Source organism: Ursus maritimus, unplaced genomic scaffold (assembly GCF_017311325.1).
Source record: "Ursus maritimus isolate PB19 unplaced genomic scaffold, ASM1731132v1 scaffold_33, whole genome shotgun sequence".
In the NCBI taxonomy this organism is placed as follows: domain Eukaryota; kingdom Metazoa; phylum Chordata; class Mammalia; order Carnivora; family Ursidae; genus Ursus; species Ursus maritimus.
Window position 1 is genome coordinate 13379572 of NW_024425897.1, and position 69982 is coordinate 13449553.

The 69982-nt window shown below is 53.3% G+C and overlaps 1 protein-coding gene and 1 long non-coding RNA gene across 10 annotated transcripts; one reads left to right on the forward strand and one right to left on the reverse strand.

The window, feature by feature from the left end:
* Positions 1 to 3866: 3866 nt before the first annotated feature.
* CMKLR1 (chemerin chemokine-like receptor 1) lies at positions 3867 to 56235 on the forward strand. Of its 9 annotated transcripts, XM_040619828.1 has the most exons (8): positions 3867 to 4153; positions 4423 to 4477; positions 14658 to 14833; positions 45923 to 46138; positions 46497 to 46572; positions 47095 to 49773; positions 50452 to 50755; positions 54704 to 56235. In XM_040619828.1, exon 6 carries the CDS (start codon positions 47098 to 47100, stop codon positions 48190 to 48192), a length of 1095 nt encoding a protein of 364 aa, XP_040475762.1. In that variant the 5' UTR covers positions 3867 to 4153; positions 4423 to 4477; positions 14658 to 14833; positions 45923 to 46138; positions 46497 to 46572; positions 47095 to 47097; the 3' UTR covers positions 48193 to 49773; positions 50452 to 50755; positions 54704 to 56235. The 9 variants fall into 9 exon arrangements, with proteins under 9 accessions (XP_040475762.1, XP_008705866.2, XP_040475761.1 ...); XM_008707644.2 differs by having other exon boundaries at positions 50452 to 56235; XM_040619827.1 differs by having other exon boundaries at positions 14698 to 14833; positions 50452 to 56235.
* Positions 18898 to 25402, reverse strand: LOC121099979. The gene is made up of 2 exons (XR_005831704.1): positions 25278 to 25402; positions 18898 to 23876 (listed from the first exon to the last, which is right to left on the reverse strand). It is a non-coding gene; the product is annotated as an uncharacterized LOC121099979 (long non-coding RNA).
* Positions 56236 to 69982: the final 13747 nt, after the last annotated feature.

Genomic DNA, 69982 nt, shown 5'->3' on the forward strand with positions numbered 1-69982 from the left:
AGCAGAGTTGGCCCCGGGCTCCCCAGCCTCCCAGGCCAATGGGATGGACTTTTGTTGGTGGACAGAGTGGGATGAGAGAGGCAAGCCTCTTCCTTTAGGTCCATAGTAGGCATTGCTCATGGATCACTGTGCTCTTTCCAGCCCAACCTGGATGTGGCCTCAGATTTCCTTTAACACAGAGCTCCAGGGTTCCAGAGCCAACCAACTAGATTTGGGTATAAGAGAAAGCTTGATCCGCCATTTTGGAACTACACAGAATTCCCAAGGGAATAAACAGAGGCTTCTTTGCCACCACTTCTCTCTCAGGTCCTAGTACCCCAATGTTAGACCTCGGGTTTTAGAGTCCTATTTGAAAACAACAACAAACAACTCAACAACTCCCCCACCCCACCCACAACCCTTTTTATTCCAAGGAAGAAAAACCACACTTCTCAGCCATGTTCAGAATGGCGACCAAAGACCTGTGGCTTTTGATTGGCCGAGGCAGCTGGACTCTTGCTGTTCCTCACTGGGGGCGCAGGTGGGGCTGTGTGCTCTGACCTCTACCTTGGGCATCCAGGGGCCCCGCTGGCCTAGAGCCCAGAGTCCTCACTCTGTCTGATCTCCCGGTCGATAAAACCCAAACCTCATTACAGATTTGGGTTGGCTTTGGAGGCGGTGGGGGGCTCCCAGAGACCTGCATTACTGGCATCCAACATCCAGTGAAGGTGGAAGAGGAAATTTCCATAAATCCATCCAGATGCTGGATTTACCCTGCTAGGCTCCCCTTCCAGGATATCCTGAGTGTGCAAGATCTTCCTCGGAGGTTACCTCTCTGTCTCCTCTCCCTCCTGCTACCCCTCCTCCTTTTTTTCCCCTCCCCCTCCATCTCTTACTCCTCCCCGTGTCTCCTCCCCATCTCCTCTCTCTCCTTCACTACCTCCTCTCCTCCTTCCCCCCCTCCCTTCTCCCTCCTTTCCTCCCCCTCCTCCTGCATGCCTCCCTCTTCTCTTTCCCCTCCCCACTCCAGTCCCCCTCAGTCCCCAGGAGATAAGGAAACTGGCTCAGAGAGGTGAGATGACTTGCCTCAGTCACACAGCTCACAGTAGTGGAAACAGGGATTTGGCCAAATCTCTGTCTGATGTCAGAGCCCCTAGCTCTGGACTGACGAGGTAACTTGTTCCAGGATCCAGGACTTATTCCTAATGGAAACGTCTGTATCAGTGATTTTCAAACTTGAATGAGCATCAGAATCCCCTGGCGACTTTTGAACACACAGCTCACTGGGCACCCCTGCAGAGGTTCTGGTTCCCAAGGTCTGCGGATCGACCTGGCTGGAGAGCTTGAATTTCTAACAAGCTCCCCAGCAAGGCGGCAGGGGCTGGTCCAGAAGCCGCGCGTGGAGAATCACTGGTCTCTATTAACGCCAGACCTTTAGGTGGCCATGTACATGGTGAACGGGGCCTCCATCGTATTGTGGAAGTAGCCTCACCTTTGGACCAGGATGCTCTGGGGCTGCTGCCCTGCTGCAAATGGTGACCTGGGATGTCCCTGCCTCCTCTGGGTCTGATGTTCCCATTTGTACATTAAGGGTGTGGATGAGATGCTCTTGGTCCCCTGGGCAAGCCTGGCAGAGCGGGGAGGAGAGGGGTTTAGTGTCAGGCTGGGTCTGACTTCTGACTCTAGGGAGCTGTGTGACCTTGGACAGTGACTTAACCTCTCTGTGCTTCCAGTTAGTATTTAGGAAATGAAACAGATGATAGTTTCTAAGTGTCAGTCTCACTGAACTAACAGTTGAGGATGGTGGGGAGAGGAAGGAGAGGTTCTAAGGCTGGTCAGATGGTGAAGGACATGTTCCCACACCTGCCCAAGCCCTTAGGTCTAAAGAAGAGCAAGTGACCCTCCCTTCCATCCTCTCTCCATTTTCCCTTCTCCTTTCTACCCCACCCTTCTCTCTCTTTCTCTCTTTCCTTCCTAGCCCTTCTCTCCCCCTCCCTCCCTCTCTCCCCTCTCTCTCTCTCTCACCTTCTTCCTTCCCCTCCCTCCTCCCCTTCTCTTTTCCTTTCTACACAAGTTAGTTTTGGCAGCCTCAGCTTTGGAATGAGCCAGACCTGGGTTCAGTCGGGCCTCTGTCGGCCCCATCTGGGTGCCCTTGGCCAAAGAACTAAGGACCTCTTCATGCGGCCCCAGCATCCTCATCTGTAGAACAGGTGAACGACACCTCATCCGTGTGACATGGTGGGAGGGTCACATGACTCATTCCATGGGAAGCCCCTGGCGCGGGCCGTGCACACAGTGGGCACTCCTGTTAGTTCTTTAGTCTGGAGGCCAAGGGCCGGGCTCTGGAGCCAGGCAGTCTGGGTGGAATCCCAGCTCTCCCACCAATGGGCTGTGTGGCCCATGGCAAGTGACTTAACCTTTCTGGGTCCCAATTTCCTCATTGGTACGATGAGGGCAGAAATGGTACTGGCTTTGCAGGGTCGCTCTGAGAATGAAGGAGCAAGTGGCCGGCCAGCACCCTGTCTGGGTGTCTGCTGTCGTGTTTATTCTGCTGATGATGCAATGGTGTGGACAGCGAGCCAGGCACCGTGCTTCGCGCCGGGGCCAGAGCAGGAGACAGAATACAGTTCCTTCCCCAGCTGAGTTTCCAGCATAAGAGAGAGAGAGACTCTTAACAGGAAGGGACGCCCCTGCCGCTGGGATAGAAGGGGAACCCCGGGGGCTGAAAGCAGAACCCCCAGCGGCAAGGGAAGGCTTCTGGGGAGGTGGTCCTTAAGCCGAGACTTGAAAAGGGAGTAGGCGGCTCTCCGAAGAAGTAAATATGTGTTCAAAGGAATTTTGTATAAGAAAATAATTGGACAAGCTTGAAATGGGGTGTTTATTATAGTCAAAAAGTTGAAAAGAACCTAACCAGTCACCCAGAAAGTGTCGATTCAATAAGCCAGTGCTTGCTGCCTATGTAAGTAATAAACTGTATCCATTAGAAAAAAAAAAAAGTTAAATAAATAAATAAATAAGCCAGCGCATCGATTCAATGAAAGAATGAGCAGCTGTTAAAACAGGGTAAGGTGTGTGTACACACGCGCGCACACACACACACACACACACCTATCACTGAATGAAAAAGCAGGTTACGGTGTGGGACGTGGAGTATGACTGAGCCATTTTCCATTTAGCTATAGAATATATATATGTGTGTGTATGCTCATACCAAACCGTTAATGATATTTCTGGGGAGCAGGGTTTGGGATGAAAGCAGGATTTATATTTAAACAACACAGGGCCTGAATGTAGTTAAAGGTTTTGATGTATTTTGTCAGATAGCTCTCCAGAAATGGTCTATCAATGTATATTCCAATTATACAGAAGATTTTGGCTTCCCGGTGACATTTACTAAAACCAAACATTATGAAAACATTTTAATCTTTGTTCATTTGATACTAAAAAAAAATCTCATTGCTGTTTTAATTTGCCAAAAAAAATAATAAGATAAAATAAGGAAAAGGGACCCAACTAGGGAGCCAGGAAGGGCATCCCGGTGGAGAGAGGTGGCCTAGGCTGGTGGGATAGCCGCAGCTCCCGAGGCGCTTACAGGGAGCGGCAGCCCTTCCCACAGCTGCCTGGGGCTCACATGTGCTCCTGGTTTGCCCTCAGATGGTGGGCACAGCTCCCAGCTGGGCTCTGGCCGCCAGAGGGGCGGGTCATCCCTGGAGAGCCTTGCCACACCAGCCACTAGGCACCACCCAGAAGCCCGGTTCGGGCTGGGGGAGGCCCCCACTCCACGCAGCTGGCCGCCCCCGCCCTCGGCCAGCCCAGTTTCCTGCCCCTCCCTCCCTCTCTCTCTCAGGCTCTCTCCTCCTTCCAGCTGTTTCTCTGGCAGAGTTCTGTCCCATTCAGGATAGCAGCCCCAGTAAGCGAGGAGCTCAGGACAGCACGAGGTCTCCTGGAGAGCCTCCTGAGGGCTGAGGCTGTTCTGGGGGGGGGGGGCTGCAGTCTGGGGGGTTCCAGGGCATCTTGAATGAATGCACGGACTGCCTTCTGGGCACATAGCCACAGCCAGAGCACGGTGTGACCGAGAGAAAGGAGCTGGGCCACACGGGTCCCCTGCACGGCCTCCAGTGGCCTGAAGTCCAGAGCAACCTTTGGGAAGACCTAGGCGGAGACCAGCCACAAGGTATCACGCTTGGCTTTGACATTGTCTGGAGGGGCCAGGAAAGGGGGATACTCGTAGAGAGAGGAAGCCTGTGGTTCTGCTTAACATAATGTCGGTCGAAATGAAAACATGATTTTTTAGATTTCCGAAGTAATGCATGCTAATTATAAAAAACAGCAGGGTCGCCCTGTTTTTAAAAGCAGCGAGGTCCGTGTTTTCCTTCATGACTCCACCAACGCTCACAGCTACAACGCAGGTGCTTTCCTCTCACAGGTGTCCTCATTTTACAGGTGAGTGAACCAGGGCTCGGAGAGGGGAAGGCAGTGGCTCAGAGCTGCAGAGACGGTAAGCCCCGGGGCGGGGGGCGGTCGGGGTCAGGGAGGGGAGGTTGAGATGGGAACAAAGCCGGTGTCAGCACAGCCCACCGCCCTGGCCCCCGGGCTGTGTCTCCGTACAGAGACTCAGGAGGAGGTCCTCACCCAGAGGTGGCTTTTCAGGGGGCTCTCCGTCACTCCCACATTGGCTCGCCCACTAAGTTATCTCTGATGTTTCTTGAGAGCCTACTAGATGGAGCAGACACGTCTAAGTATGTAGGTTCGGACTCAGCACACGTTTCCAACATGTTGTTTGACAACCTCCCTTGTCTATGAACTCCCATCTGTATTCCTCCAGGATACATTTTAACGGCTGCATGGAAAGGCTGTCTTGGGATTTATGTAACCGTTCCTCATTGTGGTTGCTTCCTTCTTATTGTTTCTTTTTTCCACGATTACAAACGGTGCTGTGATGACAGCTCTTGTACAATATTATTGCATGTCGGGCCTACGGATACTTTTCCAAAGGCCAAATCCCAGAGTCAAAGGTGTGCCTGTTCTTAAGGTTTGTGAGGCTTCTGGCCACTTCCCTCTACATTTCTTTATTAATGCTGATCATCCCTTGCAAGCTTGTTCTTCACTTTTCTCTTACGATTCTACTGTTTAAGTCCGCTCCCACTTTTTTCTGTCTGCATGTTTATTTTTTGTTGATTTATAAGAGTTCTTTGTATATGAAGCATGGGAACCCTTTGGCAGTGCTAGCTGTTGAACATACCCCGTGCTCCCTTCTGCTTCTGGCTAGCCCCTGGGCACTGTGCTACCATTTAAACGAGTGCGCTGTAAAGGCTAGCCTTGAGCAAAGTTATAAACAACACATCATAATCCAGTAACTTCTGCTTGATATAAGTCTGATCACTCAGACCAGCCCGTGATTCAGATAGGCCTGCGAGGAGGTGGCCAAGTTTTGGGTCTGTCTCCTTCTTTCCAGTAAGAGGCCTGATCCCCAGCCTCCTTTTTGGCAGCCCCTACCTACTTCCTTTCAAAGAGCGATCTTACCTGTGGTTCTTGCTGTCTCTCTTCCATTCTCCAACCTCCAGTGGTGGGAGGAGGGCTGCTTGGCATTTTCTCTAGAAAGAAGGCTTAACTTAGACCAGGGATGCTCAGGGTGTTGGGTGTCAGGCACTGAGAAGCCCATGGGAAGAGTCCTCTCTTGGTACCCAGGGACCTTCTCTGGACTCTGCCACAACTTTAGGGAATAGGTAAACTTGACTTTGGGCAAGTCACTCCCCTGTCTGGCTTGACCCCTTCTGAGAGGTCCCTCTCTCCATGCTCAATCCCATCTGTCTCTCCTGCTGGCCTGGGGGCTCCTTGAGGCCAGACTTGGGGTACTTACTCTTCTCTCTGTATCTTCAGTGGGTGCTCGGTAAATGTTCATTGAACAAATAAAGTAAGCAGGCCTCAGTTTTGCCATCTGTAAAATGGGATGGGTGAGTCAGACAGAGTCTCATCCCTTAGATGTTTCCTTAGTTAACTCCTCGCAGTTTGCAAACCACTTTACTGCCATGATTTTCTTGAATCCTCACCATGGCTGCGTGATAAAGATATTATTAAGATGCCCATTTTACAGATGAGGAAACTGAGGCCGGGGAGGGATTCTGATGTTAGACCTCTACAAGAGGCACTAGAACATCATGGCTGCAGAGTGAGTTCGTTTGGGTAAGTTCAAAGCCAGCCTGCCCCCTGCCGGCTGAAGGACGTGGGACAAAGTATCTGTATGCTCCAGTTTCCGCATCTGTAAAATGGGCATATCATAAAGACTAAATGAGATCACACAGTGGAACACTTAGCAGAGGGCTTGTCTCGTCGTAAGGAGCTCTAGAAACATTAGCTATGATTCTATGATCATTTCTATCTATTTGGGTCAGAGATAGATCATTTCTATCCCGTCTATACCTTCGACTCCCATCTGAGCCAAATAGAAATTATTATTGATTTCTTTACCAGTGGATTATTAACACTCAGGTTCCCATCAGGGTACAAAACAAAAACAAAAACCTCAAAGCCTATTTCACTCGCTTTGAGCTACACTGCACGAGCGTGGTTATTACTGCCAGTGATTACTGCCAGTTTCAAGGCTACAAAGTAGACTCAGGGCTTCTCGAAGTGTGATTGTGGGAATGCTGGCATCGGAATGATCATGAATGATATATTTCTATTGTGGAATCAGAATCAGACTCTCCGAGGGCGAGGCGTGGGAGTCTGCGTGGGGCCCAGCTGCCCAGAGGAGTCTGATGCACCCCAAAACTTGAGGGCCGCTGGGCTAGGGGATGTGAACATCTTTTCTGTTTGCCTTTTGTCCAGGTTTCTGGGTTGTTTACTGCACACTGAGGTTGATTTTTCTCCTTCCTAAGCAAATATCTGTGTACTTCTGTGAGCCTGCTTGTCCTGTGTCAGCAGTCGAGGCCAGGAGGCTGGTGCAGAAGTGAAACTTTGTCTTGTAGCACCACAGACAGTCAGAGCATGTTAGCCGTCACCCAGTGTGTGGGCTTTGGAATTATTTTAAGAAACAGAACTCTTTCCTCCAATGCTAATACGGGAGGACAGCAATTGGAAAACAGATACAAGGTATGCTTTCTGGTTGAAACTGAGGCGGAGGACTCCAGGCTGCCCTTCACGGAACCTCACTCTTAGAGCTCCGCGGGGCAGGTGGAAAATGGCAAATCTCCTCCAGACTGATAAGGGACCAAAATTCTAGAGCTTTGTGGAATTTGCTGCGTGAGCTTAGGCAAGGTGTGGCCTTGCCTCCGTGGCCATATGGTCTCATTTGTGAGCAAGGAGGTTGAAGGTTGTATTAGGATAGTAGCAGCAGTATCAAATAGCCCCAAACATGTATAACAGCTGAAACAAAACAGACATTTAGGAGAAGGCAGGTGTTTCCGCATGGGGGGAGGTCCTCTTCCATGTGTGTCCCTACTGTCCCCTTGGACATCATCCCTGATGAAAGAAAGTGTGGAGGTGTGGCACATTTGTTTCTTCACCACCTTCTGCCACATGGGAGAACTAGTCACATGACCAGTTTAGGCGCAAAGGAGGCTGGGAAATGGAGTTCTTGGCAGGGTGGCTCTTTCCCAGTGTCCGCTATATGCTGTGGAAGGACAGAATGGATTCTTGTGGACATCTCGTTGTCTCTGCCACAAATATGGTATCCTTTTGGGTCTCTCCCATTCTCCTGATTTTAAGTCTAAATTTTCATGAACATGGTGTTAACAAGTTGATGTTGGATCCACAAGTACGCTCCGATCCTCAAGAGAATCGCCATCAGATATACTGAGTAAATGCCCATGCTCCAGACCCGTCAACGTGGGTTTCCCTGGAACTTAGGCAACTGCTAGTCTCCTTCCCTCCTGGAACAAGCATAACAATTTTATTGAGCATAGCACCCTTTCTGAGCTCAGGCTTTCATATCCAGTATCGCCCTACAGCCGTACCTGGAAAGGCTCTGTGATTGTCATCCCCATTTCATAGATGAAGAGAATGAGGATCAGAGATGTAAAGGGACTTGCCCAGCATCACATACCTCATAAGCAAAAGAGCTGGGGTTTGAACTCAGAAAATCCTAGTCCTGTCCTAGGGTGGCATGGCACGTTGGATGTGCGTGTGTGAGCCCATCCGTGTGCATGTGTGTGCGTGCGTGTGTGTGCATGTGTGTGGTTAGGGTAGGGGGTTTCCTTGGGCTGTATTCCCCCAGGGCCGGGCGTGAGGAAGTGCAAGTACAGGGATCATTGTCCATATCCCTAGCATGGGCCGTGCTTGCTGGTCAAAAGGCAGCTGGGTGGTTGTCCTGGCCTGGGGGAGTTCAGTGTATCTAACCAGCAAAAGGGAAAGGGGTGTAGGACCTGGGCTCCTGGTTCTCAGTCCAGAACTCCTCCATGTTCCCCTGGCTGAGGCAGAGGCCCTGGGCCAAGGTCTGGGATGCAGGGAAGGCGCCCTCTGGGTTGGCAGTCACTTTGTGCCGCCTGTGGACATCAGGACAGACAGGCTGGTCTCAGGCAAAATGAGGAAACCCGTGAATTTACTTCTCTTTTGGAACTTCTGTTGACACAACAGCATCGAGAAAGTAGAATTTCTTGCCCTGCTGGGTGGAACGGAGAGGTGGTAATTTTACCTGGTGCTGTCCAAGAAGGAAAGAACATGTGGTCCCAGACTTCACAGCCACTCGCTCTAGCGTTTAGAGCCCATCTCTGCCCCCTAACGTCCCGTCCCCTCAGTGTCTTCCTCTGTAAGGTGGGTGTTCTCTTAACGCCTCCTTCACGGCATCATCAGGGGACGGCGTGAGTTAATAGACATGAAGCACAGCATAGCACATGGTCAGCTCAATGAAGACATTTCTATTTATATTCTTAGGAAAGCAGGCATGGACATTTGCCTTTGCATGTCTGGGTCCCCATGGGAGTCTGGCACCTCATGATCTTGGGTCCCCAGGCGGGAAAAGGTCATTTTGGCGCGTCTCCAGGCTTCATGCTTCGCCCTGTGGAGAAGTCCCGGGATGGAGGGGTGGGGGAGGCTCAGGCCTTGTTCCAGCCCCTGTGGCCACTCTGCAAGCTTGGAAGTACCAGCAGCTGACTCAGCAGGGGGGTCAGCAGCGACGCAGGCAGCATGTCGGAATCGGTTCTGCTTTCTTGAAATTCATGACTCCGATCCTCTGATCCCAGCCCTGAGGACGGCTCTTATGCAAGGAGATGGTTGGGTAGGGTGATTGGGGCAGGAGACCACGGCTAGCATGTTCACGTTTTCCTTCTGGGAGCCAGGGCCGGAAGACAAGAGAGCTGGGTTTGGCGCCAGCCACCTGGGTGAGCTCAGGTCAGCCCATACCTCTGGAGCCTCACTTGCTTCCTGTCTCAGCATTGCGGGGAGCACGTCTTTGCGGCACTCAGGAAATGATCAGGGGCGGCGATGAAGGGCAGGGGGACCTTCAACACTCACCCATCCCTTGTTACCTGGATTTGTTTAAACGGTGGTCAGAATCTGCAAGTTCTTAAGTATGAGAGGAAGAGCCCAGAGAGCCAGTATAGGAGTTTGCCGTTGCTGCTGGAACAATGACCACATGCTTAGGGGCTTAAAGCCACGCACGCCCTTCTGGAGGTCTGAAGTCCCAGACAGGTTGCACTGGGCTAGAAGCAAGGTGTTGACAGGACCGGACTCCTTTCAGAGGCTCCAGGGGAGACCCCACCCCCTCACCTTTTCCGGCTTCGAGAGGCTGTTGGCACAGCTGGACCCACAGTCCCTCTCCATATCCAAGGCCAGCAGCAGTGGGTGGAGTCCTTCTCACATGGGATTGCTCTGACTTTCCTGGCCCCCTCTTTCATTGACAAGGACCCATGTGAGGACACTGGGCCCACCCTGGATAATCTGGGATAATCTCCTGCATCTCAAGACCCTTGACTCACTCCCAGCTCCAAAGTCCCTTTTGCCATGTCAGGTAACATGGTCTCAGGTTTTGGGGTTAGGACGTGGGCATCTTCGGCGGAGGGAGGCATTATTCTGCCCACCACAGTGGGGGACATCTCAGAACACTGATCTGTGTCTATTTCCTGAATCTGGAAATTGAAAGCTCAGATGGCCACTGTTGTAGTTACAGCAGCTGGCTCAGCAGGACGAACAGATGTGGGTGTGAACCGCCAGTGAGGCTTCACTGGGGTGGATGTGTGATCACCAAGCCTGCCGGAGGCCCTAGGCTTTGGCGTCATTCGGACTGGATTCAAATTCCTGCTGCGCTACCTGCAAACCCGGTGGCTCTGAGCAAGTGAGTCTTCTCATCTGTGAACTGGGACGGCAGTCTGCCTTTGATAAGGGTGGTGGTTGGGAAGAAATGAAGGTGCCCATGTTAAGTGTAGAGCATGGTGTCTAGAAGCCGGTAAAGGACTGAACATGCATTAGTGATCCTCCTGGCGGTTGGGCCTCTGTGTCAGGCCCTGGTGATTTCTGTTTCTGCCCTATGCTGGGGAGAAGTGCTAGCCTGGCTCATGGGCTGTGGGTACCCTCAGAGAAAGGGGGTTCATTGTTGGGAATGTGTGTGCCAGCTCACACTTGAGTTGGGATTGGGGGGCTACCAGAAGCCCAGCCAGACTTGTGTTCGACTAGAAGGTTCTCAGGCTCTGAGGCGGCTCCAAGAGGGGGCCATCTCGTCCCCTCAACTGCAAGACCCTGCAGTTCCCTGTTCTGCTGTTCTACCCATGGGGCTCCTTTCTTCCGTTCTGTCTCTTTCCGAGTTTCTCTTTTTGTTTCTCGCTCTGCTAATGATTACTCCACCCTCTCTGAGTTATCTGTTGAAACAGCCCAAGAGGATCCATAGGATTCATTCAGTCCTAGCCGGGTTCTGCTTTCTCTCTGATGGATTAATCCCCTCTCAGTCTGGAACCTTTCTGTCCAGTAGGCCCAAGAAAAATCTTGAGTTGACACCGAATCGAATTGACATTGACCTTGACATTGTCTAGTGAAGGGATGGAGCTCCACACTCCTCATTCACGATCCACGGCAGACAGGAATCTGTTGCAGTTGTTTATCTCTTTGGTTCAAACCACTCCAAAATGTGGTGGCTTGAAATGACTTCTTTGTTCACAGTTCTGTAGCTGGACAGAGTTCTGTGTGATGGCTCATGTTTGTTCCATGGTCAGGTCATTCATGGGCTGCATTCAGCTGGGAGCTTGACTGGGGCGGGGCCGCTTAAGATGGCCTCACATCCTCTCCCCACATGGCAGCACTGCCTGGACTTCTCTAATTGGAGGCTCGGGGCTCTGGGAGAGTGAAAGCCAAAGCTGCTAGGCCTTTTGAAATCTAGGCCTGGGGTTAGCAAGCATCACTTCTGCCACATTCCACTGGTTACAGCACGTCACCAGCCCAGCCCAGACTCCAGGGGAAGAGCAATAGAGTCCACCTCTTGATGGGGGGAGCAACATGCATCTGTGGGAAGGGGGTGATGTTAGGGCCCATCTGTGATGACGAGCTATCAACCAGATTTGGCCTTAAAATTCAGTGGATGATGATAGTCCTCTGAGATAATCATGTGTCATTCCGGAGTATCTTAGTCTATTGGGGCTGCTCTCACAAAATACCAGAGACTGGGTGGCTTGTAAACGGCAGAAACTGATTGTTCACAGTTTTGGAGGCTGGAAGTCCAGGGTCAGGGTGCTGACATGGTCAGGTACTTCCGTGCTGCAGACGGCTGACTTCTTGACTTCTCGCTGTGCCTTCACAAGGTGGAGGGGGCGAGGGAGCTCTCCGGGGTCTCTTTCATAAGAGCACTGATCCCATTCATGAGGTTTCCACCCTCGTGACCTCATCACCTCCTAAAGACCCCACCTCCCAACACTGTCACATTGGGGGTTAGGACATCAACATATGAATTGGGGTGTGGGGCAGGAGCGGGGGCACAAACATTCAGATCATAGCCCTGAGTGTGAGTTAGTCCACCCTTTCACTTCTCAGATGGAGAAACAAGTTTGAGAAAGGGAGAGGGACTTGTCTAAATGAGCCCATGGAGGTAGTGAGAGAGCCAGGATCGAACCTCCATGTCCCCCACCAGCATTTACTGAGCACCTTCTGTGTGCCAGGAGCATGGGATCCAGGGAGAGACCAGCCCTGCCCTCAGGGGGCTCCCACTCATGCAGGAAGAGTGGGGTCCCTCTGGCCGGAAGGTTGGCTTTAATGGCGGGGTGCATGGGGCCAATTGCTCCTGGGTCACGATCACCCATGACATTTTCATCCATCATCCATTCAGTACAGTAGCTGAACCCTGGCCATTTGACTGAAACATATTGTTGGTTTTTTGCTTTTTGTTTGTTTGTTTGTTTACAGATTTTATTTATGATTTATTTATTTGAGAGCGAGCATGAGTGGGGGGAGGAGCAGAGGGAGAGGGACAAGCAGGCTGTGCTGAGCATGGAGCCCCACTTGGGGCTCGATCCCACAACCCTAAGATCACAACCTGAGCCGATACCAAGAGTTGAGCGCTCAGCCAACTGAGCCACCAAGGCGCCCTGAAAGCATATCGTTAAATACACTCAGTGTGCGAAGTACTACAGGGGCAAAGAGCTTTGCTGGGGGTATCTTGGCTGGGGAAGTCCGGAAATAGCACCTCGAGAAGAAAGCACAGATTTGAGCTGGCTCCAAGGATGAGTTGGCTTTGGACGAGGCCTCTAGTTGGCTGGAGCCGAAGTTGGCCAGAAATGAAAGATATTTCAGGTGGGGAGAGCAGCATGAGCTGAGATTTGGAGGCTTGATGAGCCAGGGGTGTCTGGTGTGGGGGGCGGAAGCAGGGAGTGGCCAGAGGGAGTCTGGTCGCTCTGCGGGGTCTTGAAGATCCCACCCAGTTTTCTGGGTGGTCCAGGCTGCCCCACTTCACTAAAGCGGCATCCTGTTGTCCTGAGGCTCACTCTCTCCAGACTCAGTGCGTAAGCTCCAACGTTTGAACAATCGAAGATTCCAGACAACCCCAAGCTAATTGAGTTTGAGATTCCAACTTGGCAGAGGGCATGTCGGTTTGTGGTTCTATCTCCTGGGTTGTCTGGTCCAGAAACCAGCTCGGAAAAGAGACTATTTCTTTGCACTCGTGGCTTTCGTGACTGAGTGATGGGTCTCCTCTCCTCCCGTGCCCTGGATTTGCTGACAGTTGTACACGCGGAGCTTGGGGAAAACGAGGTGTTTCCTCCAGGGCTGAAGAAAGTTGATTTAGGCTGGCACCCGTGGTCAGCCTGGGACTCGTTTACTGCAGGGGAGACTTTGCCAGTGCTCCGCCGGAGCCAGACTGCACGGGGCTGGGCGCTGAAGGGTCCACTGGCCTCCCTGCAGCAGGGCAGATACAGCTGACTGGCATCAAGAGAGAGGCTTTGGGGAGTGCAGGCAATTTGCAGTCTCTTTTATGGCAGACTTGGCTCACAGGGGGCCTCTTCAACTGTCAGGGATTTGGGTCACGAAGAAAAAGGGCGACCCTGGAGTCAGAACGGGATGGCCACCTGGTGGGTAGCAACAGAAACTCTGCCAGTTCACAGACCTGTTTTGAAACCCGTTTCTGCCACTCCCTGGCTGTGAAACCCAGAAAAGATCACTTAACTGCTCTGTGCCTCAGTTTCCCCCACTGTAAATTGGGGATCACCGGGGTGTTACATGGCTTACATGAGATAATGCGTGGCCCAGAGGTGGGGCTGAAAATCACCATGGCCTCTGCGTGAGGGGGCCTGGCTCCAGTGTGAAGAATGGTGAGGGAGTGGGGACCAGAAGTCCCAAGCCAGGAGGGGCCGAGAAGTGCCAAGTGTGACCGTGCCAGGGTCCTGCTTTGCCCCAGGCTTTCCCCTCCGTTTCCTTCCTTGGCCCGAAAACATGGCAGGACTGGGTGGGGACCTTGAATCGCCAGCCTCTCTTCTCCTGGGGGATGTGGGGCCTGTCTGGCCTCAATGGGCCTTTCTTTTTCTGGTTTTCCCTCTCCCCTCCTGTGAAAAACCTCAGCCATGAAGGAAATCAGGAACAGGGCTCTGGGGAAGGGCAGGGCAGCTTCCCGGAGCCTGGCTGGGCCATGCCTCTCACATCGCCCTCACCGATTCCTGGCGGGCCTGGTGGTGAGGGCACTGGTCAGGCTGGGGCCCTGGACTTCCTCCCCATCCAGCCCGGCTGGCCCTGGTTCCATGCTTTCTGTTCACTCCACATTCTTGGCCATCTCTCAGGGCTGGCATCTCTCATTTCCCGGGAAGCCAATGTCACCCAAAGTTCCTCCTTCTAAGAGCTTTTTGTGTGGTGTCCCCTGCCCCAGGGGACAGGTAACTTCCCCTGGCTGAGTCCCTGCTGGGCTTCTGCCCTGTCCCACTTCCCATCTTTCAGATTGTCTTCTGGGGCCAGTAGGCACCACCCCCAGCCTGTTTGCAGCCATATTTTCCTGTCCAGGATGAGGCTCAGAGAAGTTGGCCAGCTGCCTAAGGTCACACAGCTGCTAGCCAAGGAAGACATTCCTGCCACCTCTCCCTCTACCTACCTCTACACCTGACTGTATACCACATAGCTCTTCCTATTTTCCTGGCCCCTTTGTCCAGAGTCTACATACCCTCCTCCTTTGTGATTTCTAGACCTTTCTACCTTACCTCTGCCTCAGAACCTCCCTATTCCAATTAGGCCTATCTCCTATCTCTCTCTTCTTCCTTTTTTTTTTTTTTTTTTTTTTCAAGTGCCCCATTCCATCAGAAGCCCGCTCTCATTCTTGTCCAGATGTCCAGTTGGAAACCAAAGCAATCAACTCTTTCACACGGAGGTATTTGCAACTGATGACGGCTCTCGGAGCACGATGGCTTAAGTCAGCAGAGAATGCCTGTGCTGGCGGACATCCAGGCGCTGTGAACACAAGGTGAGGGGAGCTTTTTGGCCAGGGATTTTCCCAGAGGCGAGCCAGCAGCAGCCCCATCCTGCTCCAGAGACCCAAGGACTGGCAGTTAGAGAGTGGATTCCGTAGAACTGTGTATTTCCACCTTCCTCACACCTCCAGAGAGGGCCTCTCCGTCCTTCCTTTTTCTTGTAGATGGAGTGGCCGGAATTGGGTTGACTTTTTTTTTTTTTTTTTTCAAACGTGACGAAGCTGCACTTCAGCAGAGTTCAGAGAAGCAGGGCCAGCCTGGGAGGCCGTGGGGCCAAGTGTCGCAATCTTGGCACACCCCATGTCTACACTGCCCGCCCGCCTGCCACTTTCTCCCAGAGCCTGGGGGCAGAGGTGCTTGCCCTGGCCTGCCGTGTCCTGGGTCCTGGATGAGGAGCCTGGTGTCCCTGTCACCCTTCGCTGAACTAGTAAAACCGTCTGGCCCTGTGCGGGCATTGGCGGGGAGCAGGGAGAGGCTGGGAGAGGCCGGTGGTGCGGGCTGGGCGGGGCGGAGAAGCCCGTCTGGCCCAGGTGTGTCTGCAGAGGCAGAGGGGCGTGGCCGGCAGTACTTCTGGAATCCCACTGCCTGGTTACACATGCCTTGACTTCCTAGCTATGCGGCCTTGGTTTCCTTATCTCTAAATTGGGGGCGAGGATGACACTGCCTCACAGGGTTTTTGGGGTGGGGGGAGATGGATGTAGGGGAGGGCACTTTTGTTTTTTATCTTTTTTTTTTTTTTTTTTTTTTTTGCCACAGTCAGCTATTTCAAGGCAAGAATCTGGAATGGGGTGTCCACACAGTGGGTGCGCGCAGCTCCGGGGCCGGTGCTTAATGCATGCGTAGTGTTTGCAATTTTGCCACTAGCGGTCCGGTCTGGTCCTGTGTCCCGAGCGATGGCGTGGCTTTAGTAAGAAGCTCTGTCCCTTTCTGCTTTCTTGCGGTGGGGCTTTGGGCAAGTTGCTTTACCTCATTGAGAGAGCCATGATCTTGAAAACTCAGGGTGCGTTGGGAGGGTGGTTGAGAGGGCGCAGGGATGAAGTCGAAAGAGCTCCTGGCTCCACGGCAGCGATATGCTTCTGGAACCATCTGAAACCATCTCTCTGGGCATCATCTGGCTCTTCTGGTGCGGGGGGGGGGGGCAGCTAGTTTCTCCTGTAACTATCATATGGAAATGCTACGGGCATCTCGGGACATTCAAATTCCGGAGGGGGCTCTAAACCTCGTAGGGTTCTGGGCTCTGTCCCCACACATGGGGTGCAGAGCCAGGCCACTGTGAGGAGCTGGGTCAAAGGCTGTCCGGCCCCTGTCTTCTCAGTGTACCTCGCTGCCCTGTGACCACTTCCCCACTTCTTACCCTTCCCCCTCCCCTCCCCTCTCCTCTCCTGTCCTGTCCTCTCTCCTTTCTTCTGTAGCCAATGCTCCAAGTCTTCCGGAAATTGAGTGGAGCATCTTTGGACAAAAGCAAGCACTTGCCTCGAGGTGAGGGAGGGTCCCCGAGGCTCCAGGTGCCAGCTGGGCTCTCAGTGGCTTCTTCTCTCTGGGAGCTGGCTGAGATAAGATGCCATGAAAAAAAAGAAGTGGGCCTCAGTTGTCCAGGAAACCTGCCCTGGGCCCCCCGCAGCCCTGCGCCCCACAGCCCCTCAGCCCTGTGCATCGTGGGCACTCGACAGCTGTTAGTGGGGGAATGAACAAGTGAGTCCCAGCAGCAGAGGGGCACACTCTGGGGACCAGGATCTGGAGCACCGCGTGAAGACCCCCTCCTTCCCTTAGGGAAAACCGAACCCTCACTAAAGTTATTTTGAGATTGTGCGCCTATTTTTAAAATGTAAAATTATTTTGAGGGCATACGCTTTGTTTAAAAAAAAAAAGCATGGGAATTTTGCATTCAGGCCATAATATTCCCCTGCATTTAAAGACAGAAATTGCTGGCCCTCAGAAATCTTTGGGTCAGCTCCCCAGAGGGAACCTTCATCTGTGTTCTGGTTTTCTGTCTCTGTGGCTCATTCAGAGAAATTTGGGGGTCGAAAATACATGGATTGTCAGGTTTCAGGGGGACACTGACAGACAATGGAGTCTTCTTCCCCACCCCCCCATCTCTCCACTGTGTAGTGAGGAAACAGGCACAGAGAGGTTAAGTGACTTGCTCAAAGTCACACAGCTGGTAAGCAGCACAGCTAGAGTTTGAAGCCAGACAGCTTTAACCACAGCACTTGCAAAGACGCCACTTGGGTGAGTCCTATTCCTCTCTACCCTGCTGCATCTGTGGCTGGGCAGCTGGGGCAGTTTCCTGGACCACAGAGGCCCACTTCCTTCCACAGCATCGCCTCTGGTCACAGTCAGCTCCCAGACAGAAGAACCACTAAGAATCAGCTAGCACCTGGGGCCGCGAGGACCCTCCCACCGGGGACAGGGAAGGTTTTGCCCAAAGATGCAAACTTCAGGATTCCGCAGCTGGAGTGCTGGACCTCTGGCCTGGGCTGGGTCCCTCTAAAGGAAATAGCCTGTGTGCCTTTCATCTGAGGCACTTGGCCAGCCTCTTTCTCCAGGTGGCTTGGCTTTTGCCATGTGTCTGGCCCTTGGCTCCTGTGCCACTATCTGTGAGCCAACTGTGAGTTGGCAAGGATCTGAGAACTCAGTTCCAGAAGAGGAAACTGAGGCCCAAACATGATGTCAGAGAAAGAAGCTTGGTGTCCGGTCCTGTTTCTCCAGCCGTGTTGGCTCATTTGCTGAGGCAGGGCCTGTGTCCTGAGTCTTCCCAGCTGGGCCAGAGGGTGCCTTGCAGCTCAGGGCCGCCTGGAAGATGCACATGGTGGTGGTTCGGAGAGGGAAAGAGCTTTGTGTAGGTTCAAGGAAAATTAAGAGCAGAGCGGGGCTGAAAGCCATGTCTCCCACCTCCCCTAGCACCTTGTTCATGCCTCAGTTTCCCCCGGGGAACATTTAAGGCTCAGGGTTTGGACAGGAAAGACAGAGCTGCTCTTTCGGTCTCAGTTTCCCCTGATGTCAAACAGGGAGATTGACAACCGTAGCCTACTGGAACCTGTATGTGGTCAAGGTTTTACCAGTTTGCAGAGAAACAGAGAGAGAATACAGACAACAGAATGAGTTTTTTCATAAAGTAAGATGTTTTCAGCCGAGAAAGAGGTCTATGTCCCACCGATTTTAGTTGGTATAACATCCTGTTTCTTTTCTGAAACGGTGGGGGCGGTAAAGGACAGTGTTAATTTTGCAGCACCCTTACTTGGCAAACATAGAAAGGTGGGAACTCTAGGACAGTCTCAAAACTGGGAAATGTAACGGGGTTAATAAAGCCCCAAAGTTTGGAGTTCACGGAGGTAACACAGTCTCTTGGGCTCCTTTGAGCTCAGGGAGGACCCAGGTAGGCACAGGTGTGGCTGATGTTCTGTGACTGGAAAGTACTGAGACCAGGCCCTGGGCATGGGGGGGGGGGGAAGGTTCCAGCAGCTAGAGCCAGAGCCGGACTGCAGAACAGGGAACGTACCTGGCACATAGTAGTTGCCCATCTCGGGCAGCAGGATGGAATGATTACCATGTGAGCCCAGAGTCAGGGCAGCAGAAGGGGAGAGAGAAGACTGGGTTCTGAGCTGGATATCTGTCTTAGATAGGGTTTTCCCAAAACAGAGCCTGAGGCAAGGATTTGGATGAATGTGAGGTATTGAGTAAGCTCTCTCAGGCAGGGTTGGGATTAGGGGGAGGTGAGTGAGGCAGGGTCATGCAAGTTCAAAGTTGGATTCCGTCTTTGTTTAAAATTTTGATATTTTGCTTATCCTGCGTTTTACTCATTGGTTTCGATTTTTTAAAGATAAGGAACTAGGTGTGCCTGGGTGGCTCAGTTGGTTAAGCGTCTGACCTTTGGTTTTGGCTCTGGTCATGATCTCGGGATCGAGCCCTGGAGCCCTGCTTTGGGCTCTGAGCTGAGCTGGGCATGGAGCCTGCTTAGGATTTTTCTCCCTCCTCGCCCTCTGCTTGCCCCCTCCCCCGCTCACATACACCCTCTCTCTTCCTCTAAAATAAACAAACAAACAAACAAACAAACAGATTTTTAAACTATGGAACTAAAATATTATTTATTTTGACTAGTGAATTTGGGGGCACAATCTTAAATTTGCATTCAAGGACAGAGCAGTGGAGGAACTCAGCAAGGAGATGGTCTCAGGTGGAGACGAGCCTCAGCCTGGTCCCATGGGGAGCTCTGGAGCCTGAATCGCACTCCGTGTCAGTTGGGGAGAGGCAGCCCCTGCTTGGCTCAGGGCAGTTCTCAGGAGGCCGGCTGTGAGCTGTGAGCATCTGGTATTCTCTGTAGCTGTGGGACGGGTGCCCTCAGCCAGGAAAGGGGATCTGAGCTGGGCACCAAACAGCTACCACAATACTCTGTTTTTCTCTGAGAGATGGCAGTAAAAATGTTGAATCATTTATAAGTGCTTTTGGCTGCTGGACTGTGTTTCTTTGGCTATGAGTGTACTAAAGCTTCCAGGACCCAGCTTCTATTCCCGTTACCAAATGGATGCATGTGTGAATGCTCTGCAGCAGGGAGGGCGTCCTGGGTGGGGAAGGGGAGGTGGGTGGAGCTGGTGTGGATGTGGGCATGGCCGAGGGGTAAGCTCATTTCAGCGGCTGGCTCCTTTCCTGGGAGGGTGGTGGGAGCAGGGGAGAGGAAAGCCCAGGTGGGTTAAATGTCTGTGAGTCTGGCCAAAGAAGGAAAAGGTAGAGGGAGGAGGAAGAAGAAAGGAGGAGGGAGAGGGCTTTGCCCCCTGGGTAAGCAGGCATGTGGTGAGGGTCCCGGGAGGTGGCCTGGCTCTTCCTAAACTGGGAAGCTGAAGGAGTGGTAGGCACTTGAGGCCTGGGATATTTAGTCCTGAGCCCCCGAGCTCTGGAAACGGGTGGGCTTCTGGGTGGAACTCAGGAGAAAGCACCACCAACTGTGACATGCGTCCCAGGGCTCAGGGAGCGAGGCACGGGATTGGTTCCCTGACCACATCTTCCCTTTGGGATTTCAGGGTGACACCAGGGTCTATACGTTCTCACTCACATTCTGCTCTTGCTGCACACAGTGCCTGCATGTACCCCGAACTCAGTCTGTACCCAACCTGTTCCAACTGTGTCCCTTGAATGTGCAGAGCTCTTGTCCCACTGAGCCTTGACGTCGGCTCTGCCTCGGCCAACCCTCACTCGTCCTTCCAGTTTCTCCTCTCCCAGGGAGCCTTGCCTGACTTGGTAGCTGGAGTGGGAACCATGCCCGCGTGTTTTCCCAGCACGCGGGGCTCACTGCCCTGCGCCGTCCTCTCTGTGCGCCTCCCCTACCTGGCTCGGCGTTTCCTGGGAGTGGGAACTGCATCTTTGTATCCCCAGCCCTTCGCCCGGTGTCTGGCAGATCCTGTGTACTCAGTAAGGTTTCTTGAATGTATAAGTGAGAAATGTGTCATCTGTCATCAGATATTTATACCTTAGTGAGAAGAAGGCCCTGAGACGAGTTTTGTTTTTATACTCACACTCCCTTGTGACTGCACCGTGTTCATATCTGGGGCAGTATAATCCTATGTCATGTAATTGTAAGATCATAATCCTATTCAATAACATATTCCTTCTCTTACTTAATCCTAATACCAACTCTATGAGGTAGGTACTATTACTGCTCCATTTTACAGATAGGAAAAGTGAGGCACAGGCCATTTAGGCAACAAAGAGTCCTCATGTGTAGTGAGCGGCAGAGCTGGAATTTGAACTCAGGGGTTCTGGCTCCAGAGCGTGCTCCCTTCACCGTGATGTGTGGAGCATGGGTTTGAGTTCAAGCCCTGGCTTCTCCATATTGTAGCTGTGTGACCTTAAGCAAGTTGCTTGGCCCCTCTGAGGTTCGGTTCCCTCAACTGTGAGATGGGGATGGGAATCAGGGCTGTTGGAAGGCTGAACAAAGGAAAGGATGGGAAGGATCCTGAGGGCTGACCACAGCTTGCTCGTGGCTACGCACTGCGGGGGCCCTTGGAAACCTGCACCAGTGGAGACATTGCCAGGATTCTTGGCAGATGGGTGAGGAAGCAAGGAGTGGGGAGACAAAGGCCCTTCTGTCAGCCACTTGGGGCCCTCCCTCTGGGAGGTGAGTTGGGAAGAAGTGAGAGCTCCACAGAGGGAGATGACTCCTGCCTGGAAGTGGGATGGGCACCATGTTGCCTGCCAGGATCTGGTCATGAGCCAATGGGTGGAAAATTACCTTGGATTGTTTCCTGAGGGGACAGGAAGGCTAGGGCCAGTCCATGGAAGGGAGAGGTTTCTCTACATCCTAGGAATGTGATCACTGATTTATTTTAAAACAGAATAAAAGCAGAAAACAACTTTCAGTTGCTCGTGGCTTGGGGCTGCTCATGGCTGCCCAGCCAGGTCCAGAACATGACTCCTCAGGAGCTCAGGCTCCGGCCTCTGAGATGGAGACAGCTCTGGAAAGAGTGCCAGCTGGCCTTCACTCCCCGGTTCTCTGTGGAGCCTGCCTCCTCCAGCCTGACCGGCTTCTTTTCTGGGAGTCCACGGGGTCCAGATCTACCCTTTGGAGTGGGCAAGGGGGCTTGGGGCACAAGTCTGTCTCCCTCATACCATAGATAGTTTCACACATCTACAGGATCCATTCCCGATCCCTGACCCCCACAATGGCCCCATGAATGATTGCTCTCTCCCTCTGATAAATCTGGAAACTGAGGACCAGAAGCTGGAACAGTGGGAACAGTTGGGATAAAAGCCAAGATTTTCTTCCTGAGACACATCATACCACAGACATGGTTTGGGCTCTCTGGGGACTAAGTCTAAGTGGCTCTGAAGCATTTTCTTGACAGAGTAAAACACAGCATAGCCACTGCAAAGGGAGGACTGAAGACTTGTTTGCTCATTATAAAAGACAAGGGCTTGAGAGCCCCAAACAGTATTAAGAGTAAGTAGGAAATGATATATAACATTGATTGGTTATAATATTGTAACATGTATACAATAATGAATTATAGTAGTAAGAGACTAGAAACAGGTTAAATGCTCAACCCTGGGAGGCTGGATTTGTAAATGATGGTCAATCCCAAAATGGAATACTACGCAGGCATCAAAAAGGATGGGTACTTTTCCTACATACAGATGTGACATGATCTCCAAGGTGTATTGTTAGTTAAGACAAATTGCAAAGTCGTGGGTGTAGTATTCTACCTTTCATGCAAAACGGGAGAGAAATTAGAATATACATTCGTATTTGCCTAAAGAAACCCTGGAAAGGGACATGGAAAACAAATAAAAGCTGATAGGTGCAGAGGGGACTGGGTAGCTGGTGGCAGGGTGGGAGCACGGATTTGCATTCTGACTTTTTAATAATTTTAGATGGTTTTGAACATCGCCAATTAGATGGGCGTTGTGTTGCCTCATCAAAAATTTAAGTTACAAAACCAAGTGAGAATCGTGCACAAATGCCCATGAGGCTAATAATAAGAGTTATTGTGAAGTTTTATTTAAACTGTAATGCCCGTGACTTTTACCACCATCATCCCCTTGACCATCTCATGAACACGTTTGGGGTTTTAAAGCTAGCTTTACCTGACTCCAGCTTCCGAGTGTCACAAGAAGAGGGTTCCTTCTGGCCCACTTTGAACCTAGCCCAGAGGGTCCTATTTGGGTTTTATGTAGGGCCCACCCTTCCCTCTAACGTCCACGTCATCTTGGTGGCCCCCTGTGGCTGTGGGTGGTCGAGGCAGGAGACTTGGTGTCTCGTTCCAAGAGAACCCTTGAACTCTTAAACCCTTGGTGAAATGTTTATAGGAAAAAAATGTATCCTTGTGGGCTCTCCCTGATGCTAATATCCAATGGACAGAGAGACTGTCGAGAGAAGATAATGACCGAAAACCCGTATACTCAGTTGAGAAAACAACCTGATAGGGCTTTTAGCCAGTCTTTTCTCTGCCAGGACCTCCCCAAACACCGCTCCCAGCCCACCGCCAAACAGCCTGTGTGTTCAGTGATACTTGCTGTTTCCTGTTAAAAGTAACCAAAGACAGGGACAAGCTCCCATTGCATATTCTGATCAGCACGTGGTCACCAGTTGCCAAGTGGCTCCAGCTTTCCATCCCCGAGCAGAGGCCCCTCACATTTCTACGGGGCTCACACCTTGCTCCTAGCTATCTCTCTGGTCTTTGGGCATTTTGGAAATAGCCCAAGGCTGCCCTTACTATGCTCTTACCCATGTACCTAAGTACAAGAAAACACCCGCAGGCCCTCTACTCTCCAAGCTGCCTTGGACCACTCCCCAGAAGGATGGCCGTTTGTGGGGCTTCTCCTCCGTCCACTCTGGGGTGGGTCCGTAGGGCCTTCCTAGACCTTCTCAGGAATCAGGCAGAAAGGTGGCTTTCAGCCTCTTCCCCTTCTGACTCTGAATCTCTATATTTACTTAGTCTTTCTTCCCTGCTCTCACCTTTTAACCGCTTCTGTTACCCTCTCTGTGGATTCTGTCTTCCCCATTCCTGCCTCTTGCTGTCCTCCTCCTCCCCTCCTCCCTGTTCCTCTGTGTCCTCTTCCCTCTGGGTTTACTTGGCCGCCCCGCCCTCCTCTCATTTCCTTCTGGGTCCACCGCTGTGTCATCCCCTGCTCCCTCCCCCCACACCACCGAGATGGCCCGCCCCACCAAACCCCTGCCCTGCTGGGCCTGCAGTGGAGAGGACTCTTCTCGCACACCGCACCCCCCCCCACCCCAGAACAGAAGGGCAGGGCCAGCTCCATGGGTGGGCCACTAGGGCAGCCACACGGGGCTCAGAAGGGCCTGAGCTTGGTTTAACGCCCCGAAGTTGCGGTCTTGAGATTCTTAGTCCTTTCGGCATAAGGGGCCTGCGAGCTCACTTTGCACAGGGCCCCCGTAAGGTACTCGCACGCAGCCTGTTCTGCTGAGGGGCGTGGACTTCCTGGGAGGGTGTGGTTTCTGGGCACGCTGCGGATCCTCGTCCGCCCGCTAGTAACCACATCTGGACGTGCCTCCAGCTTCTAAGGCGCTCCCACCAAGCGGTTGTCCTACAACAACAGAAGGTAGTTGCCAGATTCGTTCCCATTTTACAGATGACGCAAGCCAGGGCTTGCCCCAGAGCCCACAGCTTGAGAGCCTGGACTGATGAGAGCTGCCTCTCAAATCCACGCTTTCAGGCTGAGACTACAGGGCCCCGGCAGGCCCCCTTCTGTCTCTGAGCCAAGCCTCGCTCTCTACATCGATGAAATGGAGGTGGTGGGAGTAGCCGTCCCCGTGCAGAGTCAACGGGTACCTAAATCCTGGAATATTCCGGATACAGGTCCCTGGCATGTACGTTTTTACAACCTCTCCGAACCTCTGTTTTCTCATCTGCAAAGGGGATCATGGGAATGTGATGACCCACATAAGAGCCCAGCACAGGTGGACGGGCAAGGTCAGCACTCTGAAGCTTCTGGCCCCCCTCCCTCTGGGGCAGAGGTAGGGGTGATTTGTGAATAGGAAAACCGTATTGTCCAAACTGGGGCGCTTTAAGAGTAAAAGAAGCACTCTTAATAAGCCTGTTGACATAAGAGGCACAAGCCAGGATGTAGGGTCACTACGTAGGTGTTCTGAGTGTCTTTGTCAGCATCCTGGGCATGGTAACAGGCAAGCAAGCATCGGGCAGTGAGCAAAATCACACCCCAGGCCTGCCTCCAGCTGGTAGGGAGCATGGCTGAGGTCTAGCATCTGCCACAGAGAGGAGTGTCCCACTTGCTTTAATAACATCAAGACATCCATTCAGGGAGAAACAGAATCAGGGAGGATGCCTTGAAGGCCACACAGTTCAGGCCCACTCCCAAATATTCTAGAAATGTCTTCAGATGAAGCCAGCAATGCGTAAACCTGAATGTCTAGACACCCCTTCCTGGCACAGCTGGGAAAAGGGGCTCCTATCGAACCGCACTTTGGGCCAGGGCCGCCAGCTCAGAGGGAGGGCGCCGGATTCAAGCCACAAGCATTTGGATGCCTGTCCTAAAACCTGCAGAACCTCGAGGCTGTGTCCACGGCCAGGGTGTCGATGAGGACGGTGATCACCACATCACACCTTGTCCTCTCTGCAGGCACCACCTCCGGAGAAGCCCTTCAGCCCCCTGGCCCAGGAAGGCTTGCCAGTTCCCGGAGTGGGTTTGTTTTCAGCCAGGGGCACGTGACCGCAGGGACCGGTTTTCCTTTCCGAGACGAGTCTGGGAGTCCGCGGTGTGGCCCACCCAAGCAAAGCATGTAGGACATTACTTATCGTCTGCATTTTTCCCCTCAGCCCTGGCTCTGCTTTCTGTCTCCACCCACATTCCCTTCCTCCTTACACTCTCACTTTTAATTTATGTTCCCCGGTATACGGGAGTCTTGAGATTTTTTTTTTCCCCTCCCTTCTGGACCAAGTCAAAATATAAGCAAACAAATAGGCAAACCTGCGAGCAAAAACATCCTGTAGCACTCCTCCTGCTGCCTGGAGAGAGAGCCGTCCCAGCTGGTGGAGGCCAGAAGGCAAGGGGTTAAGAATGAATGCAGAGGAAGTGCTGGCCCACGTTAAAAGTGAGGAAGTGGCCCTCGTTGGGGGGTGGGGGGGAAGGAGGTGGCCAGCTTATCCTGTGTGACTCTGGGGGGCTGAACTAGGCTTGAGGTGAATATGGCAGGTTGCTCAGAGTTCAATTTAGGGGGGGGGGGGGGGAGAAAGAGGAGTGACCTGCTCTGGAACATGGCAGAACCCAGGGCGAGTTTATTTCTGATTCTTTTAATTCCTGAGTGTGGACCTGAGGGCCCAGGGGATGCCTGAAGGAAGGTCCCAGGGGCAGGCTCCCCCCATTTCTAGGCAATGCTAAGACTCAAAAAGGCAAAGTGACCGGCCGGCCGAAGGGCTCCCCTTCACGACGTTGCCTGCGTGCTGGTTCCTTATGCCCATCTCGTCGCCCGGTGAGGTGAGCTCTGCCAGACATGAGTTTTGGCGCACCCGGCTCTCTGCGGCGTTCCCACACCTAGCCCAGCCCCCGGCACACCGCAGAGATTGTCGCATTAATCGAATGAAGAGAACAGCTTCTAGTGGCCCAGCTAGAATTCCAACTCCGTATTATCTGCCTCCAGAAATAGCTCTCTGTAGACATAACAGCCAAGGGGCATGAGTGTTGGAGCCAGGATCTTTACCTACGGAGGCTGACCGACCCATCCTGATTTGCCTGGAACCTTCTGGAAGTCCCGCCTCACAGGGCACCCCCAAACTGGTCTCCTCTACACCCTGCACTGGGGATCCCACATAGTTTTTACATCGACCGACCTTGCAGATGAGGACATGGCCCAAGGTTGCACGGCAGGCGGGGGGCCAGGCTGGCGTGGGCATCTGGCTTCGCTGCCGCCCAGTGAGGCTTCAGCCGTAACCTGCGGGAGGCAGAGCCCTCCATCCTAAAGCCTCTCCAGCCACGGCTCTGGAGATCATGGAATTTCCTCTGGGCTTCAACCAGCTGTTTTTTCCGTTGAGGGTGGAGGGGCAGTTTTCCCAGCAAGACCCTTCCTTAGGGCAAGGCTTGAGCTTTGCCTTGGGAAAGGTGACGGCGCAGTGACGGGGTCGAGGGGGAGGGCAGCCTGTTCCTCCTCCCCCCACGCCTGGGAACAGGGTGGGATCTCATACTCCACCGTGCTGGTTACTGGCAGCAGCGCCTGGCCCTTTTGTCAGCCGCCTGGGCTGAAGCCAGGGAATTCCAGGGGGCCAGAACCTGCCTAGATGCCCCAGGGCCCCTGTGCCCGGGGCTGGCAGCCTGGGCAGGGTGCGGCTGGCCGGCTCAGGGCTCCCGGATCTCTCAGGGCTCCACCAGGCTGGACGGGCCTCTCCAGCCCCTGCCTGCCCAGGAGCCTGGTGAGTGGCGACTATTGTCCAGAGGTGGGTGAGTCCGGTCACCAGGGGCTGTTGGAGGTGGGGTTGTGGACGTGTGAGATGCTGTGACCCTGCCAGCCCCGGGCCCGGGTGGGGGTCAGCAGGCATAAGAACGCAGGGCTCTGTGCCCAGAGGGGTCTCCAGCAGGCAAGTCACAAAATGTCAGGGACAGTCACAGGGATCGAAGATGTGACCCTCATGTCAGGGCACATCCCCACGTTCAAATCCCATCTCTGCCCCTTCCTCGCTGTGGATCTTGGGCGAGTGGTCTTGCTTCTTTGTGCCTCGGTTTTCCACATCCGCAAGACGGGCATGAGAAAGCCCACCGTGACGGGTTGTTCTAAGTGGAGGTACTGGGTACACAGTTGGCACCTGAGACATGGGAGTTAATGTCATCACGCCTACCTCTCAGTTTCTGTTACTCTTGGCCCAGGGCTGGGCCCAGAGACGGGAGAGGGCTTCTGAGTCCCCATGGAGATGCTTGCTAGTGAGGAAAGTCTGACGGACAGGAAGGGCTCGTCACAACCCTGCAGTGGAAGGGCCGTCTGCCTCTCCAGATGCTTGGACATGCTGTGACAGGACAGAGGGACACTTTGACCAGCCTCATGGATTACCACTGGGGTCCATTAGAACAGACCTGAGTTCCAGGCTCAGCTGGGGATCCTGATCCGGTTTCTTCCAGAGTCCTGGTTTGAACACCTGTTAATCCCACCCTCCTCTGGGGGCCTTGTCTGGAGACCGGGAGATAAGGAAGGCCAGGCCCAGCCAGACGCCTGGCCTGCCTTCCCAGCATGAGTGTTCTCTTTCTTCTTGTTATCACTGCTGGTGGGCGGATTCCTACGGAGTGCCCAGGGGGGCTGGGAGGAGCAGAGGGAACAAGACAGGGCCAGAGGGATCCGCCTGGGTAAAGGCCCCAGAGGTCTCAAACACCATGCCTGGAGGCACTGGGCTCCTGGTGCACAAGGGAGCAGGCGGGTTTGGAAAGACTTGGGCTCTATGATTCCCCCAGCCCCTACCCCCGGTAGCGCTCCTTGACCCTGGGCCCTGCAGCCCTGTCGTGGATCAGCCCACATTACCCAGGCTGGCCAGGGGAACAGATGCCGGTGCTCACATTCGGGGGCTCTCTCTTCTTCTCTTTGTGGCTTTTCTCCACCTCCTCTCCTGTCCTGTGCTGCCTTTCCGCCCTCAGCATCCCCTCCCTGGAGCTTCATAAGGTCGGTACCATCCGGGCTGTTGGGCGGAGCTCCCACCTCTCCCTGGGTCCCACCTCCTGCCTTCCCTCCTGCTGTCCCCTTGTCTGCCCTGCCCTCGAGGATTTCCCGCTCAGCTGGAAGTGCTCCCTCCCTCTTCCCTTCTCCTGCCCTGCCCCATAGAGATGTCTGCCACTGCCCCTGTAAGGTCCAAACTGCCCCATTCTAATCCCACTTCCGCAGCTTCCTGGCTGGGCAGCCTCGGGCAAGTCACTTAACCTCCCAGCTTCTCCGTCTTCATCTGTAAATGGGGCTAATGATAGTTCTAACCTCCCGGATGAGCTCTAACATGTAAATGCCACACACAGGAGAAGGTTTCAAATGTATTTCATGCATTTTTTATGGCGCGCCTACCGTGTGTCACACACGACTGAAGGGGTTGGGGTGCAGCAGCGGCCAGAACGGGCCACAGCCTCTGCCCTCAGTGGATGTCAGCTCTGATTTAGGCATCTCGTTGCATGACTGCTTTTCCCTCCTCCCCGCAAGGGTGGGGATGGTGCCTAATTCATCTGCGCGTCAGACACCCAGCTCAGGGCCGGTCTTGCTTGTGAAGGGAAGGGAAGCTCTCCGATTTGGGGATTCCCTTGGCATTCCTGATTTCCCTGGAGCATTTGTAGCACCTGAAGGAGCCCCTTCCTTCAGCAGTGGACATGGTAGGGTCAGGCAAGCAAGTCTGTGAGGCCCTTAGTCTCTCTCTCTCTCGCTCAAGCTGCTGCCCTCTTGGATGGCCTGAGCACTGTTGCAGTGAGGTCCCTGCTCAACTTTGGGATATCAGAGCTGGAACAGCTGTGTGTGAGACAGGGTTCCCTCGGTTGCAGGGGACAGAGTCCCATCTCAAACTGGCTAAAGCAGAAAAGGAAATTCATTGGTTGGGGGAACTCACCTGTCCAGCAAGGGTTTCAGGCATGGTTGGTCTTTCTCCATCTTTGAGGTCTGCTTCCTTCCGTGTTGGTCTCTTCTCTGTTAGAATCTGCCCAAGTGGTGGCAAGAGTCTCGGGGAAGGCTCTCATTGGCCCACTTCAGGCCCCTGTGCCCAATTGCTGAAGCAGTCATTGGTGGCCAGGGGATGGGGTATTCTCATTGGGCAGGCTCGGAGCAGGGGGAGGGGTCATTTCCTTCCAAGCCCCGCAGCCTGATGGGGGGGGGCAGCTTTCCATAAAGAAGAGATGTTCAGGACACTCCTGAGAGGGACTCATGAATGCCCCCTCCACCGTCTCCCAGGGCAAGTGACACTCCAGAAGGTGTCTCCGGACTCCAGGGGCTCCTCGTCGAAAGCTTGGGGTTTGCTGAAGCCTACCAGGAAGGGGTGCTTCTGGAGAGAAGGCCAGCATTCCTGCTGTTAGGGGAGTGATTTACATTAGGATTCCTTTCTGGGATCATACACCAGGAAGGAGGAAGGGAACAGACGTTGCTGGGCCCCTACTCTGTGCCACACCCCGGGCTAAGCCCTGTGTGCTTGGTGACGCCAGAAGCAAGCATGGGTTTTGGAAGGAAACTCCAGAGAGGTAAGCAAGGAGGAATAGAGTGGATGCCCACATCCCAATCCTGGTTCTGCCCCTTCTTAACTGTGTGGCCTCAGGCAGGTTGCTTGACCTCTCTGTGCCTCAACTTCTTCATCTGAATATGGGAGCAGTAATGCCGCCTGTGCTGTTACGGTCTAGATTCTATGAGCAGACGTGCGCTGGTGTTTCAAACCAGTGTCTGGTGCGTTGTAAACGTCCAGTGAATGTTAGTCATTGTTTTAGTCTGTCTTAGTGCCTATAACAAAAACACAAACTGGGTGGCGTATAAACACAGAAACGGATTTCTCACAGCTGGGGGGCTGGGAAGTCCAAGGTCAGGGTGCTGGCAGATGTGGCTGGTGACGGCCTGGTTCGTAGATGGCTGTCTTCTCATCGTGTCCACAGACCGTGGAGCTGGGGATTTCTCTGTGGGGTCTCTTATGAGAGCACTCATCCCATTCATGGGCCCCCACCCTCAAGACCTAATCCCTTCCCAAAGGCCCCACTTTCTTATACCCTCACGTTAGGGATGAGGCTCCAACATATGAATTTGGGGGGGGGGGCATGGGCACAGACATTCAGTTCATGCCACTCATTGTCATTACTACTTTTACTGCAGTTAGTTGGGGGAAGGGGCTAGAAAGTAGAACCCGTATGGTGGAATTCAAGGCATAGCAGCAGGGTTGACCAGGCGTCAGTTTTGGGAGGTGGAGGATGCCTTTCTAGAATCCAAAAATCAGACCCCGAGGGCTGCTGCTTCAGCTGCGTCCATGCTCATCTCCTGGGGGTCTTCAGACTTACCTGCCTCACACACCTGTCCTACGATGTGCATATTTTCTAAGTTGCTGGCGCTTGCTGCCCCTTGGCATTGCCCCCCGCCCCTCACCCCGCATGCTGAAAGGCCCCAGGTCAGTGAGACCCAGAGATGAGGAATCAGCATTGTCATGGCGACCAGATTTCATCTGTGGCTTCAAGGGCTCTGGGAGCAGAAGACAAGTCTCAGTCCCTGGGACTGGCTGGTGTGGACCCCTCTCCATGACCTGGTTTCTCCCATGAGGCCTCATCTGGGTATCTCTGGTCCCCACTTGTCTGCTTATCTAAGACTTTTCTTAGAGCATTGGCAGTTGCCATGGAAACAGCTCTTGAGACAAAACTGCCCACGTGGGCTGAGGAAAAATTCCTCAAGAAAATGGGGGCATTGCCAGATTCCCCAGCTCTCTGAGGGGGCCCCAATTCCTGGAGCCTCCAAAGACTGCTACTTCCGAGTAGACCTGGAACCAGCAGAAGGATCCTCACCAAACTCACAGGGCCCCTTGTTTGTCTCCTGCCTCCAGTCTCCCCTCCTCCAGCACAGCCCCCATATCAGCCGTATGAGTTAGAACTGGGGTCATTTCAGAAAGATGGACGCCCCGCTGCTCAAAAACCATCCATGGCTCCCTACTGCCCCCAGGGGAAAGTCATGCCTTGCAGGGGTCTTCTTCTTACAGCCCTGTCTCCTGCCACTCTCCATCCCACTCCTACACTCTCACCACACTTGGTCAAGCTTCTGTGCCTTTGCACACAGTTCTCTCTGCACGGATGCCTCCTCCCTCCATGACTGCACTTAGTGAAGACTTTGGACCCTCCAAGGCTCAGCCCGACTGTCACCTCCACCAAGAAGCTTCCCCTGATTTCCCCGACCAGCTTCACTTTGCTTTGTACAAAGCCAGGGTCACAAACCCGGCTGCCAACGGCCAGGAAGGTACACAATGAGTAACGTAGGGACTGTGTCATCACTTCTGCAAAGAGATCTGCACTCTCCCATTACAGCTAAAAGTGAGAATGACTTGGCCCATCTTTCTCACCAGATTGCTCTTATTTCTACACTGGCAGGACCCAGGCCAAGCTCTGTGGTGAACTGCCACTGACTCGTGGCCGCAGAATCAAGGGGGTATTAGGGAGGGGTGGAGATGGCAGAGAACCCCGTCCTGTTCATAATGCAGGCCAGTATGGCCAGTTCGCTGGAAATCTGGACTTTAGGTGCCCTGAGGAGCGTCGACCATGCCCCTGCCCCCATCTCCCCTACATGAGGGCAAAGACGGGGCCATCTCACCCCATGGCTTCTAGCGGGCAGGGCGGCATTAGAAGGTGTTCGCTAGCAGCCTTTTGAATAGATGTTTGAATGCACAGGTCTGTGCTGTTTCCTGGACCTGTCAAACGTGCTCCTGCCACAGGGCCCTTGCACTTGCTGTTCGTACTGCCTTCAATCAGATAGTCACATAGTTCCCTCTTCCTATATTCAAGTTTCTGCCTTCTCTGAGCACTCAACCTAAAATAATACCCTCTCCCCATCTCTATGCCCCGTTCCTCTTTATATTTTATCTGTAGCACATCCCACCACCTGCCACTGTAATCATTTTATTTTTCTGGCATTTACGTAGTGGTTCCATTGAACTGGGCATGTGGCTGTCTAAAACATCAGCAGCGTAAACTCATTTAATCCTTAGAACAGCACTGAGGTAGGAGCTATTATCATTGCTATTTTTCGGGTGAGGAAGCCGAAGCACAGAGAGGTATGGTGACTTGCCCGAGGTCCCACAGCTGGTGAGTGGCAGAGCAGGGACTCAAACCCAGGCCGTCTGGTTCCAGGGGTGATGGCCTTCTTCATCATGCCTTTGTTTATCAGGTTATTCCCATCCCCCCAGCCTGCTGGAGAATGCCAGCCCCCTCAGTTCCCAGATCCTGGCCTGGGGCCTAATAGATGTTTAATAAATATTTCTTGGAAGGATAGAGCAAGGGAAACAGGAGGATCAGAGAACTGGAGGGAAGAATCCCTGGCCTTCAGAGCTTTCCATTAGCGCAATGTCAAGGCCATCTTGCCGGAAGTTTCTCAGCCTCCCGGAGGGTTTGAGTCAGCCTGTCTGGGAGAGTCCCCGGCCCAGCCTCTCTCACCCTCCCTCGCCCTCCCTCACCCTCCAATAGAGCCTCTGTTTTCTGACCTCTCCCAGGCAAAGGTGCCAGACCGCACTCCTGGAACCCCAGGTCCATGCTGAGCACACTTCCTCCTGGGACAGGGCCATGGAGGAGAACGTTCCAGGCTGGAGGCAGGAAGTCTCCGAAACAAGGTGGCCTGGAGCGAAGGGGGCCTGGGCGGCCAGGGAGGGGCCGGGCAGGACTGCCCTTGGCCAGATGTGCTGGGAGCCTCAGTGCGGCTCAGGGGACAAGCAGACAGGACGTGAGGAGAAGGCTGGAAAGGGGCCCGGGTTCCGATGCTGCAGCCGGCCAGTGCCTCCAATGTAGCCAGCACTCCCTGACGTCTGATCCTGTTCTGAGGGGTTCCAGAGAAGGCCCGCGCCCTGCCAACTTCTCCGGGGACCCTCGGATGGCAGCTCTGCCGAGGGAGCAATGGGAGTGCACTTCCCAGGTTCCATCTTGCCTGTAATATCCGTCAGTCCTCATGATTGTGGCGGACACTCTGCCTAGGGCTTTGCCAGCCTCGTTTCACTGAGCGCTCCAAGCCCCTGGAGGCGGGTGCTGAGGAATGAGGAGCCTGAGACTCAGAGAGGTGACGTCACCCGTACCGGGTCGCACAGCCTGCAAGGCTGGAGCTGGGATTCAATCTGAGCTCTAAGTGCTACGGAACTGGGTTCTAGGAGAAACCAGAAGAGAAGCCAGATTCTACCCTTTGCTCACTTGCGGGGGTAACGTGGGGAAAGATCATGAAGCTTGTTTGAATTTCAGTGTTCCCATCTGTCAAATGGGAATAAGGGGGAATCGGCCTCGTGTGAGACTGTGAGGGGCTGGCTTTGTTGCTAGGTGCATCCCGTCGGGTCCTTCTCCTTGATCTTCACAGCCCACCCGGGCGAGCTCCACGTCCCAGACGCAGGAACGGAGGGTCAGAGATGTGGGGAGTGTGTCCGAGTCCGCATAGCTGGGGCCGCCTCCTGGTGACGCCGTGCAGCTCTGTGTGGACGGGGGCGGGACAGCAGCCTGGGTTCAGCTGAGGGATTTCACCAGTGGGAAACTGCTTTGCAGAAGCTCCTGCAGAGGATGTGGGGATGCGGGAAGGGAGAGTGGGCCGAGCTGAGGGCGGGAATGGCAGTGGCCAGGGCAGTGTCTGGTCTGGGAGGAGGAGGCTCAGAGGAACCACTGGCTGTGGCCTGGCTCCCACCCCTCCTCTGCCCCCAGACACATTCCAGGCTTGTCTCGAGTTCCGCTGGTTTCTGGAAGTGCAGCTCTTTGCTTTGGTTCAGGATCTGCTAGCTGGATTTAGCCCAGCTTGCTCCTCACCAGGGTACAGGGATGCTGCTGGTTCTCCCAGATAAGTCACCATCAGATTTTTCTCGACAAACGTTTGCTGAGCACCTACTATGCAGGGGGCACTGTGTCCGCCCACATCATTGCTTCATGACACGCTCAGGAGAACTCTAGGAGGGAGGTTGTAATATCAGCCCCATTTTACAGACGGGAACACTGAGCCTTGGAAAAGGGAGAATTGGTTCCTGGTTGCTTAACTAGGAAGGGCCTTTGAACCCGGTGGCTTAGCCGCTGGGTAGCTTGGAGTGAGGGAACAAGCCTGAGACCACCTCGTCGCAGTCAAGAAGGACCCCAGACTTGCTCACGGCGTGGGGAGGGGGAGGCTTCTCGATCAACCTTGAACCCCTGGGCCAGAAGTCTAAGAACTGCCAGGGGTCCCAAGAGATCACTTTATCCAGACTCCCTGATTTTCTGAAAGAAAGGTTTTTTTGCTTTGTTTTGTTTTTTTTTAAGATTTATTTATTTATTTGAGAGAGAGACAGAATGTGGTGGGGAGGGGCAGAGGGAGAGAGAGAGTCTTAAGCAGACTCCATGCTGAGCACAGAGCCCGACGCGGGGCTCTATCCCACAACCCCGAGATCATGACCTGAACCGAAACGAAGTCAGATGCTTAACCGACTGCAGCACCCAGGCGCCCCTGAAAGGAAGGTTTTAGTATTGCTGTTTCATAGGCAACTCAACCACGGCTCCTCAGAGAGGTAAAGCAATTTGCTCAGGGTCACACAGCATGGAGCTGAGCCACACTGTCTTTTTATTGGCACAATGCTGGCAACAGACAGACACATGACCCATTCAACTATGGCATTTTTTAAAGCTGGAAGGGAGCCTTTGACACCATCAGCTCCATCCGCCTTGTTTTACAGATGGGGAAACCAAGGCCCCCAAACGGTCAGATTTATCTAAGGACATGTGCCAAGTAGAGCCTGTGAAAGTATAAAGACCTCTGCCTCTTTGTAGTCCCGTGACCTTGGGTAACACTCAACCTTGCTGGGCCTCTGCTTCTTCAGCTCTAAAGTGGCCGTAATAATGCCTGCCGTCCCATGGGGTTTGTGTGAGGGAATGTACGTAAAGTGCTTCTCAGCATCCCGGTGCACATAGTAGGTGCTCAATAAAATACCGTTACTTTGATGATTATTATTAATACTATGTAACCCCGCCATTCTGGGCTCCAGAGCTCCTTACCGGCATGGTCCGCTGGGTCTCCGGTACCCAGCCTGGGGCTCTGGTGTGAGTTTCAGGAGCTACAAAGGAGGGAGGGACCGGAGTCTGGGGGTTGAAAACAAGGGGCTCAGCTTGCCTGCTCTTCTCTCCCACAGCAGGTTGGGGCCCTGCTGATGGAGAAAGTTCCTTTGGCTGCCAGCTCCCAGGGGTCTCAAGGTGGCAGGGGAGCAGCCACGCTTGGGGGTAGTATCAGATGCGGCCTGGCCCTCAGGGCTGAAGGTGGGCTGTGCTGGCCTGGACCTGGGGCAGGGGGGCGAGGGGGCAGGGGCTGGGACGATGACTTCTAGGGGAGCACTCCAGAGCCCCTGGGAGTCTAGGCTCCAAGCCCATTTGGTGAGCAGGACCCTGAGCCTATGTCGCGGGCCGGCGCCTGGCCTGGGGAGACGGCCACCACCGTTGGCAGCCCTCACAGACCACATCCTGAGCAGCTCATGTCCGTGCCCCTGGTGCCTGCTGCCTTCCGGATAAGTTGTGGACGCAGCTCAGGGATTGCTTGCGTGAGCCGACTCCAGGCTGACTTCAGGGGATTAGGCGGGTCGGGTGCTGGGCCTCGTAGTCTCTCTCGGGGGACGGAAGCAGGGGGGATTTTGTTTACAGGCCACCTCCAGGGGCTGGGGCAGTGTTTATGGGAAGAGGCACAAGCCGTCTGCCTGGGGGCTTTGGACACAAGCTGAGTGGTTGGGAGGACACATGGTGTTTGTGAATGGACCCACTAGTGGGGCCAGAGTGGCTTCTGAGCCTGAAGGAGAGACGTCCACCCAAACACTCTCGCTAGGGGCCTTATGTGGCTGGGCACAGCTGCTGGGTCTGCAATGCAACAGTGGGGCCGGGTTTGCAAGGAAGTGTCTGTGCTCTCCCTGGGCCCCGGAACCTGATGCTAAGTCAGGCTCTCATCTGGGGCCAGGGTCCAGGCTAGGCTCAGTCCCAGGGTAGGCAGGGGCCTTGGGGACTTTGGTAAGGAGCTGGTACTGCTTTTAAGGAGGGCTTTTAAGCAGAGAGTGTTGCAATGTGGTCTGAGTTTTGAAGAGATCTCTCCGGCTACCAAGTGGAAAATGAAATTACAGTCGACACAAGAGGCTGGTTAGGCATTGGCCACACTTCATCATTCGGCCAGGACAGCGTCTGGTGGGCAGAAGTCATGGGCAGCTTTGGGAGCTGTTTGGGAACAAAACGGGTAGGATCTGACAGACGTGGGAGGCAGGCAGGGAAAGTCTGGTTAGGTTTGTATCAGGAAATGGATGACCAGCTCAAACAGGGAAACTGAGGACAGCCTGGGCAGGGAGGTCTCAGGACAGGGTGAGGGGGACAGTGTAAGGGACATGCAGCGAGCTGAGGTGCAGCCCTCCCACGGGACCTCGCTGCCCCCGGCCGGGGGCCAGAGGAGGGATCTGTCCTTCCATCCAGGTTGTGTAGCTGTGGCTGACTCAGGAGACGCTGCAGGGAGGGAGTCCGACCTCCCTCTCTTCCTGCCTTCTTCCCCCAGCTGGGTCTCTCATTGATCAAACTCAATTAGAGGTCAGAGGGCAAAGAGCCTTGTGATGTCAAGGGGGACCCTGGGACACAGAGCAGGGGACAGACAGAGCATGCTGGGAAGGAAGGAGTGGCATTCCAATGGGGGGGGGGGTACCGGGCAGCAGAGTGGATATTTTAGGGGTCTCTTGCTTCTGTGCCCCCATCACTGTCGGAGGTTTCCTGGGGCCTCTGGTCTTTGAGCAAGGGGGTAGTCCAGGTCCAGGGCTGTAAGCTCCACACTTTGGCCTGCTCCTACAGGGTCCTGAGCTCAAACACGCCCCCATCCAAAGCAAAAGAAAATGGGACAGGCTGTCAGGCAGCCAGCACTTTCTAGCTTCACTGCAGTGACTCAGCGTGAGCTCCTAAGTGTGGGCGTGGGACCAGGGAGGAAATTCTCTCCCGACACAGAGCTAATTCTGTCCCGGGGCTGGCGGCCAGCCTGCGGCGGGCATATCTGCGGTGCAGTGTGGTTTCGAGGTTCCCGAGTTCAGGGATTGCAGCCCCTAAGGTGTCTCTCAGAGCAATCTGTCGGGACTGGGAGGCCCTTCTCTCTGCCCCGAAGGGTGGGGAACTGGTAGGTGGGGGCAGCCAGGGAACTCTGCAGCAGACAGATGTGAGAACCTACAGAGGCTGTCGGGGCCAGGGGGAGGCGAGGATGCTGAGTGGGGCCTTTTGCGAAGGAGGACTGATACATGGAAGGCCTCATTACACTTCAGCTGCGGGCCGAGGCTGTGATCTTGGGCAAGTAGAAATAGCAAAGATTTGGGGTTCAGAGCATCCTTGGTTCAAATCCTAGGCCGAGGCTTAAAGGTCACGGGAGCCCAGCTTGGCCACTTCACCTCTCCGAGTGAGCCTGTATTTGCAGATCTCTGCAGGGGAGCTCCAGAGGGGTGTGACAGGCCAGGCAGAGTTCTAGGCTCTGGGGACCCACGACACACAGGACAGACTGAGCCCCTCTTCTTCTCTGTGGCTTAGGGAGGGTCATTTGCTTGGTCTGGATCCCAGTTTCTCCAGCCACGAAATGGGATGCCCTTTGAGGGAGAGGCATCCCCCTTCCCGAGGTTGGAGGGAGCTGGAGGAGTGACATCTGGGGCTGCCCCTCTGGACTGTCAGGGGGGCCACAGGGGAGGTGGCAAAGGAGGACGGCAGCCAGGCCAGACACGAAGGGAAGCATTTCCAGTTTCCCTAATGGGCTCCCACACCCACGGGCCCTGATAAGCCCCTGCACTGGGCCTGTGGCCAGGAGGTTAGTGGCAGGCCGGCCGTGGCTGAAGAGGCAGAGGGTTGGGGGAGCGAAGGGCTGCTGGCGGCGTGGGCCGGGTCGGCACAGAGGTGAGTGAGGGCAGGCGAGGGGTGGCTGAGCCTGTCAGAGGGGAGGATGGGGCGGGGGGGTGGCAGCAGAGAGACAGAAGACAGGGAGACTACACGGAGGGGGAGAGACCAGGAGAGAGAGACACAGAGAGACACACACGGAGGGGAGAGAGACCAGGAGAGAGAGACACAGACACACATACAGAGGGGAGAGAGACCAGGAGAGAGAGACACAGAGACACACACACAGATACGGAGAAAGAGAGAGAGGCTGAAAGATGAGCAAGCCAGGAGAGACCCCGACAGACAGACACAGACAGAAAGGGAGCTGAGTCCTTTGCAGGCTTAGGGCGCCCGTTTAGCAGAGGGGCACAAGCAAAGACCCAGAGGGGAAGCGGAAGCCACACGGCTGCTACCCAGCTGCTCTCAGCCCTGCTGGCCGCTGCACCCGTGGGGACACAGGCCAGCGGGCAGCAGCTGGAGGAGGTGGGGCCTTGGACTCAGACCGACCAGATCCAAATCCCTGCACTGCCGCTCCCCAGATGTGTGACTTCAGGCAAGCCACCCCACCCCACCCCTCTGGCCTCAGCCGTCCCCTCCAGGAAGCAGGCTTGGTGACAGCCACCCTTGCGGTGTTAGGGGGCGATGCGGGTGGGGAAAGGCCCAGGTGGTGCATCCAGCCTCCAAGCGCGCGCCGGGGGGCAGCAGGCTCCACACATGCTTGCAGGATGGATGCATAACGCACCCCCATCTCCAAAAGACTTGTCCCGCAGCACCTGGGATCATGACACATTCCCGTGTGGGCCATTCACTAGAGCCAGGGGGGCCCCGCAGAAAAACCGCAGGGAACCTGGAACCTCGTCTTGCCCCGTCTGTAAAATGCACACCACGAACCCTGCCAGACTGACCTCGTGGGGGCTCTAGGGAGGTCCCACTGGGGCAAAGACCAGAGAATTCCAGAATGTTCTGGGGAAGCGAGGTGGTGGACAAGGAAAGAGAGCGGGTTCGGCATTTCGGCAGGCTGAGTTTGAAGCCCAACGTGACACCTGCCTGCCTAGAGCTTCCTCCTCCACCCACAATGCCTCATGTGACCTACCTTGCTTACCTGAGCTGTCTGTGTGACCTTGGGCACGTCACTCACCCTCTCTGGGCCTCGGTTTCCTCTTCGTAATAGTGCCTAGAACAGTGCCTAGAATGTAGTGAGAGCTGTACACGTGTTCGTTTAATAAAAATGAAGCCAATAACATCCGCCTGAGGGTTTTGCTCTCTGTGGCAGGAGGAACCAGATGTGAACTTGAGCCCCCATCCATCCTGGGCAGGGGCTGGGCTCGCCAAGGAGGTACAAAGCCTTGGGTGCCACGGAGCCAGCTTAAACTGAGCCAGGGCTTCCAGTAGCTCATCGAAGTTCATTCCCAGTCTGAGAGTAGGCTTCGGGTGGGGCACCAAAGGGCCCTGGGCAGGGCCAAGGCTGCTTGCTTGGCCCTCTGCGGCCGGCCGTGGCTTCTCTGGGGATTCAGGGATGCAGGCGTGGGTTGGGCACTGCCCGAGCATGAACGCCAGCCAAGGATTTGGGGTGTCTGTTTGTTTGCTCTGGGTTTTTCTGGGCCTCAGGAGACGAGAGAGGGCTGACACAATGACACCCCTGCATCCATCCTCATTTACATCGCCGGCCTCCAGAAGCCTCCACAATTGTTTCTTCACAATGCTATTTCCTCTTAGCCTCGTTTCTGTCCTCCCTGCCACCGCTGCTCCCACGGGGCCGTCGTAATCCGTTCAGTGTGTATCTCGTTATTTGATGGTGTTCTTGCAAAATGTTTGTTACTGTTTTGTGTGCATTGCTGCTTTTGCGTGTGTTTTCAATGCACTTAAGTGCTATTATGGTTGGGTGGTTTTAAGATACTCCGACCGCCACTGCTGCGTATACACTGGATAATCTGTTCCTTCTACCAGCTGCATAGCATTCACTGGTCCCCTCTCCCACGGTGGACATTCAGGGGCTTTCAGCTTCTAGCCATCAGTGGAAGCTTCTGTGTGCTACCCCCCCCCCCAGCCCCCTAGAACCTTGACTGTTTTCTTGCACACAGTCTCCCTGTGGTCTCTTGCCCCTGACAGCCAGCACCTTCGCTCTTTGTCAGAGGATTGACCTCAGGGGCTGGGAGTGCCTGGGAATGCACATGGGCAGGGCGGAGGGATACAAATACTTAGCAAGCAAGAGCCAAGGGCACCTTCTGCACCCTTGCCCAGCCTCCTCCCCTTCCTGATCCTATTTCCCCACTCCCTTGCCGATTTTTCCTGGAACATTTCCTTGATAAATCACTTTCACAGGGATCCTCGTTTGAGGTTTGCTTCTTGAGAGCCGAAGCTAAGGCAGGCCCGCCGCAAACACAGCCCCTGAGCATCCTGGTGCTTAGTGTCTCCCAGGGCTGGAAGGTGTGCAGGGGTTCACGGGGTATCCGCGGTGTGGCATGAGAGCCTGCACCCCCACCCTGCCAGCCTGAGGATAGCCATGCCAGCTTTGTATTCGTGCCACAGTCCAGTAGGCACAACGTGGTATCTGGCTGTGGCTCTCTGCCAGCTTTGTATTCGTGCCACAGTCCAGTAGGCACAACATGGTATCTGGCTGTGGCTCTCGTTTGCATGTCTTTGTCTTTGAGCATGAATTCGTCATATGCCGGTGTTTGGAGGTTTCCCTCCGGTAAATTACCTGTTCATATCTTTTGACTATAGTTCTGTTGGGATTACTCTCTTTGGATTTGAAGGAAGGGGTTTCTTGTATGTTGTAGATGGCAATCCCTTGATGGGTTTGGAGATTATAAATATCTTGGAGGCAGGAAGCCCTGGAGACGGGTCTGTGTGCGTGTGTGACCCATCGTAAGGATGGGGCTTGGGCCCCAGCATGGGTGAGGCCACGGGGCAGAGAGCTGGGGATAAACCCCCCCCCACGCTTAGAGTGAGCCGTCTGGAGGAATCACAGATAGCAATGCTAGGTTATAACAATAATGACAACGCGTGGGTGTTACAGATTGAATTGTATCCACGCCCGCCCGCCAAATTCATATGTTGACGTCCTAACCTCCAGTACCTCAGAATGTGACTGTGTTTGGAGACAGGGCCTCTAAAGAGGTGGTTAGGGTAAAATGAGGTCATTAGGGTGGGCCCTAATCCCTCCCGACGGGGCTCCTTGTAAGAGGAGATTAGGACGCAGACCCACACAGAGCAAAGACCACATAGGACGCTGGGAGGAGGCGGCTGTGTATGAGCCGGGGAGGGGGACCCTCGGAGAAGCCAGTCCTGCCAAGACCTTGATCCTGGACTAGAGCCCCCAGAGCTGTAAGGAGATCAGCGTCTGTTGTTTCAACTGTCCAGCCTGTGGTCCTTCATTATAGCAGCCCGAGCTGATCACTACGGTAGGCAGGATGCGCCATGTTTCCAAAGCCTTGGGGGAGAAGGACACCTCCCCCCTCTCAGGACTGTTGCCCGTGACAACATTTCTAATGGGCTTGGCACATGCCACGCAGAGGTGTCCAGTAAATGATGACACCAGTAATTAATGCCCAACATGCCTCTTAAATGCTTGCTCTATGCCAGGCACTGAGCTGGGGACTGGTGAAGAATGAGCGTCTGTCATCTGGCAGGCCTTTCAGAGGTGCTGGGGGGCAGCGGGTAGGATCCAGTCAGCATCGCAGGGAGATGCCTGAGAGCTGGCCAGAGTGGATATGAAGGGACCAGTGGGGTCAGAAGCAGGTACCGCTAGAAAACTCTAGAGGATGCTGATTCTGGCTGCCCTACCCCCACCCCACGAACACCAGCGACAGTGACAAAGATGACAGTGGCCTTAGGCTGTATAGCCTGTACCGTGCTTCACAGACTTTTCTTTGCCTCCCTGGGCTCTGCGTCCCCATCTGTAAATGGGTATACTCATGTCCAGGCCCTAGGGGGCCGTCGTAAGGGGTGGGTGAGGTGCATGAAGCGTGTGGCCTGCGGTCTGGCGCACGGGAGGGGCTCTGTTAGTTATCAGTGGTGAGCTTTCGTGCCCCAGGGAGCGCCCCCAAGCACACCCCACCTACTCAAGCCTCGCAGCAGCCTGGGGGTTGGTCCTCAGATCTGCCCCGCTGCACTGGGATCGCAGCAGAGCCCCCGGGAGGGCTCGGCCCCCGTCCAGGCTGCTGTAGCAGAATACTGGAGACCATGGGGCTGAAGTGGCCAACCTCCATTCTCACAGTTCTGGAGGCTGGGAGGTCCAAGACCGCACCCGAACAAGTTGCTTCTCCTCTCTGGCCTCCGTTTCAGGACCTACAGAATGGGGATGATAAGCACACTTGCCCTGCCCACTTTTCAGGGCTCCTGGGGGCGTGAGCTGAGGCCATAAAGAAAAAGACAGCCATCCTTTCCTTCATACACTTCCCGTAGGTCTCCAGGAGGAGATGCCAGGGAGGAGGGGGCGCGGAGGCAGGGCACTGTCTCGGGGGCCTGGGGTGTCTGTCCCGGGAGCCTCAGAGCAGCCCAGCTCAAGGCCCTGTTCCAAATGGGTGTACGTTCAGCGTCACAGGCTGAATCTGGGAGCGAGCCAGGGCAGCTTGTTTGCTCCCTGGGCTCTCTGGGGAGCTGAGGGTGGAAAGGGGACAGACAGGCTCACCTGTCTGCCTGGGCTGTGATGAGAGATGGGCCCCGGACCTCCACCAGATGTCCTGAGAACTGGGGAAGATGGATTCCTTGAGGGCCTAGGAAAAGGGGAGCAATGAGTAGGTGCCAGAGAGGTAGGTGCCAGGTGAAGCTGGGCACCCTATGGCATGAGGAGGGGTGGGAACAGACATGGAAAGAGGTACTCCACCTTCTGGAAAGCAAAGTGGCTAAAAGCAGGGCTCCCCTTCTGATCATCCTGGGTGTGAACCGGCCACTAGCTGACTGGGTGACAACAGCCTCGCTTCCTTGCCTTTACATGGGGGGTGACAGCAGCACCACTCCCGGGGCTTCCTGGGGATGCGTGAGGTAATGTAATCAAAGTATCTATATAGTGTTTGGGCTATTGTGTGCACCGAATCAATTATTATTTATCACCAGGAACTAAAACCAATAGAAAGTATGACTAGATGTGGACATTAGAAGCAACCAGAAGCAATGCGGAAGGCTGAGGAGCAGCAGGGTTAATGCAGTTGCTGCCTTTGACCTGCAAATGTGACTCTGAGCTTCCTTGTGGCCACATCAAAAAGGGAAATGTGATCAGTTGTAGAACTTGAGTTATTAAGAATGAGGAAACAGCCCGGTTCCTCAGGGGAAGCAGTGTTGTTCTTTACTCTGAATTCTCCTGGGCATTTCTCACTGAGCAGGGGGCTTCCTAAAGGGCACCCGAGAGAGGGAGTAGGTGGGCTGTGGGTCACAGACTGGGATACACGTGGCATCGCAGGTGTGATTTTCACGTGGAGCCACTTCTAGGTGCCTCGAAGGAAAGGCGAAGGGAAACCTGGCAAGGTGGCTCAGGAAAGGCAGCTTGGTAGGAGGGTCCAGACTGTGACAAAGGTCTGAGCTCTCTAGATTCAAAGCTAAGGCTTAAAGAGCTCCAAGGGGTGAGTAGCGGGACTGGGGACCACTAATCCCTCAGGGAAGCAGGGGGAGCCCAAGACACTGCTCACTTGGGGTCCTTGGAGGTCTGACTTCCCAGCCTTGTGGCCTCAGGCAAGTTGCTTCACCTCTCTGAACCTGTGTTTTGCACCTGCAAATAAGAGTTACCCTTCAGGGCTGTGGGGAGCATTGCATGGAGCGTGGCGGAGCAGTGTTGGGCATATACTGAGCACTCAAATGTTGGCTGTGTGTACACACGTGACAGATCTGTAGTTACACATTCTTCAGGAGTTTTCTGATTATTTAAGGAACACAAATAGCTAGAACTTTATAGCTCTTTATAATTTACAGTTGGCCAAGGGTTCATTGTCGCTTCACCTGACCTTCCCAACAACAGAAGGGAGGCATTCTTACCCCTATTTGAGAGACAAAGAGATTAGAGCTTAGAGAAGCAAAATCCTTGCCTGTGTTGCCCTTGATCCGCCCTGGAACCCAGAAGTGGGGAGATGAGCGGGCAGAACACGCTGGTCCTGCAGCCTTCTCAGCCCCTCCTCCCTTCCCAGGCAAAGTTCATTTTAGGAGGGCCTTAAGGGTAGAATCCTGGGCCACAGCCATGACTGGAACAGCATAGTGCTTGCCCTGTTCCAAGAACTGTACTTGTGACATTCAAGCCTCACAGCCGTCCCATGAGTTAGAAACCGTGAGGATCACGCCCGGTTTACAGATAAGACAGCTGAGGTGCGGAGAAGCCCGCGGACTTGCCCGTGGTCACAGGAGGTTCATGCAGACCCGGGATTTGGGAGCTCACAGCCTGGCTGGGCCCCGGAGTCTGTGTCCTCGACCCCTCCGCTGTACTCCCTGGGCCGGCGCAGAAACGGGCTCAGGGCCAGAGGCATGTGTGTCGGGACAGGCGGAGAGCGGGCGTGTGACCAAACCCTCTCCCGGGACGGCCGAGGGGCTCAGGGGGAGGGCACAAGCCCGCTGGGGACACTGACTCACTGGATTCCTAGTCGGCTGAGGGGATGGACGGACAGACATGCCCCGAGGATGTCAGCGCCACCCTGTGCCACCTCAGCCTGCCTACCCCCACCCCTGCTCACAGATGAGAACACGTGGCCTCTGACCCCGAGCTGCTCCGGCCAGCCGGAGGGCCAGACTTGACGTTATCTGTGTCCAGGGCATCTCTGCAGACGCTGTGCGAAACGTTGGATCCCCACTCCTCTACACCCTCCTCTTGGGGCTCAGACGTGGCCCCTCCCAGCCAATGAGGGAGGCATGCTGGGGGCGGGGGGACGGCCTGATATGCCCCCTCAGCCTCTGAGCTCATAGCTGTCCTCTAAAACTCCGCGCAGATCTTGCCTGCCCTGAGAAGCGTAGGACTGATGCCCAGGCTGGGGGACGCCCCCCTCTCCAGGCTTCTCCGGGCTTCCTGGCCTTGCTCTGGCCCCAGCGCACGTCTGTCCTGTGCCTTGTGACTGGCTGGGAGCTCCTGGGGGAAGGGACCCTAGGGAAGCCATTTCCTTGTCCCTGGGGCCTGCACAGCACAGCATAGGGAATGAGGACCTGGTCATTTCGTCCTCAAGGGTACTCTTGGTGACTGTCATCAGCCCGCGATTTCAGGAGCGGCATGTAGTGACAGTGAGAGCCCTCGTTCCGCAGAGCCGGTCATGAACACCAGTCACGTTTCCCTCAGTTATGGGAGTGGGGCGCACTGTTCCCATCTTCTCTCTGCATTCCAGGGCCACAAGAAGCCCCGGGGGACCCCTCACTGGGCACCTCTGGAATGTCCTCGCAGCCTGCAGAGTAGGATGATACCCAAGTGGGGTGACACTTGAATTCTGAGTCTCTTGAGCCCACAGTGCTCCAGGGGATCGTCCAAGTGGCTTTTATTTAATAAAAGTGAAAGATGACTTTTCTGCCATAAAATACAACCTCAAACCCATTAAGGACCAGCAACGCATTTCCACGGTGGAAGGTTGGCGTTATTTACAGTGAGGCATCGATTGGCAGTCTTGTGAGCTGAACATGTGGTTTGGAGCCCAGGGATCAGGACGGGAAGAGCTTGGGTGGTGGAAGGTGCACGGGCTTCAGGCTGTCAGAGCTCCGAGTTCAAATCCCAGCTGGGAATTCGGCGGTCCACCCCCGCCCCCCGGGCCCTAATGGAATCACTAATATTTTTTGAGGGTTATTGTGCGCCAGCATCGAACCGATGGGCCATATTCCCGGTGCCTGCGATTTTTACATCCATTCTGTGAAGGAGTGAGTATCCCCATTTTACTGATGAGGAAACAAAGGTTCAGAGAGGAGCCATGTATCCAAAGCACAGAGCTGGCAGGTGGTCGAGGCTAGGTTTGAACCATGCCTGCGGGCCCACCTCCAAGACCTCCCAAGCCTGCCAACTCCCCAGAATCTCAGTGTTTCTTCCTTAGATTGGGAAAGTCCCCAACAAGGCTGTTCTGGGAACTGGCCCAAGTGCCACTTAAGTTGCCTGGCACACGGTAGATGCTCAGTGAATGTACTTGTGTCTGTCTCCTCCCCAGACTATTGCGACAGCGGGTCTGTGTGTGCTCCGCGGCCCCCACGTGGCCCAGGGACGCCCAGGGAGAAGGACGCTTCCCTCTCTGGGCCTCGGTTCCCCAGATCCAAAACAGGAGTCACCACACCGGCCTCAAAGAGGCCCTGGGAAGACAAAATGAGGGAATCCTAGTCCTTGGCACGTCGTGGGTGTTCAGGGCCATTCCTCTTCTGTCTTCCAGGTAACTGGAATGGTGTTTTCTGGGGCTGTCCTGGCAGCAGACGTGCTTCGAGCCATTCATGCACTCTACCCCGTGCCTTCCCCTGCACCCGCCCCTGACTCAGGCCCTCCTCTGTGGATGTGCTTGTGGGCGGCGGGGGTGGGGGTTGGGATGAAGGGACCGGCAGTTCATCTGGGTTCGAGGGGCTCCGCCAGTCCCCAGCCTCCACCCTTGGGCATCACTTAGCCTCTCTGAGCCTCTGCTTCCTCCTCTGTAAACTGGGAGTGATGACGACAGATCCTGTCTCTGGCTCAGAGTCCACCCAGCCCTTTGACTCTAGACCTGGATCCAACCGCTTCTTCTCCATCCTCTCCTGCAGGTGTTTCTAGCTGTGCCCAGGGACTGGCTGGCCAAGGACCCCCATCGGAGAGCCTCGGACACCCTAACAGTGAACGGTGAGGGGCTTTTGTGCTCTGAACAAATGTCTCCAAAGGGCACCGGTGGGGGACCCATGATGAGGTGGGAGCACTTGGAGAATGCCAGCACGGCCATCCCCTGGGTTTGGGAAGCAAGGCAGGAACCAGGTTCCCAGCACTGCGCATCCCTCCTTCATTGCACCGAGCACCATTGCGATGCTCAACCCTGAGCTGAGGAATCTGACGAATGTTGGTCTCCCTCACTAGACTGTAAGGGGAAGGGGAGGGTCCCAGAGAGGCAGAGGACAGACCCTGGGGTGTGGCTCCCGGCTCCACCTCTTCTCCGCTGTCTAACCTTGGGCAAGTGACTTAGGCTCTCTCTACCTCAGCTTTCCCATCTGTAAAATGGGGTTTGTAGTTAAGTAAGTACTTAAGCCATCAAGATACCAAACTGGCCAGGCTCAGAGTCAGGCAGAGTCCCGCCGGTCTCACCGGTGTTGGCCCGGCTCCTAGAGCCAGTCCCCACCGCGCTCCCCTGCTGACCCCTGTCTCCCCTCGCAGAGAATGGGGGACGAGGATTACAACGCCTCCCTCGCCTACGATGACTACTCGGATGATTTCGACCCCATCGTGGTTTTGGAGGAGTCGTCTCCGCTGGAAGGCAGGGTGGTCAGGATCTTCCTGGTGGTGGTCTACAGCGTCGTCTGCCTCCTCGGGATCCTGGGCAACGGGCTGGTGATCGTCATCGCCACCTTCAAGATGAAGAGGACGGTGAACACCGTCTGGTTCCTCAACCTGGCCGTGGCGGACTTCCTGTTCAACGTCTTCCTCCCGATGCACGTCGCCTACGTCGCCATGGACTACCACTGGGTGTTCGGGACGGCCATGTGCAAGGTCAGCAGCTTCCTGCTCGTCCACAACATGTACACCAGCGTCTTCCTGCTGACCGCCATCAGCTTCGACCGCTGCGTCTCCGTGCTCCTCCCCGTCTGGTCGCAGAACCACCGCAGCGTGCGGCTGGCCTACACGGCCTGCGTGGTTATCTGGGTGCTGGCTTTCGTCCTCAGCTCTCCGTCCCTGGTCTTCCGGGACACGGCGCACGCACACGGGAAGATCTCCTGCTTTAACAACTTCAGCCTGTCCGCGGCCGCCTCCGCCCCGTGGCCCGCTCGCTCCCGCCTGGACCCCGTGGGCTTCGGCCGGCACGTGGTGGTCACCGTCACCCGCTTCCTCTGCGGCTTCCTGGTCCCCGTGCTCGTCATCACGGCCTGCTACTTCACCATCGTCTGCAAGCTGCGGCGCAGCCGCCTGGCCAAGACCAAGAAGCCCTTCAAGATCATCGTGACCATCATCACCACCTTCTTCCTGTGCTGGTGCCCCTACCACACGCTCTACCTGCTAGAGCTCCACCACGCCGCCGTGCCCGGCTCCGTCTTCAGCCTGGGTCTGCCCCTGGCCACCGCCGTCGCCATCACCAACAGCTGCATGAACCCCATTCTGTACGTCTTCATGGGCCAGGACTTCAAGAAGTTCAAGGTGGCCCTCTTCTCCCGCCTGGTCAACGCTCTGAGCGAGGACACGGGCCACTCCTCCTACCCCAGCCACAGGAGCTTTACCAAGATGTCGTCGATGAACGAGAGGGAGACCAGCATGCTTTGAGGCTCGTCTGGGAACCCGGATGGACAGACACTCCGGCCTTGGAGGCCCCGAGCTGTGCCCTCTCGAGACCATGGCAGAAACCTCTTTGGGACCCACCGACGCCCGCTGTAGTCTGCAGGGGGCTGACCCGTGCTTTGAGCTGGGAGTCCAGGGCTTGGAACTCTTTCCTCGAGTGGCCTGTGGACAGGGCGTGCCATGTCCTCTCAACCTTGGACTCTCTGTGAGTCCCCCCCGCCACGGTAACTCACCCAGTGACGCGCAGCTAGCCGGAAGCAGAGTCAAGATGTGATCCCAGCTCTGGCTCTAGAATATCTGTTTTTTTAATGGCGAATGTATCTCTTGAGAATATTCTAGACTCTCATGATAGCCGACATTTATTTAGCACCCCCTATGCTAAACGCTTTCTGTGTGTTATCTCATTTATTCCCCCCGGCAGCCCTGAGTGAGGTACAGTTATTACTTCCCTTCCACATTTGAGGTATAGCTGAAGCCCAGAGAGGTTACGTAACTTGCCTGAGGCCGTCCAGAGGGTCTCTGCCAGAACCTGGATTTGAAACTAGGTCTGTCTGGCTCAAAGACCGCTGCAGAATCAGGGTTTTGTGAGAGGCTCGGGGTTTTGACCATAAATATTGATTCCTCGGCAGATTAATATAAACCTCTTAAGAGCCTATAAGCCAGCCATGCAAATAGTTTTCCAAAATGACCCAACATGGCAAAGAAAGTACACTTGGCCTCCAGTTCCCTGACACCCGTCCAAACGTGCCCACCATGGTTCCCAACTGCTACGCCCCTGAGACCTCCAGGGAAGGCGGCGGGGGGGGGGGGGACGGGAGAGAGAGGCCGGGCCGGAGGCAGTCACTGGTGGGCCCGCTGCCCTCTGGCCTCCGAGTGTTCACATTGTCCTGTCTTCCAAGTGCTGCTGTTGTGAGGCCAGTTCCCTGACAAGATGCAGTGAACAGATGTCATGTCTACACAGCGCTGGGCAAGTTCCCGAGGCCATGGGCCATTTGGAAATCACACCTCATTAAGAGACAGACTGTTCCTTCCCTCCTTGGGTCATCGTGCTTATGATGAAGCAGCTCGGAGTTGACCCCAAGTCAGGGCGTCCCATGGCTTCAAGAAATCTAAACTCGGACTGAACCCTGGACTCCCAGCTCGCATCTAAACTGAGAGCAAAAGAGGGAGCTTGAAATACTGCCCGGTGCCCCTTGTCCCCTCCCACCCCAGCGGCACAGGTGAGGCAGCTAGGGCACGAGACAGCCTGGGACGTCAGGCCCCAGAGACAGTCCTCAGCCACTCAGGCCTCGGACCCCCAGGTGCTGCTTGCTCGGGCGGGGTCCCTCGCTCTTCCCGGGCTGCGTGCCGGCCAGGCCGGGCCGGGAGCCAGGAAATCATTTTGTCGTTGGAAAAGCTGATGAACAGGAGTAAAATTCAAACCAGCTGTTTCCTCCTTCGGGTCGGGCTGCTTTCTGGCTGCCCCAGCAGGAGGTTCTCATGAAATCCTGAAATGCCACCATGATGTCCTCGTGCACCTTGTCCCTGCAGCTTCTTCAGAGGATCTCCCAGCTCACACATACAAAGGTCCTGTGGTTCGCAGAGTATGCACCTGCATTACTCCACAGGCAGCCAGTGTGCTTTGGGCCTGAGAGCTCCCCGCTTCACTTCAGGGCCAGGACCTGGCCGATGGGGCATCAATGCTGCTTCGTAGGTGGGGTGGGTGGGCCGAGGGTGGTCGGGGTGAAGAAGTGAAGGTGGGGTTTGAGAGGGAGCGGAGAGGGAAGCACAGAGACATGCAGAATAGAGATAAAGCAAAGGGCTCTGGCATTTATTAAGCGAGTCCTGTGTGTCAGGCTCACGATCTCATCAGACCCTCCGAATGAGAAGAGGACCATGGGAGCCACGCGGGTGATGCCGAAAGGGAGGTTGGGATTACCGACCCCACCCGTTCAGGGTCGCACAGCTCGTAAATGGTGCAGCTGGGCTTTGAACCTGGTCGGCTGCCTGCGCTCCCAGTGTCTTCAGCCTAGGGGAGGAAGGAGAGAGAGAGAGGGAGGAGAAAGGGGGAGAAGGGGGAGCAAGGGGACAAGGGGGAGGGGCTCAGGAGGGGACAGTGACTGGGATGTGGTGCTGGCGGGGGAATGAGGAAGGAGTGGCTTAAGCCTGCTCCCAGAGTTGGCTCTGGAGGGCTCAGGGGCCATGCTGGGCTGGAGAGGATAGAACCTGACAGTGAGAGACATGAGGTCTATTCCCATTTTACAGATGAGGGAGCTGAGAGCTGTCCTTTGCGGCAAAAGGAGCTGGTGTTTGCTTTGCCAGAAGTGATCCATGATTCCTCGGCCCTTCCCTCTCCTGTTCCTCTGTAGCACGCGGTGCTCTGCTGGAGCTGGGGTGCCCTGGGCCTGTGCTTGCCAAACCCTGGATTCAGAAAATTGCTGCTGGGGATGGTCTCCAGGACCAGGAGGAACCAGGAAGCCACCTGTCCAATGATGAAATAATTCAGGAGCGGGGGCTTGCTTGCTTTCTCCCTTTAAGGACAAAGTTGCTTTTGAATTAAGAGACTGAGGTGAGAGTGCGGCTCCGTGCTGGACGTCCCTGCCCCCCAAAACCCCCTTGCCTTCCTCCTTCACCTCACAGAGCAGCAGTCGAGGCTCAGAGAAGTGCAGCGTGCTGCCCAAAGTCACACAGCAGTGTTGTGAGGCAGTGGCAGGAGGAAGCCCAAAATTCCCTACCATTCCAAGAATCTACATTTTGAAAAGCATTCCCTCCACGTATTTCAATTTCTTAGCAACCAAGGACAGTAGATTGTTAGTAACTGACTCAAGATAGCCCCCACCCCCCCACCGCAACATCCATCCACCCCAACACCCATCTACCCACCGGCCCATGCACCCATCCATCCATCCACCCGCCCGTCCATTTACATAACCATTTCTATGTCCACCCATTCATCCATTCCATAAACATCTGTTTAATCCCTTCTTTGCCACGTCTGTGGTAGGCACCAGGAATACGAGGGTGACCAGGGCATACACAGTCTCTGTCCTTAAGAGCTCGTTCTTTGGTTAGTGGGAGAGACAGCCAGTAATTTTTTAAAAACCACACCCTCAATGGAAAACAACCCTGCTAAGCGCTACACACCTATTACAGAGAGATCTGACCCTGTCCAAAGACCAGGAAAACCGCCTCGGGGAAGAGATGCTGGAGTTGAGAAGTGTAGGGTGGGTAGGTGCTGATTCAGTGCCGGAAGGGGTGGGTGAGGGAGAAGGTGCTCCAGGTGGCGGGAACAGCGCGGGAGGGGAGAGTGATGGCGAGGGACTGACAGGGATGGGGCTGCAGCAGAGGAAGCAGACAGGATGGAGAGGAGGGCAGGGGAGGCCATGGGCAGGGCAGGACACGCTCAGATCGGCATCTTGCCGTGATGCCCGATGCCCGGGCTGCTCTGGGCAGGACAGGATGGGGAAGGGCAGAAGGGGACGCCAGGAGGCTGCTGCAGCCTCCAGATGAGTGCGATGGGAGCAGAGGTAGAGCTCGAGAGAAGTGGAGTGTTCTAGAGATACTTAAAAGCTACCCAAGCTTTCTCAGGGGAGCGGTTAGCGGGAAGCCAACCCAGGGCCCATTTCAGCTGCACAGAGGCCTCGGGGGCGTTGCTTTATTGATGGAAATTAATTGTAAATATTATTCAAATTTACCTCCCAGTGCACAATTACATTTCTCAGGGGAGCCCTCTGAGCACATAATAAAGCCCTATAAATAATACATATATTAACCTGAGAGGAACGGAGGCACATTACTGCAGCACTTGCGGGTGGCAGCTGGGGGGAATTTATGCAGACAAGACGCTAAGTGCTTGGACTAGGGTTTAACTTTGGAGGTCACCGGAGCTCTGTCCCGGGGAGCTTCCGGAAGTCTCTGCCCCCTCCCCGGGGCGGGGGGGACAGCCCACTATTGCTCTAGAGTCCTGGTCAATGGGCAGGTGGGGGCAAGGAGACAGGTGGTCAAGGGAGGAGGAAGCACAGGTGTATCAGACGCTTACCTTGGGCCCAAAGCTTCCAGAAAGCACTACCCATAATAATAACAGTAGGTCATATTAATTGAGCATGCCCAGGGTTTGGGTATCCTCCAAATGCTTTGGTTTCATCATCTCGTTGAATCCTTACGGCAACCTTTGCGGTAGCAGCCATTGCTATCCCCACTTCCCGACAAGGAAATGAAGGTTCGGAGAGGTGTGGTGTCTTGCCCAGCATCACACAGCTAATGAGGAACAGAGCTAGGATTCCAACCCAAGTGTGTTTGACTCGAAAGCAATTTGCAAACACAAACTGTCTTCTAACGAGACTCCTCTCTGGAGAGAGGAAGGCAAGCATGCGCTCTCTGTCCAGTGTCAGATTTTAAGGAGGTGGGAGTGGGGGGGGGAGGGGGGATCTGACAGATTGCTTTTTCCTCTCGGAGGAAGGAAATGGTGTCTGGATGGGCTTGTCATTTCCTCCCTAGGAATCTCAAAAACCACATCCCTTCCCACCCACCCCCGCCCCATTTACAGACGGTGAAACTGAGGCTCTTTGCAGATCAGAGTGGGACCTCCCACCTCCCTGACTGCTGGGACATGAGATGGGTGGGAAAATGCCCACGTGAGCCACTTTTTAAGCACTGCTGTTGCAGAGACCTGGGCATTCTCCAAGCTGCCAGTTTTTCAGTAAGGGCTTTGGTGCTGAGCTGCCCTGAAGGACCCTACCCAGGATCTGGGGGGGGGGGGCGGCGGGGGTGGTCACTGGGGTTTATTCCGGCAGAATCCTATAAAGAGAAAGCAGGAGACCTTGGAAACGCTGGTACAGGGCAGAGACATGCCGTGTCTGAGGCCTAAGCGTTATCTCTCGCGGTTGTCCTGCATGGGGTGACGACGCGCTCTCTCTCTGGGTCTAGGTGGTAGTTACGTGGCTGTCTTCATACATCAAACCTCATTTGTCTATACATATATGATTACTGCACTTTACCGTAGTAAGTTATGCCTCAGTAAAAGTATTTTGAAAAATAAATTTTAAAATAAAATGTAAAATTTATGAACTAATTCATGGTGCCTGCAGGAGTGACTCCCGCTTCCTTTGGCACTCTGGGCAGAATCAGATTCGAGACAGCAACTCAGAGGGAGGTAGTCCCAGCAGGGTCCATCCAGGGAGGCAGCATCTCAGGAAGGACTGAACACTCCCAGGGCTCATCCCAGCTGTGTCCCCTGACTCAAAGGGCCTTAGATGGCTATGACACAGAGTCACATGGGCTCAGGCGTCAGAATCCCAGCTCCACCATTGACATCAACTAGGGTTAGGGCTACAGTTAAGGCTCTATGACTTGGACAAGCAGCTCAGCATCTCCAAAGCTTCAGTTTGCTCATCTGTAAAATGGGTATAAGAAGAACCTGTAGCTCACCGGCTTGCCGTGAGGATTCAGTGAGATGTCGCACATAAGCCCTTAGCAGGTGTGCGGCTCTCCTACACCATCCACCTTCATCGGGAAGTATATCTGCCTCCTCCCTGTCTCCGCGCTTGCAGCCTTGCCCCCCACAACCCACCCTCCACAAGGCAGCCAGAGTGAGCTTCCATCACGGAACAACAATCCAAACCGCCTCCACCTTCAGCTCGTGCTGCTCCCCATTCAGGTGTCCCCCCTGCCTTTGTGTTCGCTGTTCCCAGACCGCTGATGGCATGGCCTGGTCGCCCTCCTCTTTCCGGTCCCAGACTCTCTTGAGCGAGGCCCTTCTTGACCCCTCCCCGCAGGTAAAGCAGCCCCATCCCTCTTCACTGTCTATCAGATCCCCTGTTTTCCATCCCCGACGCTACTTCCTGCCATCTGGAAGGAGTTTATGTGTCTGTGTTTAGCTGCCTTCAGTCTGTCCGTCTCCTGGGCGGGGAGCTCCATCAGGGCGGGGGAGCCCTTGTCTCTCCGCTGCACCTCTTGTGTCCTCGGCATCCAGAGCGGTCCTTAGCCCAGGAAACGGGCTCACGATCCTTTGTTGTACAAATGGAGAAATAACAGTAAGCTGACGTTCCTTTGATCAAATCGTCACCATCATCGAATTTCAAGAGGATCACTATTACAATTCACTGTTTCCAGAGTGTTGTCGGTTTTTGTTTTGGTTTTTTTTTTTTTCCTATCCTGATGAGACTTGTGGGAGGGGACTATCGCCCATGTCACAGACGTGGATACTGAGTCCCCCCCACCCCCACCCCCGGGGCTTGCTTGGTTCAGAAGTGGAGAAGCCAGCGGGGAGTTCTTGCCCTCGGAGTGCTCCCAAACCAAGGAGGTTTCCATTCAGTGCTTTTATCTCCCCTGGCCTTTTCCTTTCCCCTTTGTCTGATTAATTGCAGCTTGAAAATAAAGGAACCAGATGCCTCCCCTCCCACCCACCACAACCCCTCCCTTGCATTGTTTTGTAGTTCTTTTCCGGACCAGGACTCTGTTAAAGATTTGGCTGGTGGGACCATGACCACAAACTTCCTGTGTTTATCCTTCCACTTAGAAATCATGGATGGAGCAGTCAGCATGTGCCAGGTCTGTGATGGGCACTGGGCAAAGAAGCTGCAGCGGAAAGTCCAGCTAGACACCTGATGACCGCGAACCCCTGGAGCCCGGAGGCGGACCCCAGGATTTTCTCTTCCCTGGTTTTCATCTTGCAGATGTTTGACACCCATGCAGCAAATATCTGGATGATGGAATGAGTTTCTGGTTGGCTCCCAGACGTTGGAGCTATGGAGCATGGACACACAGGGAGGTGGGAAAGGGGGCTCCCAGCCGTGGCTGGGGGGTGGGAATAGCTGGCGAGCCCCTGATCAATGGCAGGCAGCTTACTAGGACGCCCAGGCCAGGGCCCAGACCCTAGTGCTTGACTGGCAAGCACTGACTCGTGATGGCATTTCAGGCACCGTGACAAGCGGCCAGAGGCAACGCCACATCCATCATCTCATTTTATCCTCATTAAAGACCTGCCAGGAAAAACCACCTTCACATTAGAGATGAAGATGCTGAAGTTCAAAGGTGTCAAGGACGTTTTCCAGAACCACGCTGATAGCCACCCATTGATTTTTGTTGAGCACCTACCATGTGCCAGGGACTGTGCTGCGTTCTGGGGATACCTCAGCAGCCACTGCCCTAACATTCACTGAATCTTATGACAAGTTAGTATGCACAGAGCTGGGATTTGAACGCATGTCTGGATAGCTTTGTGGCTTCTCCTCCTCCTCCACTAGGTATGCTGCTGCTTGAGTTATAGAACCTAGGTACGTAAGAATCAGTACAGAATGGAGAGAACGGCTTTCTGTTGTAACGCCTCAAACACTCTTCGGGAGTTAGAGAGAGAAAACTCACATCTTGGCCGGCAATGGAGATCGATTCCGGGAACCAGGAAGCCGCTGTCAGCAACTGCTCTCCCCTCCCTGACTCCTCAAAATAGGACAGTGATTGATCCCCCAGCTCTTTCCCTCCTTTGAAAGACCAGCAGGGAGATAGATGGCACCGCTTAACCCAAAAGAATGGCACGCTCGAGCTGGAATTGCAGGAACTGGGGGAGACGGACAGAACATGAAATTGGGAATGGAGTGGGTTCCAAGGTCCCCTCCCAGACTCACTATAGGATCAATAGGTCTTTCATCTGAAATGTCCCCTTTTCTAGATCCCGGATTGTAAGCCTCATCCTGATCCCCTGGCCGCAGCATCGTCAGGGATGCAGCTAGATTGATGGAAATGGCTTGTTCGATCTTAACACATCAGATGGCCAGGTCCTTATGGTCAGTAGAGTCAAACCCCTGCCCAGGGGAGGGAGGTTAGTCCCACAGTCCATCAGAGGTGAGCCAGGACAGGAACCCAGAGGTCCCCATGCCCAGTGATTGTGTTCCCTGCCCTTGCATGTGATCATTTGTGCCCTTCAATGGCTTGGTCTTTTGTCACATTCTGGTTCAGACACATCAATCCGTGTAAACTTGAGAAGCAGATAAACGGACAATCAGTGTATCTTCCAAGGCTGGGAATATAACACAAATAAAAATCCTAATAATCCATGCGGGTTGGCATTCATCCTTGGACTCCCAGTGTGAAATAAACCAAGTGAAGGTTGAAAAAGAAGATTATACCAATCAGGATGCATTTGGCTGCAAGTTACAGAAACTGCAACTCAAAATGTCTGCCGCAGTAAGGAAAGGGCATTCCTGCATGCGGTGAGAACGCCTGTAGGTTGGGAATTCAGCAGCTGGGTGGTGACGTCAAGGGCCCAGAGTGTCTCCTTCTCTCTGCTCTGTCATCTTCAGAGGTTAGGGTTTGTCCCCAGAATGGCATCGATCATGGGCATATGATAGTTTCATATGATAGGTGACATCAAGCAGAAGGGAGAGCCTTGCCAAGAGCCCCCAGCATCCTCCCCTCGCATCTCATTGGCCAGAATTGGGTCACATGATACCGCTGAACCAATCACTGGCAGGCAAAGGAGATGGCTTAGCCCAATCAGAATCCACCCAGGAACCACATGGGAGAGGAGTGGACATTCAAACACAATCAGGGTTCTACCCCAAAGAAGGGGAGGGGATCAGAGGCAAGTATCCAGTGGTGTCTCCTACAGAGAAGATGGGATATGTAGTTGATCACCCTGCAGATTTGCCTTCTTGTCCTGGGGGATCCAGAAACTCTCAGATACGAGTGTTTTAAAACTACAGAAGGGCCTGGGGAGGGTGGGGGGCAGCTCTTAGAAATTAAGAACTTATTTCTTAGAAAATCAGCATGCTTTATTCTTTGAGACTGATGATTTCCTCCTGTTCTTTATATTAAGTAATGCATAATCTTTGGCAAAACACTTAAAATATATGAACAAACAAAAAGAAAAGGAAAATCAGGGGCGCCTGGGTGGCTCAGTCGTTAGGCGACTGCCTTCAGCTCAGGGCATGATCCCAGAGTCCTGGGATCGAGCCCCACATGGGGCTGCTCTGCTGGGAGCCTGCTTCTTCCTCTCCCACTCCCCCTGCCTGTGTTCCCTCTCTCGCTGGCTGTCTCTATCTCTGTCAAATAAATAAATAAAATCTTAAAAAAAAAAAAAAAGAAAAGGAAAATCACTTAGGATCCCAGAGATCACCCAGGTATAATCACTAACTAGCATTCTGGTTTATGACCTACAGTCTAGTCTGTTTTTCTTTATCTTACAATATCTATCAGTCTAGCAAAAAATTGTATATATAGTCTCTTGTATGACATTTTTGTCCATTTTTAAAAATCAGGCCATGCAATGTTCCCCTAGCACTGATCATTCAAGTGGTGATGGCCAGGCAGATCTGGTTTTCCCAAGTTAATTTATCCAGCCTCCTCCTGATGGACTTTTAGGTTGTTTCCTTTTTTAGAAGTATGATTTTTGTTTTTTTTGTGCGTACCTGATGGGTTTTCCCAGGAGAAGGTACTGTGGAGCTCAAGCCCTGGGTGGCCCCCAGATCTAACCTGAGCTTTCTGCCCACTAGCCCAGCCTCTGAGGCCCTGTACTTCCTTCTCCCCTTGGAGTGGGGGGAAGAGTTCTTGAGGCTTGAAGAAGAGGTCAGCCAGCTCAGGAAAGAGGGGCCGGTGGGCTGGGCCGCGATCACACACACAGCGTTTGGAATCGGGCCAGTTTGATAGGGCAAATAACTGTTGCTCTCTGAGCCCCAGTTTACCCATCTGTGTAATAAAAAAAGCTTTGTAGGGTTGCAGGAGGCTTCAATAAAATAATCCATGTAAAGGGCTTATCACGGCACCTGGAAAATATGATGTGCTTAAAAATTTGCTAGAGCTCGCTGTTGTGATGTTCGACTCCAGTTTTCCCTCTTACCGGGGCTGCAAGACTGCATTTGCCTTGTTATCTCTGGGGGCCATGCCTAATCCAGGCCAGTGATTCGGGAGGCTGTGCAAATCTGCCTAAATTATATATTGGGGATGCCCAATGAATGCTTGCTACAGTGTGGCTGTGGGAAGAAAATGTAATTTCTTTGTAGCCCCGGTGGTCTGACTTACGACGTCTCTCCCAACCCCTTCCACCCACACTGGCAGAAAACAAAACCAGAAAACAAAAAGTTAAGCTTCACCCATGTTATGGGTCGAATTGGGCCCCCCTAAAATCCATGTGTTGACGTGCTAACCCCCAGCACCTCCGAATGTGACCTGCTTTGGAGACAGACCCTTTACAGACATCATCGAGTTAAAATCAGGTTATTAGGGGGGGTCCTAATCCAGTATGTTGGGTGTTCTTAGAAAAAGGGGATATTTGAGTGCAGACACATACAGGGAGGTGATATGAAGAGAACTGGAAGAAGGCCATCGACAAGCCAAGGAGAGGAGCCTCAAGGAGCCAAACCTGCCGGCACCTTGACCTTGGACTCCCAGGCCCCGGGAGCAGTGAGACCTTACATTGCTGTTGTTTGAGCCCTCTGGTCTGTGGTGCTCTGTTACGGCCGCCCTAGCAAACTGAAGTAACCATTTCTTTTCTTTTTAAAGATTTTATTTATTTATTCGACAGAGAGAGAAACAGCCAGCGAGAGAGGGAACACAAGCAGGGAGAGTGGGAGAGGAAGAAGCAGGCTCCCAGCGGAGGAGCCTGATGCGGGGCTTGATCCCAGAACGCCAGGATCATGCCCTGAGCCGAAGGCAGACGCTTAACGACTGAGCCACCCAGGCGCCCCTTAAAGTAACCATTTCTAACATTTTAGTTCACATGTTCGTTTTACAGGTTCCTGAGCTAAGTCTCCCTTATTCTCTCCCAGGCACTGCCCTCCCCTGCCTTTCTCCTGGGCTAGTTGGGGCACGTGGTGGGCAGGGTTTGCTCCGATGTCTCCAGAGCCTGGCGGAGCATAGAGGTCCCCAGGGCCCTCTGCCTCGTGGTGCAGAGAGATGTCCCGCACGTGCAGGTGGAAACCCGTGGAAAGAGGATCCGGCTCTGGGTGGGGCTGACTCGATTCCCCTTGGCTCCCCTCCCCCACTCCCCCCAGTGCAAATGCCCCACCCTGGATGGCCCGGGCCTCCTCCATCCTCCCAGCTGGGATGGGGATGAGACATCCTCCATGTAGCAGGAGCAAAGCAAACCCCTGGCCAACGCTCTCTCCAGAATCCCTCCCCCCTTCTACAAATCCTGGTTCTGGAAAAGCAGCCGCTTTTCTTCCGTGCTGGCTCTCTGCTTTCCCATCATCCGGTCGTAAAAGCCTCAGACTTGTGCAGGGAAGGGGTTCTGCGGCTCACCGGGGCAGAATCGGGGAGCTGGGCTTCCAGGCATGGCTTTTGTGTGTCACAGAAGGAGAATAAAGGAAATTGGAAAATCCTCCCTCGAGACGGTGTCCTGACTTGAGTCCATAGCCTTGCGGCCCGATGCCGTGTAGCCCGCCAGCGCAGAGCATCCCCCCGCCCATCCTTTCTCTTCTGTAACAGAGCCTGCCCTCCCCCCTGCACATGGGCTCTCGGGGCTAGTCGGCCACATCAGAACGCTAACAAGAACGGCTTCTTCGCAATTTCCAGGAAAGCCACCCATTACCATTACTTCTTGTTGCTTTCTGCTGCTCCCAACAGGCTTTGGGGCTTAAAAATTGCAATGAAAAAGTCAGAATGATACTATTAAGATGATTATTAACAGCCCTTCAGTGGTTACTGACGAGGATTCCACGCTTTGCGGATGGGAAAATGGAGAGTCAAGGTGAGTCCCCTGCCCAAGGTGACCCGGCTGGGAGCTGCGGGGGCGACGGGCGTGGAAGCCACCTTTGTCTGATTTGGGACGGCTTCTCTTTGCACCTGGAAGGCTGCGCCGTGGCAGCCCGGCGGGGCGTTGGCACGGCCGTGAGCAGCTCCTGCACATAGTTGCACGGCACGCTTCTGCTCACTGATGTCGAGCGCTTACCAGACTTCTGAGGAGCTGGAGAAGCTCCATGTGGAGGGGGCTGCTTCGTGCGATCCCCTAAGGATCCTAATGTATCTGTAATAGGATTAGGGTTGTCTGGAATCCTGGATGTCTGCCCTCCCTTCCTGAACAGTCTGTGGCCCTGGGTCTGAGGGTTGCCGGGAAAGAGGAACCCACTGGGCCTTTGCAGACTATGTTCCCCAAGCGTTCCGTGTGCAGTGCTGTCTCCAGGCGGTGGTGCTGGCTACCGCGGGGCTTTCACACCACCTGCTGACCTCACATCACCCCAGATGTCCACTGGGGTGGCCTAGGGAGCCCCACTTTTAAAGAGGAGGAACTAGGGCTCAGGGAGGTCAAGGCATGTGCCCAAGCCATGCTAAAGAACGGTGGTGTCAAGACCTGAGTCCAGGGTACGGTGGCTGTGGACCTTGGCCACTGAGTGCCTGCTACTGTGTGTGCCTCAGTTGTCTCATCTGCAAAATGGAGAGGCAGCTCAGGATCTGAAATGAGATGCCACATCCAGGGGCAAGAGACTTGGGTTTGAGTCTCAGCTCTGTTACAGGGTCTCTGTGTAAGCTTGAGGTCACGTTGTCTTTCTGGGTCTCAGCCTTCCCTTCTGAAAAGTGGGAGATGAGTTTTGACAAGAATGCAGTTATCAGAAGTTAGCATATAACAAGTACCTACTATGTGCCAGGTGCTTAAGACACACAGCGTTTCACAGACCCCTCCCCAAGCCCTGGTCAGCCGGCCGGCATGGTTATGCACATTTCACGGATGTAGAGACTCAGGTCTGTGTGTTTGCAGAGCCTTGCTCTTCGCAGGAGAGCCTCTGAGGACCCTCTAAGCTCTGGCTTTCCAAGATTCCAGGCAGAGGGTTTAGACAGATCAGGGTTCAAATCCTGCCTCTGCCACTTCCCAGCTGTATGATGTTCTAGACAAATGGCCTCACCTCTCTGAGCCTCAGTTCCTTCATCTGCAAAATGGGTCCATCGGGTCCACCTTGCAGAGTTACTGGGATAATTCTATGACCTGCTACAAGTCCACTCTCAGACTCGCGGTAAGTAGCGGCTCTTTCTGCCCTTTGCCTGCCCACGTTCAGGGGGATGCTTGAGAACAGCCACGCTAAGCCAGGAGGCCAGAAGAGTTCTTCTCTCCCAGCAAAATCCCGCCTGCCCTGCCCTCGTTTCTGTTCTGCTCTGCCACACTCAAGTTCCAGCAGCTGCCTTTAATTGGATTTAACTTAATAGTTTTATTGATGCCTTTTGGTTCAGGGGACAAAGAGGCTTCTGGGTAATTTGCACGTTTCTAACAAACCAAATAAAGAGCTGATAAGCATAAACAAGTCCGTTTTAATTGGATTAAGGGAAGCCTTGGCTTGGGGACTGCTAAACCACAGAGGAGCTAGAGAAAAAAAGGACTCATTTCAGATTTTCTGCTTCCTTGGACCCTCCCCCCTCCCCAGCACTCTGCACAAGGCGCTGATTTCCTTCTCGGGAGCTGCGTGCTGGTGTGTTTGCGTCCGTCCATGCCTCGTTCCATACGTTGCACAGAAGCCTCTCTCCCCCGCTGCTTCCCCACCTGCTGTGCTCCCTGTGGCAGGTGGTGCCACCCTCCAGCTTGGTCTCAGATGCCCAGAAGTTCAAGTCCTGCCCTGCCTGTTCCGTGTTCACCTTGAGCAATTCATTGACTCCCGTAAGCCCGGTTTCCTCAGTTGTAAAAGGGGATCATGGTGGTTTTTATCCTGCAGGGTGAGAATTACATGCTGGTAACTTACCTGCTGCTGAAAAGGGTCACCAAGAATGGCAGCCTCTGATAACCAGAGTCAGGATGAGGGAGGGGTCAGAGTCCCTGCTCTCACAGGGGCCCCAGCCAAGGAAAGGAGCAGCTGTCCGAGGGCATGATATTTGCTAAATGGAGGGCCACCTAACCCAGCCTAGGGGACCCAGGGGACAGCTTTGTGAACGGAGAGAAGAGACAGAGCTGAAACAAACAAAAGCATTTATTTGGGGTCTCAGAGTTGTAATTCAGGGAGCACAGACTTGGGCAGCAACCCAAAACGTGTTTCTCCCCCACCCGCCTCCAGAACAAAGGTCAAGGCTTTTTAAAGATAAAAGGGAACGTTAGTTTTTGTGTATGTCGTTCACAAAGAATTCTGATTGGTGTTGGTGGCAGAAAGCTCATCATGCCTGAGTATAATCAGTTTCGAAGCAAAGTCGCATACTGCAGCAAGTTGCAGGTGATGTGGTTTGGCCTGGTTCACAGTTCCACGCGGTGAGGACGTGCATAAGGCCCCCCTTCTCATGGCCTCCCGCCTCTGTTTTAAATCCCCTTGACATAAGTGACACCACTGTATTTCACTTTTCACAGCTTCCAGGTGGGCCTTGAGGCATGAGTAGAAGTGGCCTGCAGCCATGCTTCCCAGGCCTGATTGCACCTGCAACCCCCCGGGAGGACCCTCTTGGTCGAATGTAGATTCTGATTCCACCGGTCGGAGGTGGAGCCCGAGATTGATTTCATGTTTCTGCTTGGCTCCCAGGTGATGCTAGGAGGCTGTGCTGAGGACCACGCCTTGAATAGCTAGAGGCCAGAGGGTTGACGGGGCCCAGTTCCGGGGCCAGTCTGACCTCAGAACCTACCTTCTCAGGAGCCCACCAGGAGAACGGGGAGCAGGTATGTGGGGCTATCTTGTAGGGGAGGTGGGCCCGGGATGCTTGTAGCCTGGGAGCCTTCATCAGTATGGCTTTATTTTATCTTGAACTTCCGGGGCTGTGTTGCATTTGACTCTGCGCCGCGTTCGAGCCTTTTCTGATATAAAAAAAGAACCGTGGCCGGTGTTTTCGCCGCAAGCATTTTTTTTTCATGTAACTAATTGGCTGTAGCGCAATTTTGCCGTAAAAGATAAAATCACGAAAAATAAAAGAGGGCATTCATTAAAAAGGACATCATGAAACATAAAAAATGAATAACAAGATTAAAACAGCTTTATTACGGAATAACAAAATACGTGAGTGCATTTCAAGTGTGTGTAGATTCCCGGCAATGCTACGGAAACAACGGATTTGATTTTGGGGGCTGTACCTAAGGGCTTCGAAGTCTTTTATTCATAGTATTATACTTTTTTTTTTTCTTGGTTGGTCTCATTCCCCATCACGCTTTTTCTTTTGTCGCTAGAATCTCTTCCTTCGTTAAGATAGGTATCCCCTTCCAAATACCAGGGTGCGTATTTGTAACTGAGCTTTGCGTTGTGAAAGCCGTCTCTACTGTTCTTGGCGCATCGTCACATGTCCCCTGATAGACCTTTTAAAGTTCTGCTAGAAATGTGGGTTCCGAACTCTGTGCCAGTGTAGACCATTAGGAGGGCTGAGATTGATCGAATCTATGAATGGGAGCGCTGTGTCGGTGGAGAAGAGGAATCAACAAACTCTCAAACCAACCTGTCAACCAGGTTTGTTTTTTTTTTTTTTTTGGTTTTGTTTTGTTGTTGTTTTAATTTATTTATTTGACAGAGAGAGGCAGCCAGCGAGAGAGGGAACACAAGGGGGAGTGGGAGAGGAAGAAGCAGGCTCCCAGCGGAGGAGCCCGATGTGGGGCTCCATCCCATAACGCCGGGATCACGTCCTGAGCCGAAGGCAGATGATTAACCGCTGTGCCACCCAGGCGCCCCAAGAGAGAGAATCTTAAGCAGGCTCCATGCCCGATGCAGGGGCTGGATCTCACAACCCTGACATCAGGACCTGAGCAAAAATCAAGAGTCGGACGTTTGAGCCACCCAGGTGCTCCACCATGCCTCTGACCTTCTCTGTAAATTGGGGCTCTGTTCTGAGGCCTAAGTAAAAGGGGGGTGCAGGACTGAGCCCATACCTGCTCATTTTAAGTGCTCCTTAAACATATTTTCGCAATGTGAACATAGCTGGGTCCAGGGCATCTAAGTGCTTTAGATGTGATTTTCATTGACGTCTCAGCCCGATGTGCAGAACTTAATTTATACAAAACCCACTGTCTAGCCCCTGGTTGCCGCTCAGCAAATGTTAGTTCTTTCCTCTCTGGGGGCTCGGTTTGCTCAACTATAAAATAGGAGAGCTGATGGAGTCCAGGGGCTGGCACACAGCCTGTTTTTGCAAATATAAAACATCAGAGGTTCAGGGCGCCGACCCCTTGCAGAGTCGAAACTCCACATGTAACTTTTGGCTCCCCCCAAAAGGAATGTCTAACAGGATCGGAAGCGTTAGTGATAATATAAACAGTGATTCACACATATTTGTATGTTCTATGCATTTTACCAGGTATTCTCACAATAAAGGACGCTAGAGACAAGAAAATGTTACTAGGGAAATCCTAAGAGAAATTACATCTACAGTACTGTGCTGTAAAAAATCTGCGTCTAAGCGGACCCGTGTAGTTCAAATCCATGTTGTTCGAGGGTCCGCTGTGCGGTTCTGTTGGCCCGTGACCACGCCCATTCCTTTACTTACCGTCTCGCCGCTTCCCTCCTGCAAAGATCGAGGTGAGCGGTTCCAACAGAGAACTTAGGGCCACAAAGCCTAAAATATTTGCTATCTGACCCTTCACATAAAATGTTTCCTGATCTCCTCCAGTGCATTGCAGACTTCTGTTAGCTGATGGAGGGGACGTTTTCAGTTGTCTCCCTGTTGGACGTCGGTTTTCGGAGAAGTGGGCTCTGAGATGGAGCCGAATGCAGGGTATTCTAGGGTGTACTTTTGGATCCCCACTTGGGGAATGTGGGGAAGGAAGCAGAAGTCGATCTGCAATGCCAGGCTCGATGACAGCCAGCTGACCCCATAGAGAGAGAAGATGGCCTTTGAGGGTTGTCCCCAGTTGGGCTGAGGTGTTCAGACCTTTAAACCCTATGTCGGTCCGTTGTTGGACGTAGGCTGCCCTGGGAAGGGGGTGCGTGGCCTTGGGCGAGGTGGCTCTCTGCAGCTGAATCCGTCCTTCAAGAGGTTGACCGCTGAGGTCAAGGCCTTTATTGAAAGAGTATATTGAAGGGGGGTGACAGATTCCAGAGTCCTCGCTACCCTACGGCCGTTCTTGACCTCTTCCTTGCCAACAGATCTCTGGTTTTGTTTGGGGCAGCAACGTGACCAGGCCCTGGGGTACCTTCTGACTCTGTTAAGCCTCTCATGCCCCTCCCCTTTCCCTGCACCACATATTTACTTTTTCCAGACTCCTTTACAGCCAGCAGTGGTTTGCCTGAGTCTAGTTCTGGCCAATAGAGGATAAGGGGAAGTCTGCAGGGACAGGGCAGTGTGGTTCTGAGAAAGATAGTTTGTCTTCTAAGTAAAAGGGACATGCATGAGAGAAGGAAGAGTTGGCTGGCAGCCCCTCTCCACTTTCTTCCTGCCCCAAATGCGTGCATTGATGCTTTGGGCTGTGGCAGCCATCTTGGGGCCAGGAGGCAACATGCTTGAGTTCATCAAAAGATGAACACACTAAGAATGTCCAAAAAAAAAAAAAAAAAAAAAACTGGATCCTTGGTGTCATTATTGAAACACTGAATTGGGCCTGGAACACTCTACCTCCAGCCCTCTTGTTAAGTGAGATAATGGAGTACTGCAAATCTAGGCTTTGGAGTCAGGCGGAACAAGGTTGAATTCCACATACCTCCAAGCTCTGTGACTTTGGGCAAGTCCCCCCTCCTCCCCCTGGGCATGAAGTTTTCATTCCCAGTCTGTAAAATGGGAGAAGAAGAATACTTCCCTTGTAGAGCTGCTATGGATCATCCCATATTTCAGCATATTTGAAGTGAACGGTATAGGAAGTGGGGAAGCTCACCTGAGCTAAAGAGAGGAATGGCAAATATCGTAAAGGGCATCCTTACCAAGGAGGATCACCAAGGTCCTAGAAATAAGGTAGTGGGAGCTCGAGGCGGTTAGCGCTACAAGATTTTTCTTGCCTTTTAAATATATATCGCACAGATATGCATATAAACATACGTATTACTATACACACATGCACGCACACGCACACACACTATGAGTTAGATATATTCTAGTACTTACTGTCCAAAGCATTCCAAACGGATAGGGCAGAGAATTGTTTTGTCATAGGAAACCCTGCGCAAAACTTCAATATGTAAATAGAAAACTAGTACTATTCTAGTTAAAAAGTTGGGGGTTTGTACCACCCCCTTATACTCCCCTCCCTCTGGATATTTGCATAGACCTTTAGAACTCTGAGGAGCCCTATGTTCAAACCCTTAGAATGGGTAGCGTGTCCGTCCCTACTGCTACCATAATGCAGCCCAGATTTCAGCGCATATAACAATCAGGGTTTGTTGTTCACCCCTCTGAGCTGGTTGGCTAGGCAGTTCCTGGTTGGGCTCACCCAGATGTGTGGGAATGGTCTAAGCTTACGCTGTTGGGGTCACTAAGCTTTGCTCTCGTCCTCCAGCAGGGGTGGCAGACATGCAAGAGGGGTATCAAGTCTAGTCATGCAGGTACATTTTCTGCCTCTGATTACATCATATTTACTAACCTCTCTTTGACCAAAGCAAAGTACGTGGCCAAGCCCAGAGTCAGAGTGGGAGGGTGCTTCAAAGTCACGTGATGACAGGTATAAGGAAATGTGAAAAACTATGGCTTTACATAATATAGGGGCGCCTGGGTGGCTTAGTTAGTTAAGTGTCTGACTCTTGATTTTGGCTCAGGTCATGATCTCAGGGTCCTGGGATCAAGTCCTGTGTCAGGCTCTGTGCCCAGTATGGAGTCTGCTTGAGCTTCTCCCTCTCCTTCTGCCCTTCCCCCTGCTTGCAAACTTACGCTCTCTCTCTCTCTCTCTTTAATAAATGAAATCTTTAAAAATATATATATATATACATGTGGTCTCTGAGAATCCTCCTGATTTTAAACACATGACCTGGAAATCTTCAGAGAAACTCCACCTTAAAAAGGTAGATTTTCCTATTTCACTGGTTGGGCCACACAGATTTGGAGGTTATTTCTTAGGGCTTGTGCTGCAAAAATTACAAGCTCTCAGATGCTCAGGCCAGCTAGCTCTTGATAAGTCCCCCCATTTATAGGACTACAAATATGACATATCTACCATCTATATCTCTAAGTTTAAGCATTAGACTAGAAACACTGCACTCGGGGGATCAAAGAGCTTGTGACCCCAACTCAAATTACCTAGAGTGGAGAGGGAGCGACTTGTAGTTCAGAAACATGGGAAGACTGTCAAACATCCATGAAATCAGCCATATAAAATCGTGGAACTTAAGTCACAGTTCAACTTGTTCTGTGATGCATCAATTTCATCAAGATGAAAAGGAAAACCCCAAGGATGCTTGTATAGTTAACTGAGGCTGACACAGCAATTATACCCTGTTGGTGTGGGGCTTGGTTTACTTTCCTGCCCCCAAGAACTTCTTTGTGTGGCAGCCACACAGCTTTGTGCCCCTGAGTACATGTGTTCTCACTCTGCTTCAGATACTTCATTTTCTAGTCCTGCTCCCATGTGGTTTCTTTCCTGGGAGCTGCTACCACTGGAAAGGTTTGTCCAAACAAAAGTCTACCTTCACCTCATCAGTCTTTTAAGGACACTGTCTACCTCTGTGCATTTATGCATCTTATTTTTATTCATGTCTTTCATTCTCTTCTTTCACCTGGATTAAAATTCCCGGGAGGGTTGGCTTGAAGTTAGGGGAGTTTCCAGAGAAAAAGTGGTTCCTCAGCGTTAATGTTTCAGAACCATGGACAGAGCACCCCCCACTCTGTAGATATGGTATGCCTACAATGCAGCCTGTGGAGAACATTTAATTTTCCTCTATGTAGGGCACCATTTCATCAAAAGATGGTTCAGTGGTTAACAGCTTGAGGGGTTAGAATGTCTGAGTGTACTTCTGCCATCCCTCCCACACTAAATGCTTGACTCAGCCACAGTTTCTCATCAGTAAAATAGAAATCATTAATAGTGTCTAACTCCTAGAGTTATCAAGATTACATGACATGGTATATTGAATTACTGGCCTTGATTCTTCATCCCTGCTGGTTTGCATGCTATGTACCTTGGCAGTTAATTCTGCAAGAGTCAAGAGTCAAAGCCCACCACTTGACCTTGGGCTTGGCCATATGGCTTGTTCAGCCTATCGGATGTTTGCAGATGTGATGTAAACAGTGACCACAAATATGCTTGGAAATGCTCTCTTGTGCTTCTGTCATTACCATAAGCAAAGCTTCCCCCCAAGTGGTTGCCTCTTCTTCAGCTTGGGCCCCGGAATAAACATGGGAACACAGTTGAAGTCAACCTTCAATCTGGAGCCTGGAGTCCTGTCTATCCCTGCCAAGTTTCAGCCCACACCCAAACCCATCAGAATAGGTGATTGCTGTATCGAATCACTGAGTTTTGGGGCTATTTGCTATGCAGAATTATTGAGGCAGTAGCTGGCCAATACAAGCAGGATAATGCATGTAAAACACTTAAAACCGTGTCTGTGCGAAGTAAGTGCACCATTCCTTTTGGCTCTCAAGATCATTGTCAGGAGATGTGAAGATCAGTGGTACATTACCAAGATCTGGCTGTCTGACCCTGGGCAAGTCATTTAACCACACTGCTCCTCACTTTGCTCATGTGAAGCTAGGAATCCCCCTTCTGAGTATGTCTGAAATAATCAAAAGAGACATGAACTAAAACAGTATCGGAAACTGTGGGTTGGTCAACACTGAAGGCAATGGGATCAGGTGCTTCTCACACCTCCCATGTGTTAAAAACAACACTCAGATTCAGTCTGAAGACACAGTGGTACCAATGGGGACAACAGCCATGAAATCAACAAGCTACCAGCTTTAAACTGATCTGTCAACTCTACACTTTATACTGATTTGATGCTAATTCCCATGTACAGAGTCAGGCCTCATCAGAGACCTCACACACATATAATTTAGCATCAGGAGAAGATCCACGTAGCTCCCACCAATCTCTTGTGATAGCTGGGGAAAAAATGCTTCCAGGAGTACCATTCTTTTAGAATAAGGAGCTTGCTTTTTTCAGGTCCTCTTGAAAAGATCTCTGAGTTACTAAACAGAGACACAATGATAATTACACATCTAGCGAAAGATAGCAAGCTAGCCACCAACTGGGGAAGGGAATGAGATGAGTGCAGATGTGTTTTGATGGTGGGCAGGAGGTAGGCTGGAGGAACAAAACACAAAATCAGGTCAAGGAGGAGGAATTGGAGGGGGAGGATGGAGGAAACACAGTGGTGTTCGTGGAAGGTGATAGCAATTAGGCATCAATATGCCTGGGTTCATAAGCGTATGTGGAATTTACACATAGATTTCTTCAGTAGGATGCAAGAAGTACAAACTGAAACAGAAGAACTGATAAGTGGGGCTTTGTTGAAATGAACAATTCTTCCTCTTTGAAGATAATGTTTGGAAAATGAAAAGGAAAGCCATAGACTTGCAGCAAAGCCCTTTTACCTAGAATATATAAAGAATGCTTCTAATTCATTGATAAGAAGGCAGCACAATTTTTTTTAAGGGCAGAATATTTTCATTTTAAATTCCAGTATAATTAACACATAGTGTTACATTAGTTACAGGTGTACAATATAGTGAATCAGCAAGTTCATACAATAGTGCTCATTACGATTAATTCCCTTCACCTGTATCCACCATAGTCCCTCCTCCCCTCTGGCAAACACCAGTTTGTTCTCTATAGCCAGGGGTCTGGTTTTTTGTTTGTTTTGTTTCTTAAATTCTGCATGAGTGAAATCCTATGGTATTTGTCTTTCTTTGACTTATTTCACTTAGCCATTATCTTCTCTAGATCCATCCATGTTGTGCAAATGGCAAGATCTTGCTCTTTTTTTATGGGTAATATTCCAGTGTGTATGTGTGTGTATATACACCGCGTCTTCTTTACCTGTTCATCTGTGAATGGTCATTTGGGTTGCTT

Coding starts and splice junctions, on each gene's coding strand:
- CMKLR1 (XM_008707644.2), top strand. CDS start 47,098: ATGGGGGACGAGGATTACAACGCCTCCCTCGCCTACGATGACTACTCG.